The sequence below is a fragment of the Ahaetulla prasina genome, chromosome 4 (genome assembly GCF_028640845.1).
Source record: "Ahaetulla prasina isolate Xishuangbanna chromosome 4, ASM2864084v1, whole genome shotgun sequence".
Taxonomy (NCBI): Eukaryota; Metazoa; Chordata; class Lepidosauria; order Squamata; family Colubridae; genus Ahaetulla; species Ahaetulla prasina.
In genome coordinates this window covers 13,587,377-13,648,324 of record NC_080542.1, presented here as the reverse complement: position 1 = coordinate 13,648,324, position 60,948 = coordinate 13,587,377, and the positions used below count along the sequence as shown (strand labels likewise).

The following is a 60,948-nucleotide window of genomic DNA, read 5'->3' as shown; positions in this document are numbered from 1 at the left end:
GGGTCGAAATTTTTTTTTAGCATATGTTTGTTTTATTTTTAACTATACCTTGTGCTCGTTCCGGGAAGTCGGGGGGGGAGGGGGGTTGTGAAGGGAGGGGGGAGGGGAGGTGGGGGGAAAGAGGAAAAAATTTTCTGTAAAACTTTTTGAATTAAAAAAAAATAAGTGTGAACATTGGTTGCGTGCTATTTTTTTTTTTTTTTTGGTTATACTGCGTGTAATGTGGGCAACCTTTGTGTTATTAAACATAAATAGTTTCACTTGCTGGCATTCTTTCTCAGTCCCACAGGGTATCTAATATACTGGATTTCAGAAGGTATCCTAATCTGAAGGAAGGATTGATAGTGTCATGTAAATATTGTTTAATCTGAACCATACCACATATCAAAATTCATCACAACTTTTCTCCTACAATGCTTTGGCTAAGAAGTGGGCAAGGAAAGTTCAAAGTTAAATAATAAATAATGTTATACTTGGTACTGCATCCATCCCAAAGGACTCTGAGCAGTTTACAGACCTATTCCAATTATAAATGTTAACAAAACAAATGTCATGATAAGTTACAAAGAAAATAACCCTCAAAAACTCCAACAGAGTTTACTAAACATCCATTGATTCCCCCTATAATCTTAGAGTCTTAGTTATATAGTGTCTTCTCAAATCCTTAGGGATGTCCAAGGGATAACACCAAAAGAACAGGTCAAGATTGAAAGATGTTATTAACTGTGGGATCAGAGCTAGAAATGTAACAAACTGCTCTTTGAGAAAGGATATATATGGAAGCTCATCTAATCGCCGAGAAAGGTGACTTTTTGCCATGTTTCATTGTTGCAGACAGAACTGGTTCGTGTATGATGACACAGGTATTCTCAAAGAAGATGGTATTTTTCATGGCAGTCATGGCAGTGTTACTGCCAGGGTTTACATGCCTTACTCCTCAGATTAATGCATGTGCTGTGGGGAAATCTCCCCTTATGAAGCATAAGTATTTTTTATCAGGCGATTTCATCGTAGCTGGGATACTATCTCAGTTCTACACAATGTCTCAAGCAGTGCTTTTCAGAAGGCATCCCTCTGAAGAACTAGATGATGATATTATGTAAAGACTTTCTCTTCTTAACCATAGCATATCTCAAATCAGATATTCTTCCATAATAGTATACTTGGACTGAGTTAATTAGTATTATTACTTGCAACATTAATTATTTCTTCTGTTTCTTCCTTCATTCTAATACAATTTGCTACCTTAATAAATATGTACACAGCCACACTTACAGTATGACGGATCTCAGTTCAGCGATTTATTAAAATTTCATATTAAGCTTTTCTCATTGAATTACTTTGAATCAAACAAGCAATACTTTATGATGGAATCACTTTTTGTTGCCAATTAAATGGCATTGTTTTGCGACTTAATGGTTGTTCTGAATATTAAGGAAAAATGGTGCTATGTAACACTGTAAACTTGATTTCTAAGCCCGTACTTCAGCAAACATGGAGCAAAAAATATAAGCGCTGTGTGCCCTAATGAAAAAGCTACACTTTACTTAGGAAAAGGGAGCACTCTATTATGAGCAAAGGAAAAAAAAAAGATTTATATACAACATTTGCCCTAATAAGCTAATATATAAACCTAGAAGTATGTCTAAGAATTTTATGTAGATGATAATATTATTAAAGTCCCTTCACGCAATTTATCTCTCAGTGGAAATTGTTTATAATGAATGAAAGAGCCATGACAGTTAGCCTTCATCCACTTAAAAAAAAAAGTACTTTTATGTTTTACCTCTCATGTAATTTACACATTTTTCATATGATTGAGTACCTCTGTAGCAATGGGAAAAAAACAGTGGGGAAAAAGAACAGTTAAAGATAGAAAACTAGAAGTGTGTCTAACAATTATAACTAGATGATAATAAGATTATTAATGTAAAGTAATTCATGTGTTTCATCATGAAAATTCTATATAATGAATGAATCGTGACAGCCAGCCTTTATCTAGTGAAAAATGGTACTTTTCTTTTTTTTAAGAGCATTTTCTCTTTCCTCTAAAATAACATGTTGGAGACTCTGAAATATTTCTGCAGACTATTTCCATTATTATGCAAGTATTTTATTAGATTCCATACTCTTACATTACATCTCATGTAATTTAAACATTGTTCATACGATTGAGTACATCTCTAGCAATGGAAATCATTTTTGAGGCATTTAGATGATTTCCTGAATGGTAGTGTGTACAATCAAGTTTTGTGTGTAGTGCTTTTTTTTAATTTATTTACATTTATATCCCGCCCTTCTCCGAAGACTCAGGGCGGCTTACAGTGTGTAAGTTGAAAATAAAGTATATGTAATGTCACATTCTGTGAGAAATGAAACATTTTTATAATATATTTTATATATTTTATTATATATTCATTCATTATATATTTATAATGAATGAATTTGTATGTTTTTCCAAAGAGCATTTCCCCCTTCATCAAAAATCTTCTGAAATATTTTTGCAGGCTATTTGAATTCAAGTATTTTATTATATTTCATCGTATTAGAACATTGTACAGTTTCTGAGGGTTTAGGCATTTACATGATTCATTTACGTGCGTGTGTAGTTGAAATATTTAAAAAGTATGCGTAATGTCACATCCTATGAGAAATGAAATATATTTTGGAATATATCTCTTGTTGCAGATTTTTCCTACAGAACTATCAACATATTCTGGCATTGGCTTTAGCTGTGAAAGAAATCAATGAAAACAATCACATTTTATTCAATATGACTCTGGGTATGCACCTCTTTAATAGTTATTTCATGGCAAGATGGACATACTTGGCTTCAACAGAGCTTCTTTCAACACGGGGCAGATTCATCCCCAATTATAAGTGTGATGCCAAGGATAGGGCAATATCTGTTATTGCAGGACCTAACTCTCACATCTATCCCTACATGGCAAACATCTTGAATGTCTACAAGATGCCCCAGGTAAGATTTGCCCTTGAATGAAATTTAATAGACTGTGAGAAGAGCCTTGAGAGTCAAAGTCTAGACAATGATCTGATCAAAAGCATCTGAGCTCAAACCAGAAAAGAAATTTGGGAAAGCAACTCAGAACGGACTCTTTTTTGTTCTTTTGAATGTAAAGGGAGAGGAGAATTTTTGCAGACTTGCAAGATCAGAAAACCAGAATCATGAATACTAAACATTCTTTAATTCTAAGGTTATAGTAACAGAAGCCCACAGGGGTTTGAAAACAATTCTACCTCTCCTGTTACATTTACAAAGCTATGTTTACAAAGCAAAATGATGATGATGATGATGATGATGATGATGATGATGATGATGATGATGATGATGATGATGATGGTGATATAAATTTTATATTACATTTTATTATTTGGAAATAAATAACTGGCAATTCAAAGAGAAATGAAAAAAATATGGTGGCCAGATGAGATATTTTAGATATTGTATTTGATTTATTTCTCAGTCTTAATCCAAACCCATTAATAATTTACTGACTTATACATAGACTTTGTAGAAGTCTATTTGCCAATGGTATTCTACTTGTTCTGGAATTGTACCCAATACATTTTCTTTCTTTTTTTCTTTTTTTAAAATACTTTTTATTAAACATTTAAAAAAAAAACCAGACAGAAATCTTTAACAATTTTTCTTTACAACAAATTCGCATCAGTAAAACATTTCTTACTTATCCATTTTTCTCCCTTATTTCAATGTATCCTTTATACATATAATTCTAATATTAATTTCATACAATAGCAGCGTACACAATTTTATTTCTACAATTTCTATTTCCTCTTGTTTGTTATTACATTTCTATATCTTCCATTATTTGATCTTTCCTTGCCTTTTCTCTCTCTCCTCTAGCCATTCATACCATTTCTCCCACACTATACAATATTCTGGTTTTTCTTTTTCTTGTATCTCCTTTGTAAGTTTGACCATTTCTGCACATCCCAAACCTTTTTTAATCAAATTACCTTTGGTTGGTATATTATTGTTTTTCCAATTCTGTGCATAGATTATTCTAATAAAAATAAAAAATAAAAATATTTCTGGCCTCATCTCTATATGTTGTTTGGTTATTTCTTCTAATTGTAGTCTAATACTTGGTTATTTCTTCTAACTGTAATCTAATACTCTAATCCAATACTGTTTCGCTTTGTGGCATGTCCACCACATGTGGTAGTACATACCCTTTTGTTGTTTGCATTTCCAGCACATTGATGGGGTATTGGTTGCAGGAACTCGGTATGTCTAGTTTAATGAAAAGAAGGACTAGGGGAGACATGATAACAGTGATCCAACATCTCAGGGGTTGCCACAAAGAAGAAGGAGTCAAACTATTCTCCAAAGCACCTGAGGGTAGAACAAGAAGCGATGGGTGGAAACTATTCAAGGAGAGAAGCAACTTAGAACTAAGGAGAAATTTCCTGACAGTTAGAACAATTAATCAGTGGAACAACTTGCCTGCAGAAGTTGTAAATGCTCCAACACTGGAAATTTTTAAGAAAATGTTGGATAACCATTTGTCTGAAATGGTGTAGGGTTTCCTGTCTCGGCAGCGGGTTGGATTAGAAGACCTCCAAGGTCCCTTCCAATTCTGTTATTATGTTATGTTATGTTATGTTATGTTATGTTATGTTATGTTATGTTATGTTATGTTATGTTATGTTATGTTATGTTATGTTATGTTATGTTATGTTATGTTATGTTATGTTATGTTATGTTATGTTATGTTATGTTATGTTATGTTATGTTATGTTATGTTATGTTATGTTATGTTATTGGGAAACATCTTAGCCAGCCTTGCTGGGGCCAAATGCCACCTATAGAACATTTTATACATATTTTCTTTATAGGATACAGATATTGCCAGTTTATAATTTTTATTCCATAATTTCTCCCATTTATCCAATTTTCTCTTTTTCTCTTTTCAATTTGTATGCAAGTCATCATCCCATTTTATTTGCATGTTCAAAGTAGTTTTGCTTTACTCATTTGATTTTCCGTGCCATATCAGCTTGTGAAGCCAAATTTATCCTGTGTCTTATTAAATCTATTCTTTATTTATTTATTTATTTTTTTGGGGGGGTTCCTTCTGTAAATCTAGCTCCAATTTTTTAAGTTCTTTTTGCAGATTATCTTGTTCTTGGTTTTTTGTTTGTTTGTTTCTTTTCACTGTATATGCAGTTGTTAGCCCTCTTCTATATGCTTTTGCAGTGTCCCACAAGATTTGGAGAGATTTTTCTTCTTTTGTGTTTATCCTAAAAAATATGTTCATTTCTTTTTCAATCATTTGGATATATTCTTTGTCTTTTAATATTTCTTTATTCAACATCCACCTCTTTCTTTTCTTCTGGCCTTTCCATATCACCATTAATGGATTATGATCCGCCCATATATTTGTTGTTATTTCCACTTCTTCTGTTTCTTTTCTGAATTATGGCGTCATCCATACCATATCTATCCTAGACCACGATTTGTGTGTTTTAGAATAGAACATGTATTGTTTCTTTTCCTTGTTTATTTCCCTCCACGTATCGTGTAAGCATAGTTTGTGTGTCATTTCGTGAAGTGTATCTGGTAAGGTCTTTGTCTTATTTTTCTTATTGTTTCGATAATCTTTTTTAATATCCATAATTACATTGGTCTCCAATTAAACATATGTTTTCCTATTCTAATTGTCTTATTTTGTTGTGTATCTTTCTATAAAATTATTTTTGATTATTATTTGGTGCCTAAATTGAGATCAATAATATTGTTTTTTGTTTTGTTTCTACTTCAGTCATTAAAATTCTTCCCTCCTCATCTGTGTGTGTGTATATATATATATAGATAGATAGATAGATAGATAGATAGATAGATAGATAGATAGATAGATAGATGTATACTGTGATTCCTGGTTTTTTGTGTTAATGATATGTAGACTTCACCTATTCTTGGGTATTCTAATAGTTTTCTGTGCTGTTCCTTGATGTGTACTTCCTGTAAATTTATAATGTCCATATCTAATTTTTGTAGCTTTGTGAATGTCTCAGTTCTCTTAGCTGGTGAATTTAAACCATTTATATTTATTGAAATCATTTTTATTTCTTCCTCCATATTCTTTCTTATTTATTCATTGTTCTTAATCTTTTTGTATTTCTTGTTTCTCTTTGTATTTTTCCTTTTGCTCCTCCTCCCTCTATTCGTTCCTTTTCCTGTTTCCTTTTTTCTTCCTGTTCCCCATCATTCTCCTCCATTTGGTATTCTTCCTGGCTTTTGCTCTCGACTTCATCCTCCCTAGTTCTTCTTCTAATGCAAAGTGGTGTTCAAAAAATTCCTGGGCCTTATTTAGTTTATCAATCTTGAATTTTTTCTCCTGCCAGGAGAGCAGGATACCTTCTGATATTAACCATCAGAACATAACATTATATTTATTTAGTTGTAATGTAAGGAAATGATACTTTCTTCTTTGGTCTCTCACTTGTCTCAGGATTTGTTTAAGGGTTATTATTTTTTTTCCTTTGTATAATATCGATTCTTCCTGCATTTTTTAAATAATTTTCATCTTTTATCATTTTTTTGTGAATCTAATGTGTACTTCTTTCGGCAGGTTGTGCCTGTTTGCATAATTCATGTGCACTCTGTACACAAACTATCTCTCCGCATATCTTGCTTGTCTCTTTGTGTTGCCTCTGCTAAGATTTCTGACATAATCTCCCCTAAGTCTTCTTCCTTATTTTCCATGATATTTTGAAATCCAAGAAAGAAATATGCTTTCTCCATCTCCAAAAATACTATTGATTCTTCTAAGTCTCTATTAATTATCATACGTTTTTGTTCCAGGGTTTTTATTTTCTTATCTGTTTGTCCATTTTTGACTCTGCTGTTTGGATCCTTTGTTCATTTTTCAAGATATTCTGTTGAATTTTTTCTATTTTGTCATCCATTTTTTAAATATTTTCCTTCATTTTTCGCATATTGGATTTAAGATCTTTGTGATTTTTTTTTATCTCTTCATGGTTGTTAGCAATGGCTTCCTATGTTTTAGTCATTGCCTCTTGTATCATCAGTAACGTGGTTTGGATGCTTTGTATATTTAATGTTGAACCTGCTTTATCTGTTCCAAGCATACTTTCTATTGATCATTGATGTGTTGGGGAAGATGTAGTGGATGCAGGGTTTGGGGCTATTTTCTTACTTATTTTGGTTACCGTTGTTGTACTTGTGCTTGTCATTTTTCCTATCTGAAGTAAATTTTTCCAAAATATCATATAAGAGATTAATTCTGGAGATCTTAAACTATTCACTATAAGGCTCCTTGAATCTCCACCCTTATATAGTTTTTAAACTTAATCTATATAATATTAATATTAATTTCCTAAATATAGATATAAATATCACTGTGGTTATAACTATAGATTATAGTTATCTATATCTTAATAAATAATTATTATATATTACATATTTCTTAAATCCTTATTTTCTATATAGTTATTTAAGACTATGTATAGCTTTACTTATCTATAAAGATGTAAAAGGAAAGGAAAATTTATACACTTATTACTTAATAATATAATAAATATAAATATACATATATCCTATTATGTAAATATATATAAATCTCTTATTTTAAAGATATAAATATATATAAATATAAATTTATATTTCGTATCATTTACTGCTTATAGCTAATCTAGATTACTCAGAGTTAATTTTCAAATATCAATATTCAAGCATATATTAATAATCATTTAACGATACAAAATTTTATAGATTTATTAGTTTCTATGGTACACAGTTTTATCTTAATTACTTTTAGTTGAACATTTATTTCATCTCTCACAACTGAATTTGGGTCTTAGAGTTTTTGTATTTCACAAAGTGAAAGTCTCTTGTATTTTTTTTTAAGTCTGTATAATCTTCACCCAATTTTGAATCATTCTCTGTAGGTACCCCCCTTTTTTAATCCTGTCTGTCCTTTACCCTCCTCTTCAGTTCTTTCCAATTGTAAAGTTTATTATCAGTTTCCAAAAATGTCCAAACTATCCAGTTTTGACAGTCTTAATTAGCAATCACCAATCCTATTGTTTTCTGCTTCTATTCCTTCTAGACACCCATTAAATCCACCATGTCCTGAATCACCGCTCAAATTCCATCATTAATTAAGCCTTTTCGATCCTGAAAGTCTACCTTGAGTTTTACAGTACTATTAACAATATCAAAATGAATGTATAGATTTAAAGTCATCAATTCACACAGTCACAGAAATGTATCCAGCTGGAGTTTCTTAACTCTTTTCATCTGCTACTTCACCTTTTTGCATTGTCACTGCTTGTCAGGTTATTTCATTTGCTCCTTGTCCTCCTAGTCGCTGCATTTATTTTTCCAGGAATCCTGCCTCTAGTTTCAGAGTCTCAATATTTACGCTCCACCATTCAACAATATAATTCTACCTACTTTTTGGGGTTTTCTCCCCTGCAGTTATGTTGATTTCTCAATCTTTGCTTCCTACTCCGCAGCTGTCAGTGCTTCGGGCCAGCCAATATGGCTAGTTTATTTCCTACCGGAATCAAGAGGTTTCTCCTGAACCTTCAGGTGAATTGATTTCCCCCCCAAGGCCCTCAAATATCCCCCTTTTTTCTATCAATCTCTCTGGGATTGATAGTGCTTATTTTAGCTTCCTAGCTGGAAAATTCGAGTTTAGGAATGGAGTCCCTCATTCCATTCATGCTGATGTCACTGCTGGAAGCTCTCACCCAATACATTTTCATAAATGCATTTTCTTACTATGTTTTAATAATCACATTAAGGAGTCATCATTTTAAAAAAATTCAACATACCGTTATTATTATTTGGGAATAGTTATTTTGCTCTTTAAATTTATTTCCTGAATTAATGCATTTCTCAGGTCTCTGGCTTTCTACTTATATTACAATAACAAATGGTTGAATGAATATTCTGTACATCAGGGTTTTTTTTCAGAACATGATTAGATCTTGGTTAATATGGAAAGCCATAAATTAAGAGCAGATTTTTTAAAAGAATATTGAATGTTTCATTTTGGAAAATCATGCTGCTTTTTTTTTCTATATTCAGCTGACATATGGATCTCCTCCAACTATAGATGACAAGATACAAACTGTTTTCTTTCATCGTTTTTTCCCAAATGGTGACCAACAGATTATGGGTATTCTCCAGTTGCTGCTGCATTTTAGATGGACATGGATTGGGCTGATTTCCCAACCTGATGTGATTGGAGAGAGTTTCGTCCAAAATGCTGTTCCTTTGTTTTCCCAAAAAGGTGTCTGCTTTGACTTCATAGAAGAGATGGTCAAGGAAACATTTTCTAATGATATTTTAAGCGCCCTTGCAGATTTTCATAAAACATATGTGATTATCATGAAAAGCACTGTCAATGTTATTATCCTATATTGTGAAAATCAGAACACTATGTTTTTTAGAGCGTTGCCCTATATGGACCAAATTGTAGAGACATCCATTGAGGGAAAAGATAAAGTTTGGATAATGCCAGCCCAGATGGAGTTTACCTCACTTGCACTTCAAAGAGCTATGAATATGAATGCCTTCAATGGTGTTATATCTTTTATAGCTTCTTCCAAGGAGATTTCTGGATTCCATAAATTCCTTCAAATGAGAAACCCAACTTCAGAAGCGGAAGACCATTTAATGAGAGTGTTCTGGGAACAGGTTTTTGAATGCTCCTTTCCTAAAGATAATTTAGATGAAGACGCTGGGAAGCTCTGCACTGGAGAAGAGAAGTTGGAGAAACTACCTAAGGCTGTGTTTGATACCACCATGAGTGGGCAGAGTTACTGCATCTACAATGCAGTCTATGGTGTGGCCCATGCCTTACAAGCCATGCTTTCCCTCAAATCCAAATCCAAAACAAGGATAGAAGTTGGGAGAGAAATATTGTTGGCTCAAAAAGCATGGCAGGTAATAAAAGAATAAACAACTATTTCCTATTGCTGTTCTGTCTAATGCAGTAAGCTGTGTTACAAAGGTTATGGCCAATGAGAATGCTGGAGTGATGATTTTTAAGTCTTTTGCCACTCTATTTTTCTCTTGTTTTGAGAAAGCTTTGTAATTGGGAAGATACGACAATGCTACAAGAATATTTATTTATTTATTTATTTATTTATTTATTTATTTATTTATTTATTTATTTATTTATTTATTTATTTATTATTTAGATTTTTATACCGCCCTTCTCCCGAAGGATTCAGGGCAGTGTACAGCCAAATTATAAAACAGTACAATATACAGTTAAAACAAAGACTTAAAATAAACATATTCCATAAATGGCCAAAATTTAAAACAATCAAATTTAAAACCCTTAAAATTCATAAATAGTAACCCCAATTAAAATTATTTAAAGATTTAAAAATTTAAGCCAGTCCCGATTGAATAAATAAATGCGTTTTCAGCTCACGGCAAAAGGTCCGAAGGTCAGGTATATGACGCAAACCAGGGGGAAGTTCGTTCCAAAGGGTAGGAGCTCCAACAGAGAAGGCCCTTCCCCTGGAGGCCACCAGCCGACATTGCTTGGCGGATGGCACCCTGAGAAGGCCCTCTCTGTGTGAGCGTATGGGTCAGTGGGAGGCGTAAGGTAACAGCAGGCGGTCCCGTAAGTACCCAGGCCCTAAGCCATGGAGAGCTTTAAAGGTGGTAACCAAGACTTTAAAGCGCACCCGAAAAACCACGGGTAGCCAGTGCAGTCTGCGCAGGAATGGTGTTACATGGAAGCAACGTGTGGCTCCCTCAATCACCCACGCAGTTGCATTAATTGAAGTCTCCGGGTGCACCTCAAGGGGAGCCCCATGTAGAGAGCATTGCAATAATCCAAACGGGAGGTAACAAGAGCGTGAGTGACCGTGCATAAGGCATCCTGGTCGAGGAAGGGGCGCAACTGGCAGACCAAGCACACCTGGTAAAAAGCTCTCCTGGAGATGGCCGCCAAATGATCTTCAAATGACAGTCGTCCATCCAGGAGAACACCCAAGTTGCACACCCTTTCCATTGGGGCCAATGACTCGCCTCCAACAGTCAGCCGCAGTTGCAGCTGACTGTACCGGGGTGCCGGCATCCACAGCCACTCCATCTTGGAGGGATTGAGCTTGAGCCTGTTTCTCCCCATCCAGACCCATACGGCTTCCAGACACCGGGACAGTACTTCGACACCTTCGTTGGGGTGGCCCGGGGTGGAAAAGTACAGCTGAGTGTCGTCAGCGTACAGCTGGTAACTCACCCCAAAGCCACTGATGACCTCACCCAGCGGCTTCATATAGATCTTGAACAGGAGAGGCGAGAGAATCGACCCCTGAGGCACCCCACAAGTAAGGCGCCTCGCGGTCGATCTCTGCCCCCCTGTCAACACTGTCTGCGACCGGTCAGAGAGATAGGAGGAGAACCACCGGTAGACGGTGCCTCCCACTCCCAAGCTCTCCAACCGGTGCAGCAAGATACCATGGTCGATGGTATCAAAAGCCGCTGAGAGCTCTAATAGGACCAGGGCAGAGGAACTATCCCTGGCCCTCCAGAGGTCATCCACCAACGCGACCAAAGCTGTCTCCGTACTATATCCGGACCGGAAGCCGGACTGGAACGGGTCTAGATAGACAGCTTCATCCAGGTACCGGGGAAGCTGCCATGCCACCACACTTTCTACAACCTTCGCCACAAAGTGAAGGTTGGAGACTGGACGATAATTTCCCAAAATAGCTGGGTCCAGGGAAGGCTTCTTGAGGAGGGGTCTCACCACCGCCTCTTTCAAGGCGGCGGGGAAAACCCCTTCCAACAATGAAGCATTTATAATTCCCCAGAGCCAGCCTCGTGTCACCTCCTGTGTGGCCAGCACCAACCAGGAGGGACATGGGTCCAGTAAACATGTAGTGGCATGTAACCTCCCCAGTAACCTGTCCACGTCCTTGAGAGCCACAGAATCAAACTCATCCCAAATAACCTCAACAAGACGCGTCTTCGTTCTCTCACTTGGATCATCGCAATTTTGGTCCAAACTATCCCAAAGTTGAACAATTTTATCATATAGATAACCACTAAACTCCTCGGCATGTCCCTGCAAGTGGTCATCCCGCCCCTCCTGATGAAGGAGAGAGCGGTTCACCCAAAACAGGGTGGCCGGGTGGTTATCTGCCGACGCAATGAGGGTGGAAACGTAAGAACGTTTCACCTCCCTCAGTGCCACTAGGTAGGTCTTAGAAAAAGACCTAACTAGTGTCCGATAAGCCTCGGAACGGCTGGACCTCCAGGTACTCTCTAGGCGTCTTCTCCGGTGTTTCATCTCTCTCAGCTCCTCAGAAAACCAAGGAGTCAATTGATATCTACAACGGGTCAGAGGCCGCAAAGGCACGACATGGTCCAAAGCCCCAGCCACGGCGTGTTCCCAGGCCGTAACTAGTTCTTCAGCCGTGCCATGGGCAAGATCCTCAGGGAACAGCCCAAACTCCATCAGGAACCTCTCAGGGTCCATCAGGCGCCTGGGACGGAACCAACGCATTGGTTCCGTCTCCTTGCGGTGGTGAGCGGCGGTCCGAAAGTTCAGGCAAAGGAGACAATGACCTGACCATGACACAGGTTCTGTCACTAAATCTCCTAATTCCAGATCATTAAACCACTGGCCAGAGATATAAATTAGGTCCAGTGTGCCTCCCCCCAATGTGTGTAGGGCCATCAGTTACTTGAATCAGGTCCAAGGCCGTCATGGAAGCCTGGAACTCCTGGACCGCCGTTGATGACAAGCCGGCGGATGGCAAGTTGAAATCCCCCATGACCAAAAGTCTGGGAATCTCAACCGCCACTCCGGCAAGCACCTCCAGCAGCTCAGGTAGGGCTGTAATCACGCAGCAAGGAGCCAGGTACGTGATCAACAAACCCATCTGATTCCTATGGCCCCACTTCACAAGGAGGGATTCACAACTGGCTATCTGAGGCACAGTGGACTTCCTTGGCTCTAGACTTTCTCTAATCACAACCGCCACCCCTCCACCCCTACCTTGGGCCCTCGGTTGATGGAATGCTCGGAAACCTGGGGGGCACAGTTCAACCAGGGATACTCCCCCTTCTGTGCCCAACCAGGTCTCCGTAATGCCCATAAAGTCATTAGGAAGAAAGAATTAAGATACAGTAGCATTCTGAGTTTGGCAGAGGTTCAATACATCTGTGGCAGTGAAGAAATATTGAACGAACAATCATTTTATTAATGTGCCCAATCATATTAAATGAACAACCTTTAACTTAATACTACTGATTCTTTTCTCTTTCTGTTCCTTCCTCTTTTCCCATTAATTGTCTACCTCTGCTTCTGTTTAGCTCCATCATTATTTGAGAACCATCTCATTTAATAACACTGCAGGACAGAAAATTTCCTTTAATGAAAATGGGGATGTAGAGACTGGATTTGACATTATCAACTGGGTCACGTTCCCAAACCAGACCTTTGTTAAAGTCAAAGTTGGAAAGATCGACCCAACAGCTTCTCCGGATAAGCTATTCACCATCTCTGCAAAAGACATAATCTGGCCCAACATGTTTAACCAGGTATAGCCTGCTCAGATTTCAAATTGTGTGTTCTTCCCCATCCCTTTTGTGCTTCCAGAATTATTGATTTGAATGGATCTTCAAGTTGTTAAGCTGAAAAAGGAAATTGCAAAAGTGAAGAAATAGAGGTAGTTTTCGAATTACGACTACAATGGAGCCCAAAAATTTCTGTTGCTAAGCGAGCCACTGATTAAGTTTTGCTCAATTTTATGATTTTTCTTGGTACAGTTCTTAAGTGAATCACTAAAATTTTTAACTTAGTAGCATAATTGTTAAATTATCTGGCTTCCCTTTGACTTTGCTTGTTAAGAATTTCTAAAAGATGATTACATGATCCCAGAACACTGCATCCATAATGTATGTGAGCCAGTTGCCAATCATATTAATTTTGATCAGCTGACTGTGTGGATATTTCAATCATCATAAATGGAGGTCTTCTAGTTCAACCCCTACCCAAGCAGGGAGACCCCTATGGTGAACCAATGGCATGTGTGTCAGAAGTGACACACAGAACCATGTCACCTGTCACACGTGGCGTTGCCCATTCCTCTCACCATTTTTTGGCGCATGTGCGCACACGATGATCAGCTGGCCTTTGTGCATGCGGCAGTGCCTGAAACTGGAAGAGCTGATCTTCTGGTGTGAGCATACATGCCAGCCAGATGAACGGTGTGTGTGAATGTTCACCAGTAACCAGAAGACTTCCTTGCCCACAGAAAACTGGAAGTACCTTATCTGGTGCGCACGTGCCCCTTGGGCAGGTCTTCTTCCTGATCACAGCAATGTTGGGAGCATGAAGTGCTCCCTTTTCAGCTCCCTTTTCTCCCTTCGAAAAGGTTCACTATCACTGCCCTATACCGTTCCAAACAAATAACTGTCTGATCAGATAGATAGATAGATAGATAGATATGATAGATAGATGATAGATAGATGATAGATAGATGATAGATGATAAATGGTGGATGATGGATGGATGGATGGATGGATGGATGGATGGATGGATGGATGGATGGGCGGATAGGTGGATAGGTGGAGGGATGGATGACTTTGCCAAGTTCTTATTTATCTCAAAAATGGCAGGAAAAATGATAAAATTATGGCTCTTAGATTGCTTCTTTTCCCACCAATCCTTGAAAGAAATGGTCATCCAAGAGAAAGAATAGACTAGAATAGAATTTTTTATTGGCCAAGTGTGATTGGACACATATGCTCTTTGGTGCATATGCTCTCAGTGTACAAAAAAGAAAAGATACAGTTGTCAAGAATCAATAGGTAGAATACTTAATGATAGTCATATGGTACAAATAAGCAATCAAATTACTGCAATTACTGCAGGTTCTAGTCCCACCAGGCCCAAGGTTGACTCAGCCTTCCATCCTTTATAAGGTAGGTAAAATGAGGACCCAGATTGTTGGGGGGGCAATAAGTTGACTTTGTATATAAATATACAAATAGGATGAAGACTATTGCTAACATAGTGTAAGCCACCCTGAATCTTCGGAGAAGGGCGGGATATTAATGCAAATAAAAAAAATATCATACTAGGAAACAATCAATATAAAACGTAAGGATTCAGCAACAAGTTACAGTCATACTGTCATAAGTGGGAGGAGATGAGTGATACGAACAATGCAAAGATTAATAGTAATAGTAATGCAGACTTAGTGAAAGCAATTGGTGCTTACCTTTCTGGCATGGATGGGAAGGGGAAAAAAAGGGGGAAATCTCATGTCAGGGACCATTTTAACCCTGGTCCAAAGAGAAAACCTCCCCATTGCAGTGGCCAAAGTAGAGAAAGGAATTGAAACTTGGGGTGGGGGGAGCTGATTCACCTTTATTTCCAGCTAATTTATACATGGGAAATAAATTCTTCTGGGTCTTTACATTCACCAAGCCAAATGATGCTATCTTCCTGGATCTCCAATTTTTAGTATTCCTATCTCCAGTTTTGATTCTAGTTCCCATTTTCTGCAGTTCTTCCACTGATTTATTACAATTGCTCCAAACCAACTGATTTTTGCGACACTTATACCCTATTATTTAAAAGTAAAATTCACCCTGAAATAGAATTTTCTGATAGAAAACTTGTGACTTTTAATAAATCCTGCTTTCACTTCTTGATAGGTTCAGCCTCTTTCTGTATGCAATGACAATTGCTATTCGGGGACCAGGAAGAGGAAAATAGAAAGGAAACCGTTTTGCTGTTATGACTGCATTCCATGTGCAAAAGGGAAAATTTCAAACCAGATGGGTAAGAGTTGCTTTGTATAAAACTATTCAGACTCCTTACCAGGGGTGAAACGCTACCGGTTCGCAGAATTTCAGAATTCTGAAAAGCAGAACAAAACTATGGAAAGATAAGCCTAATGAATACCTTTTTCTATTGTAGGATAAGGGATTTTCCCAGGAAAGATAGAAGAGAGAGAGGGAAGTGAAGGGAGGGAGACGGAGAGGGAGAGGGAGAGGGAGAGGGAGAGGGAGAGGGAGGAGAATGTGCATAAAAGACGAACAGAGTAGAATTGTAATCACAAAGCAATGTGTAAGTATTAGACATTCTATCATACTTACAACATGGTACTAAATACACTGTACATTAAACAGACATTTTTAAAGAATCTCATTAATTAACTCTTCTGTTAATTAACTATCTGTTCCCCTGTATTAATATTTCTAGAAATGGATCTTATTGCTTTCTTGTTCCAGATGCAGTTGATTGTTTCCAATGTTCAGAAGATCAATATCCAAATAAGGCCCAAAATCTCTGTATACTGAAAACTACAACCTTCCTGTCTTACAGTGAGCCACTGGGGATTACCTTGGCCACTGTTAGTCTCTTCTTTTCCTTCATCACAACTTTGGTGCTGGGTATCTTCATTAAAGAGCAGGACACACCCATAGTCAAAGCCAACAACAGGAACCTCACTTACGTTCTTCTCATTGCCCTCCTCCATTCCTTTCTTTGCAGCTTACTCTTCATTGGGAAACCCGACCAAATTAAATGTCTGTTGCGACAAACTGCTTTTGGCGTCATCTTCTCCATAGCCCTTTCTTGCATTTTGGGGAAAACAACCATTGTTGTTATTGCTTTCATGGCCACTAAGCCAGGCTCCAAAATGAGGAAATGGGTGGGAAACAGGTTGGCCAAAAGTATTATCCTATCTTGCTCCGTAGCGCAATTCACCATTTGTACAATGTGGTTGGCGATTTCTCCCCCATTCCCAGATTTAGACACGCACTCCATGGTGGAAGAAATTGTGCTGGAATGTAATGAAGGTTCAGCCATCATGTTTTACCTTGTCCTTGGCTTTATGGGTTTCTTGTCTTCTACCAGCTTCACAGTGGCCTTTCTAGCCAGGAAGTTACCTGACAGCTTTAATGAAGCCAAATTTATCACCTTCAGCATGTTGGTCTTTTGTAGTGTCTGGATCTCATTTGTCCCAACCTATCTGAGTACAAAGGGAAAATACATGGTGGCTGTGGAGATCTTCTCCATTTTGGCTTCAGCAGCTGGATTACTGGGCTGCATCTTTTTCCCCAAATGCTATATCATTATGTTTAGACCTGATTTGAATACAAAAGGACAGTTAATAAAGAAATGATTCAGATTTTGTTTATTGGTGTGATGCATTAAGTATTTCCCTGATTCCAATTATAAATGTGGGATTCATTTCAAGTCAGAATTGTTGATTCAGTATCATAAGTATACTACTAAGTATCATAAGTATACTACTAAGATACATAAGTATCTTAAGTAGTATACTAAGTAGTATACTAAGTAGTATACTAAGATACATAAGTATACTACTAAGATACTACTAAGTATCTTAGTAGTATAGGCTGTAGGCTTATCTTTTTAGAGCTTTTACCAGTATATAAGGAACAAAAAGGTAAAGGCCAGCAAATAATGGAGTTTAATGTGTGGCTAAAAGAGTGGTGTAAAAGGGAAGGCTTTGGTTTTATTAGTCACGATGTCTGCAACTGGTCCAATGAAAAACTATACAAAAGAGATGGATTGCATCCATCAAAGAAAGAGCCTGAGTTACTTAGCAATAAATTCACAGATTTTCTGGAGAAACATTTAAACTGAACAGTGGGGACAGAGAATTAATTGATACAGAACATTTCTGTCCCCAACAATCCAAAATTAATAGGGTTATCAGTGCATGTAACATAGATATCTGTGTGGGTAAGATTATCAGCCCTGCTATCAAGCAAAACCAAGCATTTAATAGTGAGTGCCATACCATGTGCACTAATCAAACAGGTGACAAGAAAGTAGGGGCAGTCATGCACAACACAGGTTATGTAGACAATAAATACAAGGTCAATCAAAATGGACTCAAATATCTATACACCAATGCACAGAGTATGAGGAATAAACAGGGTGAATTAGAAATTCAAGTAAATGAGGGCAGATATGATATTGTTTCCCTTACGGAAACTTGGTGGGATGAAACTGACAAATGGAACATACAGCTAGAGGGATATAAATTATTTAAAAGAAATAGACCAAATGAAAGAGGAGGTGGAATTGGGAAAATGATATTGCCATAGGTATATAATATAGGCCACCCAACCAAACAGAGGAAGTAGACGAACTTTTTGTTAGTTAGCTAACTAAGGTATGTAGGAAGCACATCACAGTAGTAATGGGGGATTTTTACTATTCTGAAATCAATGGGAGACAAACTCTGCACCAAGTGGAAAATCCAACAGGTTCCTAACAAACCTAGCAGACAACTTTGTTTCCCAAAAAGTAGAGAAGGGAACAAGGGGATCAGCCATATTGGACTTAATTCTCACTAACAGAGATGAAATGATAGAAGGTGTTGAAGCTATAGGAATCTTGGGGCAAATGATCACGCAATATTGGAATTCAACATTATGCAAACACAAGTAGTAGAACAAAGTCAAACTAGAGTCTTGGACTTCAAGACAGCTAATTTCAATAAACTCAGAGAGAGCTTGAGAAGGATTCCATGGATGAGAATCCTCAAGGGGAAAACAAAGCTTGGGAAATTTTATAAAGTGAGATTATAAAAGCCCAGACTAGCACAATAACAATGAGGAAGAAAAATAATAGATCTCAAAAGAAACCAGCATGGATACATAAAGAACTATCTTACAAATTGAAAGACAAAAAGGACAAGTATAAAAAGTGGAAAGAGGGGCAAATAACTAAGGCAGAATATCAGAATATCATTAAAAAAAAGCTTCAACAAGATTCCTTTCTAGGGTGAAGAAGACAAAGATATGTTCAAGATCTTTGACTGATCATAGCCTGGTATGGGTGAAATTTGATCAGGATAAGGGAGCTAGGAGATCTTGGAGGTTAAATGAAAGTTTGTTTAGATATGAAGAAAATGTAAAAGAATGTAAAAGACAAATGAAAGAATTTTTTGTTATGAATATGCATAAGGGTACATCTGTGGAAATGGTCTGGGATGCAAGTAAGGCATACATAAGGGGAATTTTAATACATATGAATAACAAACATAGAATTAGACAGCAGAAGAAGCGGATGGAAGTAGAGGAGGAAATAAAAAATAAAGAGCAATTATTTATACTTTGTCCAGGAAAGTAAAAGAAACAATAAATATACTACGAGGGCAGTTTAATACGCTGATGGCAGACCAGGTGGCAACTAACCTACAATATGTTAAGCATAATACATTTTTTAACGCTAATAAAAGGTGGGTGGTTAGCAAATGTAATAAGGAAAAAACAGAGATTATGTACTATCAGAAAGATAGAATATAAAGGTAAAGAGGTATATCAACAGAAAGCTTTTTTAGAATTTTATGCAAAGTTATATGCTGGTGATCCAATCCAAGGTATAGATATAGATAGATACTTATAGGAAGAAAATATCTGTGAATTTACACCAGAACAAAGGGAAGAACTGAATCAAACTATAACTTCTGAGAAAATTATTTTAGCAATTAAACTGTTAAAAATGGGTAAAGCCCCAGGAACAGATGGACTAACAGCTGTCTATTATAAAAATTTACAGTTTGAAATGGTAGAACCACTTAAAGATTTATTTAATAAAATTCAATCTGGAGGAGATGTGCCTCCTTCATGGAGAATGGCATTTATTTCATTGATACCAAAGGAAGATCAAGACTGTAGTAAACCAGAAAATTATAGGCCGATATCACTTTTGAACACTGATTACAAAATTTTTGCTAAAATATTAGCAAATAGATTAATGTTAGTCATGAGTCAAATGATTCACAGTGACCAATCAGGATTTATAAGAGGAAACAAATGAGATATAACGTAAGACAAATTGTAAATCTATTGGAATATTTGTAAAGAAACAACCAAGTCCCGGCAGCGCTCTTTTTCCTGGATCCTGAGAAGGCATTTGATCGATTGAACTGGCAATTTTTACTTAAAATAATAGAAAGGATGCAATTTGGGGAATATTTTACAGAAGCAATTAGAGCAATATATCAGAAACAAACAGCACAAATAATAGTTAATGGTAGTTTAACAGAAGTTTTTAGAATTGAAAAAGGGACAAGACAGGGATGTCCTTTGTCCCCATTACTGTTTATTTTAACTCTAGAACTTTTACGTGAATAAAATACATGGCTCAGACAAAATAAAAGGAATTAAAATGAGACACCAAGATTATAGATTAAGAGCATTTGCAGATGACTTGGTTGTTACCTTATCTCAACCAACACAATCGGTTATATACGTGATGGATATAATTAGCCAATATGGGAAGGTATCTGTATTTAAAGTAAATCAACAAAAGACAAAGGTAATAACTAAAAATATGACTATACATCAGAAAGAAGAATTAGAAAGAGTAACGGGATTTGAAATAGTAAAAAAGGTTAAATATTTAGGAATATATATTTCAGCTTCAGATGTGAAATTATATAAAAATAATTATGAAGTATTATGGCAAAAAGTGCAGAAGGAAATGGAGAACTGGAAAAAATTACAATTATCTTTATTGGGAAGAATAGCAGTAATAAAAATGAATGTTTTGCCTAGGTTTTTATTTCTGTTCCAAATGATACCAATACTTAAAAAAGATGCAAATTTGCAGAATGGCAGAAAGGTATTAACAACTTTATCTGGATGGGTAAAAGACCGAGAATAAAGTTAAAAATAATACAGAATACGCGTGAAAGAGGGGGTCTTAAAACACCTAATCTAAGATTATATTATGAAGCAGCTGCCCTGTCACTAATCAGTGATTGGTTTAACCTAACAGAAGAAAGAACACTAAACATAGAAGGTTATGATTTGTTATATGGATGGCATGCTTATTTATTATATGACAAGAACGTGGATAAGGTTTTTAAAAGCCATATACTTAGAAGTGCTTTGTTGCGGGTTTGGAAAAAGTATCAATATAAGTTAAATTATAAAATATCTATATGGGCAATCCCCAAACATGTGATAGAGAACATAAATATAGAAAAAAAACAAGAGGTGGTTACCTACAAAGAGCTTCTTTTTATGGAAAAGGGTAAATTACAATTGAAACCTTTAAATATAATGAAAGAAGAAAGGATAATTCATACTTTGGACAGCCGCAAGCTAGATGGAGAGAAGACCAGAAAATTGGTATCATGCAAAATGAGGAAATTTGGTAAAACAAATTAGAGATCAAAGTCAATCGCATATTAAAAGGTTATATAATGTGTTGATAGAAATAGACTCAGAAATGGAATTAGTTAAGGATTGTATGGTAAAATGGGCACAAAATATTCAGCAACTTATAATGATGGAAACATGGGGAAAAATTTGGGTTAGGAATATTAAATTTACACAAGCACAAAATTTAAGAGAAAAGTTTTACAAAATGTTTTATAGATGGCATCTAGATCCTAAAAAACTTGCCTGTATGTACCCAAATTTGCAAGCTAAATGTTGGAGGTGTGATTGTGATGATGCTACTTATTATCATATATGGTGGACTTGTAAAAACTCAAAGCATTTTGGATAAAAATTTGGTGGGTTATGCAAAATATTTTGAAAAAGTTTACTCCACAGTTGTTTTTATTGGGTATAAATACAGACTTTACAGCAATAGAGACTAAATTGATTTTAAATTTAATATCAGCAGCTAGACTGTTGGTAGCGCAATATTGGAAGAAGGAATATCTGCCTACCATGGAAGAGTGGATATTAAAAGTAGCGAATCTCAGGGTATCTGATAGACTATTCACAAGGAAGATATATACTGAAATGGAGAAGATGGATTGATTATATTCAAAACAAATATCAGATCAAGAAGTACCAAATAGCTTCTGAATGAATAGAAAGTAAAAATTGTATTTGTATATTTTTCTTTATGTAAAGGGGGAGTTAGGGCTCTAGGGGAGGGATGGGAGTTTATGGATAGTTAGCGTATTCTAGCTTATGATTGTTAGATGTTATACCCTGTATTTTGCTCTGGCAAGTCTGGGGTGGTGGTGGGGGGATTGGGTGGAGGTGGGAGAGGAATTTCCATTTGTGGAAATTTTCTGTACAACTTTTTAATAAAAAAAAAAAAACTCCAACAAGATTCATTGAACAACCATTGATTTCTCCTATAATTACCTAGGGAGTCTTAGTTATATACCTTCTTCTCAAATCCTTGGGGATGTCCAAGGGATAACACCAAAAGAACAGGTCAAGATTGAAAGGTATTATTAACTGTGGGATCAGAGCTAGAAATGTAACAATCTGCTCTTTGAGAAAGGATATATATGGAAGCTCATCTAATCACTGAGAAGGGTGACTTTTTCTCACGTTTCATTGTTGCAGACAGAACTGGTTCATATATGGTGACATAGGTATTCTCAAAGAAGATGGTATTTTTCATTGCAGTCACGGCAGTGTTACTGCCAGGGCTTACATGCCTTACTCCTCAGATTAATGTATGTGCTGTGGGAAAATCTCCCCTTATGAAGCACAAGTATTTTTTGTCAGGCGATTTCATCATAGCTGGGATACTATCTCAGTTCTACAGGATATCTGAACCAGTGCTTTTCAGACGGCATCCCTCTGAAGAACTAGTTGATGAGCTCATGTAAAGACTTTCTCTTCTTAACTGTAGCATATCTCAAATCAGATATTCTTCTATAATAGGATGCTTGGAGTGAGTTAATTAGTATCATTACTTGCAACATAAATTATTCCTTCTGTTTCTTGCTGGTTAGTTCCTTCATTCTAACATAAATTGCTACCTTAATAAATATGTACACAAACACACTAACAGTATAACAGGTCTCAGTTCAGTGATTTATTAAAATTTTATATTAAGCTTTTCTCATTGAATTACTTTGAATCAAATAATCAATTCTTTATGATGGAATCACTTTTTTTGGACAATTAAATGGCATCATTTAGTGACTATTAGGGAAAATGATATTATATAGCACTTTGAACTTGATTTCTAAACAGGTACTTCAGCAAGCAAGGAGCAGAAATATAACCTCTGTCTGCCCTAATGAAAAAGCTACACTTTACTTAGGATAAGGGAGCACTCTAAGTCTATTATGAGCAAAGAAAGAAGATTTATATAAAACATTTGCCCTCAAGCATGCTTCTTCGAACAAATTTTTCATATAAACACAAATCCCCTGAAGGAAATAGAAAGGGATGATGTTAATATATAAATCTAGAAGTATGTCTAAGAATTATATGTAGATGATAATGTGGCAGTATGGAAAAATACCATAAAAGTGTTAACAGAATGTACTTTTATGTTAAAATGTACTTTTATGTTTTTCCAAAGAGCATTTTCCCCTCCATCAAAAATCATCTTTATAACACTCTGAAATATTTTGCAGACTATTTGAATTCAAGTATTTCATTAAGGTAAAGGTAAAGGTTCCCCTCGCACATACGTGCTAGTCGTTGCCGACTCTAGGGGAAGGTGCTCATATCGTTTCAAAGCCGAAGAGCCAGCGCTGTCCGAAGATGTCTCCGTGGTCATGTGGCCAGCATGACTCAACGCCAAAGGCACACAGAAAGCCGTTACCTTCCCACCATGGTGGTCCCTATTTTTTCTACTTGCATTTTTAGGTGCTTTCAAAACTGCTAGGTTGGCAGAAGCTGGGACAAGTAACGGGAGCTCACCCCGTTACACGGCAGCATTAGGGATTTGAACCGCTGAGCTGCCAACCTTTCGATCGACAAGCTCAACATCCTAGTCCCTGAGCCACCACGTCCTCCAAGTATTTCATTAGATTTCATTATATTCGAACATTGTACAGTTTCGAGGGCTTAGGCATTTACATGATTAATTTACGTGCATCTGTAGTGTTTAGTTGAAATATTTAAAAAGTATGGGTAATGTCACATTCTTTGAGAAATGAAATATATTTAGGAATATATCTGTTTTTGCAGATTTTTCCTACAGAATTATCAACATATTTTGGCATTGGCTTTAGCTGTGAAAGAGATCAATGAAAACAACCACATTTTACCCAATGTGACTCTGGGTATACACATCTCTAATAGCTATTTCATGGCGAGATGGACATACTTGGCTTCAATAGAGCTTCTCTCAACACGGGGCAGATTCATCCCCAATTATAAGTGTGATGCCAAGGATAGGACAATATCTGTTATTGCAGGACCTAATTCTCACATCTATCCCTACATGGCAAACGTCTTGAATGTCTACAAGATGCCCCAGGTAAGATTTGCCCTGGAATGAAATGTATGGGCCTTGACAGCCAAAGTCTAGACAATGATCGGATCAAAAGCATCTGAGCTCAAACCAGAAAAGAAATTTGAGAAAGCAACTGAGAATGGATTCTTCCTTATTCTTTCGAATGTAAAGGGAGAGGAGAATGCTTTTAGACTTGCAAGATCAGAAAACCAAAATCATGCATACTAAACATTCTTTTATTGTAAGGTTACAGTAACAGAAGCCCACAAGTTTGAAAACAATTCTCCCACTCTTTTTACATTTTAAACGTTATGTTTACTAGTGCAAGAAAACAATTATGTAATTATTTTATATTAAATTATGTAATTTGGAAAAAAATAATTGGCAATTCAAAGAGAAATGAAAAAAAATACATATGGTGGCCAGATGTGATATTTTAGATAGTGTACTTGATTTATTTCTCAGTCTTAATCCAAATCCATTAATAATTTATGGTTCCTTGACTGATTTATAAATACACTTTGCAGAAGTGTATTTGCCGATGGTGTTCTAGTTATTTTGGGATTATACCCAATACATTTTCATGAATGCATTTTCTTATCATGTTTTAATAACCGTATTAAGGATTCATGATTTTAAAAAATCAATATACAGTTGTTATTATTATTTGGGAATAGTTATTTTGCTCTTTAAAATCATTTCCTGAATTAATGCATTTCTCAGGTCTCTGGCTTTGTGCTTATACTACAATAACAAAGGGTTGAATGAATATTCTGCACATCAGTTTTTTTTCCAGAACATGATTAGATCTTGGTTATTATGGAAAGCCATAAATTAAGAGCAGATTTTTTAAAAGAATACTGAATGTTTCATTTTGGAAAATCATGCTTTTCTTTCTTCTATATTCAGCTGACATATGGGTCTCCTCCAACTATAGATGACAAGATACAAACTGTTTTCTTTCATCGTTTTTTCCCAAATGGTGACCAACAGATTATGGGTATTCTCCAGTTGCTGCTGCATTTTAGATGGGCATGGATTGGGCTGATTTCCCAACCTGATGTGATTGGAGAGAGTTTCGTCCAAAATGCTGTTCCTTTGTTTTCCCAAAAAGGTGTCTGCTTTGACTTCATAGAAGAGATGGTCAAGGAAACATTTTCTAATGACGTTTTTAATGTCCTTACAGGTTTTCGTAAAACATATGTGATTATCATGAAAAGCACTGTCAATGCTATCATCCTATATTGTGAAAATCAGAACACTATGTTTTTTAGAATGTTGCCCTATATAGAACAAATTGTAGAGACATCCACTGAGGAAAAAGATAAAGTTTGGATAATGCCAGCCCAGATGGAGTTTACCTCCCTTGCACTTCAAAGAGCTATGGATATGAATGCCTTCAATGGTGTTATATCTTTTATAGCTTCTTCCAAGGAGATTTCTGGATTCCATAAATTCCTTCAGATGAGAAACCCAACTTCAGAAGCGGAAGACCATTTAATGAGAGTGTTCTGGGAACAGGCTTTTGAGTGCTCTTTTCCTAAAGATAAGTTAGATGAAGATGCTGAAATGCTGTGCACTGGAGAAGAGAAGTTGGAGAAACTACCTAAGGCTGTGTTTGATACCACCATGAGTGGGCAGAGTTACTGCATCTACAATGCAGTCTATGGTGTGGCCCATGCCTTACAAGCCATGCTTTCCCTCAAATCCAAATCCAAAACAAGGATAGAATTTGGGAGAGAAATATTGTTGGTTCAAAAAGCATGGCAGGTAATAAAAGAATAAACAACTATTTCCTATTGCTGTTCTGTCTAATGCAGTAAGCTGTGCTACAAAGGTTATGGCCAATGAGAATGCTGGAGTGATGATTTTTAAGTCTCATGCCACTATATTTTTCTCTTGTTTTGAGAAACCTCTGTAACTGGGAAGATACAACAATGCTACAAGAATATGGAAGAAAGAATTAAGATACAGTAGCATTTCTGAGTTTGGCAGAGGTTCAATACATCTGTGGCAGTGAAGAAATATTGAACATGAACGACCTTTAACTTAATACTACTGATTCTTTTCACTTTCTGTTCCTTCCTCTTTTCCCATTAATTGTCTACCTCTGCTTCTGTTTAGCTCCATCATTATTTGAGAACCATCTCATTTAATAACACTGCAGGACAGAAAATTTCCTTTAATGAAAATGGGGATGTAGAGACTGGATTTGACATTATCAACTGGGTCACGTTCCCAAACCAGACCTTTGTTAAAGTCAAAGTTGGAAAGATCGACCCAACAGTTTCTCTGGATAAGCTATTCACCATCTCTGCAAAAGACATCAGCTGGCCCACCATGTTTAACCAGGTATAGCCTGCTCAGATTTCAAATTGTGTGTTCTTCCCCATCCCTTCTTGCTTCCAGAATTATTGATTTGAATGGATCTTCAAGTTGTTAAGCTGAAAACTGCAAAAGTGGAGAAATAGAGGTAGTTTTCGAATTACGACCACAATGGAGCCCAAAAATTTCTGTTGCTAAGCGAGCCATTCATTAAGTTTTGCTCAATTTTATGACTTTTCTTGGTACAGTTGTTAAGTGAATCACTAAAATTTTTAACTTAGTAACATACTTGTTAAATTATCTGGCTTCCCTTTGACTTTGCTTGTTAAGAATTTCTAAAAGATGATTACATGATCCCAGGACACTGCATCCATAACGTATGTGAGCCAGTTGCCAAGCATATTAATATTTTTTTTTAATTGAAAAAGTTTTACAAAATCCGCCCCCTTTTCCCCCTCCCACCTTTCCCCCCTCCCCCCTCCCTTCACAAACACCCCCTCCCCCCTCCCCCCCGACTTCCCGGAACAAACACAAGGTATAGTAATAATAAAGCAAACGTATACTAAAAAATTTTCCTTCCTAACTAAATTATAATCCTACAATTCTCATCAATTCCTAACTTCCCCCAAAACAATCAAAAATAATACATCCTAATCATTCAAAGGCAGTCTGATTACTCTTAGTCTGATATCTGTTTTGAATATAGTCAATCCATTTTTTCCATTCACTTAAATATCTTTCTTGCGTATTATCTTTCAAAAAGGCTGAGATTTTTGCCATCTCAGCCAAATTGGCAACTTTCAATATCCATTCTCTTATTGTAGGTACTTCTTTTTTCTTCCAATACTGTCCTATTAGTAATCTTGCCGCTGTTATTAAATTTAAAATCAAATTAGTCTCAATTACTGTACAGTCCATGATAATTCCCAGCAAAAAAACTTGCGGCAGGAACTTTATCTTCTTTTTCAAAACATTTTGTAGAATCAACCAAATTCTTATCCAAAAAGTCTTAATATTTTTGCAAGTCCACCAAATATGAAAATATGTAGCATCATCACAATTACATCTCCAACATTTTGCTTGCATATCTGGATACATACACGATAATTTCTTAGGATCTAAATGCCATCTGTAAAACATTTTATAAAACATTTCCCTTAAATTCTGTGCCTGTGTAAATTTAACATTTCTAACCTAAATTTTTCCCCAAGTTTCCAATAATATTGGCTCCTGAAAATTTTGTGCCCACTTTATCATACAGTCCTTTACCAAATCCCTTTCAGAGTCTATTTCAAGTAACACATTGTACAATCTCTTTATACGCTCCTGAGATTGATTTCTAATTTGCTTTACCAAATTTTCCTCATTCTGGACTATACCAATTTTCTGATCTTCCTTCCATCTAGCATGTAACTGCCCGTATTGGAACCAAGTATAATTTTTCCCTTCTTCTTTTAATACGTGCAAAGATTTTAATTGCAAACTACCGCTTTCAATATACAAAAGATCTTTATATGTAGTTATTTCCTGAGTCTGTTCTAAATTTATGTTTTCTATTGCATGTCTAGGACTTGCCCACATGGGAACCTTATAATTTAGTTTATAAAAATATTTCTTCCAGTCACGCAAGTGAGCAATTCTTAACACATGGTTTTTAAAAGCTTTATCCATTTTTTTATCATAAATTAAATATGCATGCCATCCATATAATAAATCATAACCTTCTATATTCAAAATTCTCTCCTCCGTTAGATTAAACCAATCACTTATCGCAGAGAGAACAGCTGCTTCATAATATAATTTAAAATTAGGCATTTTTAAGCCTCCCCTTTCCCGTGAATCTTGAATTATTTTCATTTTAACCCTGGCCTTTTTACCTTCTCATATACATTTGTTAATTCCAGTCTGCCATTCCTCCAAATTTTTGTCTTTCTTAATTATTGGTATCATCTGAAAGAGGAATAAAAATCTAGGTAAAACGTTCATTTTAATAGCAGCTATTCTCCCCAACAACGGTAACTGCAATTTTTTTCCAAACCATCAAGTCCTTCTGAACTTTTTGCCATAAGACCTCATAATTATTCTTATACAATTTCACATTTGATGGTGTAATATAAACCCCTAAATATTTAACCTTTTTTACAATTTCAAATCCTGTTATTTCCTCTAATTTTTCTTTCTGTTGTTTGGTCATATTTTTTATTATCACTTTTGTTTTATTCTGGTTTACCTTAAACCCTGAGACCTTTCCATATCGATCAATTATGTCCAACAGAGATACACTTGAATTTATAGGATTTGTTAGAGTAATCACCAAATCATCTGCAAAGGCCCTCACTTTATATTCATGTTGTCTAACTTTAATTCCCTCTGTCTCCTTTGATTCTCGTATTTTAGCCAATAGTGGCTCCAGAGTTAAAATGAACAATAATGGTGATAAAGGACATCCCTGTCTTGTTCCTTTCGCAATCTTAAAAGCTTCTGTTAAGTTACCATTAATTATTATCTGGGCTGTTTGCTCTCCATAAATTGCTCTAATTATTCTTACAAAACCATCTCCAAATTGCATTTTTTCTATTAATTTAAATAAAAAGTCCCAATGCAATCGATCAAAAGCTTTCTCTGCATCCAAAAAGATAAATGCTGCTGATATAAAATTTTTCTTTTCTAAATATTCCAATAAGTTAACAATCTGCCTAACATTATTCCTCATCTGTCTCCCTTTTATAAATCCAGATTGATCAGTATGAATTCTACATTGTAAAACTAACATTAATCTGTTTGCTATTATTTTAACAAAAATCTTATAATCATTATTTAAAAGTGAAATTGGCCTATAATTCGCAGGTTTAGAACAATCCTGTTCCTCTTTTGGTAACAATGAAATAAAAGAAGTTCTCCATGAAGGGGGAATCCAAGCATATTAATTTTGATCAGCTGACCATGTGGATATTTCAATCATCATAAATGGAGGTCTTCTAGTTCAACCCCTGCCCAAGCAGGGAGACCCCTATGCCTATGATGGCGAACCAATGGCATGCGTGCCTGAAGTGACACACAGAGCCATGTCACCTGTCACACATGGCATTGCCCGTTCCTCTTCCCATTTTTTGGTACACGTGCGCATACGATGATCCGATGGCCTTTGTGCATGCGGCAGTGCCTGAAACTGGAAGAGCTGATCTTCTGGTGTGAGCATGCATGCCAGCCAGATGTACGGTGTGTGTAAATGTTCACCAGTAACCAGAAGACTTCCTTCCCCACAGAAAACTGAAAGTACCTTATCTGGTGCGCATGTGCCCCTTGGGCAGGTCTTCTTCCTAATCACAGCCCTGAAGAGAGTATGAAGTGCTCCCTTTTCAGCTCCCTTTTCTCCCTTAGAAAAGGTTCATCATCACTGCCCTATATCATTCCAAACAAATAACTGTCTGATCAGATAGATAGATAGATAGATAGATAGATAGATAGATAGATAGATAGATAGATAGATAGATAGGATAGATAGATAGATAGATAGATAGATAGATAGATAGATAGATAGATAGATAGATGAAAGATGAAAGATGATAGATAGAAGATAGATGATAGATGATAGATGATAGATGATAGATGATAGATGATAGATGATAGATGATAAATGATAAATGATAGATGATGGATGGATGATGGATGGATGGATGGATAGGTGGATAGGTGGAGGGATGGATGACTTTGCCAAGTTCTTATTTATCTCAAAAATAGCAAGAAGAATGATAAAACTATGGCTCTTAGATTGCTTCTTTTCCCACCAATCCTTGAAAGACATGGCCATCCAAGGGAAAGAATAGACTAGAATAGAATTCTTTATTGGCCAAGTGTTATTGGACTCATATGCTCCTCGGTGCATATGCTCTCAGTGTACAAAAAAGAAAAGATACAGTTGTCAAGAATCAATAGGTAGAACACTTAATGATAGTCATAGGATATAAGCTACAGGCATGTTTTGACTGCACTGATTGGAATATTTTTAAAGATACCTCTGCAGACCTGGATGAACTCACAGATACTATAACATCATATGTGAGCTTCTGTGAAGACCTATGTGTACCTACAAGGAACTTGCGAATATACAGTAACAACAAACTTTGGTTCACACCTAAACTTAAGCAGCTACGACATTCCAAAGAGAAGGCCTACAGAAAAGGTGATAAAATGCTGTACAATCAGGCCAGAAATGCACTAACAAGGGAGATAAGAGCAGCAAAAAGAAGCTACTCTGAAAAGCTAAAGAATCAGTTTTCAGCAAATGAACCAGCAAACATGTGGAAAACTCTTAAAAATATCACCGGCTATGGCAAACCTCCTTCCCAGGCTGAAGGTAATCAACAACTGGCAGATGACCTGAATGAGTTTTACTGCAGGTTTGAAAGGAAACTACAGCCACCTATCTCCACAACCCCCATCTCAGACACACCAACAACAGCCAAGCCTCCTACAACTGACCCCATTTCATTGGGTTCACAACCCCTAGTGATCACAGAAAAAGAAGTGCAGGACCTATTTCACAGACAAAAGCCAGGAAAAGCTCCAGGCCCAGACAAGATAACTCCTTCTTGCTTAAAAGTCTGTGCTGACCAATTGGCCCCCATCTTCACCCATATTTTCAATAAATCACTAGAGATGTGTTATGTTCCTTCTTGCTTCAAATGCTCTACCATCATCCCAGTGCCGAAGAAGCCCACCATCAAGGAATTGAATGACTACAGACCAGTTGCTCTAACATCTGTAGTCATGAAAACCTTTGAAAGGCTAGTGCTTTCCTACTTGAAAACCATCACGGATTCGCTGTTAGACCCCTCGCAATTTGCATACTGAGCAAACAGATCAACAGATGATGCTGTTAATATGGCTCTGCACTACATCCTACAGCATCTTGAGTCTCCAAAGACCTATGCAAGAGTCCTTTTTGTAGACTTTAGTTCAGCATTCAATACCATCATTCCAGAGATTCTTCTAACTAAGCTAAACCAGCTACAGGTACCGGAACAGACTTGTAAGTGGATCACAAGCTTCCTAACAAACAGGAAGCAGAAGGTGAAGCTAAGCAAGATCACATCAAATACCTGTACAATTAGCACAGGGGCCCCCCAAGGCTGTGTGCTCTCCCCACTTCTCTTCTCTCTGTATACCAATGACTGCATCTCCAATGATCCATCTGTTAAGCTACTGAAGTTCGCAGATGACACAACAGTGATTGGTCTCATTCGAGACAATGACGAATCCGCATATAGACGAGAGGTCGAACGACTAGCCTTATGGTGCAACCAAAACAATCTGGAACTGAACACACTCAAAACCGTAGAAATGGTGGTAGACTTTAGGAGAAACCCTTCCATACTTCCACCTCTCACAATACTAGACAACACAGTATCAACAGTAGAAACCTTCAAATTTCTAGGTTCTATCATATCGCAAGATCTCAAATGGACAGCTAACATCAAAAACATCATTAAAAAAGGACAACAAAGAATGTTCTTTCTGCACCAACTCAGTAAGCTCAAACTGCCCAAGGAGCTGCTGATTCAGTTCTATAGAGGAATTATTGAGTCTGTCATTTGCACCTCTATAACTGTCTGGTTCAGTTCTGCAACCCAACAAGAAAAACATAGACTTCAGAGGATAATTAGAACTGCAGAAAAAATAATTGCTACCAACCTGCCTTCCATTGAGGACCTGTATACTGCACGAATCAAGAAGAGGGCCGTGAAAATATTTGCAGATCCCTCGCATCCTGGACATAAACTGTTTCAACTCCTACCCTCAAAACGACGCTATAGAGCACTGCACACCAGAACAACTAGACACAAGAACAGTTTTTTCCCGAAGGCCATCACTCTGCTAAACAAATAATTCCATCAACACTGTCAAACTATTTACTGAATCTGCACTACTATTAATCTTCTCATAGTTCCCATCACCAATCTCTTTCCACTTATGACTGTATGACTATAACTTGTTGCTGGCAATCCTTATGATTTATATTGATATATTGACCATCAATTGTGTTGTAAATGTTGTACCTTGATGAACGTATCTTTTCTTTTATGTACACTGAGAGCATATGCACCAAGACAAATTCCTTGTGTGTCCAATCACACTTGGCCAATAAAAATTCTATTCTATTCTATTCTATTCTATTCTATTCTATTCTATTCTATTCTATTCTATTCTATTCTATTCTATAAATAATCAATTGAATCATACTAGGAAACAATCAATCAAAACAATGCAGACTTAGTGAAAGCAGTTGGTGCTTACCTTCCTGGCATGGATGGGAAGGGGGAAAAAAAGGGGGAAATCTCATGTCAGGGACTATTTTAACCCTGGTCCAAAGAGAAGACCTCCCCATTGCAGTGGCCAAAGTAGAGAAAGGAATTGAAACTTGGGGTGGGAGGAGCTGATTCACCTCTATTTCCAGCTAATTTATACATGGGAAATAAATTCTTCTGGGTCTTTACATTCACCAAGCCAAATGATGCTATCTTCCTGGATCTCCAATTTTTAGTATTCCTATCTCCAGTTTTGATTCTAGTTCCCATTTTCTGCAGTTCTTCCACTGATTTATTACAATTGCTCCAAACCAACTGATTTTTGCAACACTTATACCCTATTATTTAAAAGTAAAATTCACCCTGAAATAGAATTTTCTGATAGAAAACTTGTGACTTTTAATAAATCCTGCTTTCACTTCTTGATAGGTTCAGCCTCTTTCTGTATGCAATGACATTTGCTATTCGGGGACTAGGAAGAAGAAAATAGAAGGGAAGCCATTTTGCTGTTATGACTGCATTCCATGTGCAAAAGGGAAAATTTCAAACCAGATGGGTAAGAGTTGCTTTGTGGAAAACTATTCAGACTCCTTACCAGGGGTGAAATGCTATCGGTTCGCAGAATGCAGAACAAAACTGTGAAAAGATAAGCCTAATGAATACCTTCCTCTGTTGTAGGATAAGGGATTTTCCCAAGAAAGATAGAAGAGAGAGAGGGAAGTGAAGGGAGGGAGAGGGAGAGGGAGAGGGAGAGGGAGAGGGAGAGGGAGAGGGAGAGGGAGAGGGAGAGGGAGGAGAATGTGCATAAAAGACGAACAGAGTAGAATTGTAATCACAAAGCAATGTGTAAGTATTAGACATTCTAGCACACTTACAACATAGTACTAAATACACTGTACATTAAACAGACATTTTTAAAGAATCTCATTAATTAACTCTTCTGTTCCCCTATATTAATATTTCTAGAAATGGATCCTAATGCTTTCTTGTTCCAGATGCAGTTGATTGTTTCCAATGTTCAGAAGATCAATATCCAAACAAGGCTCAAAATCTCTGTATTCTGAAAACTACAACCTTCCTGTCTTACAATGAGCCAATGGGAATCACCTTGGCCACTGTTAGTCTTTTCTTTTCCTCCATCACAACTTTGGTGCTGGGTATCTTCATTAAAGAGCAGGACACACCCATTGTCAAAGCCAACAACAGGAACCTCACTTACGTTCTTCTCATTGCCCTCCTCCTTTCTTTTCTTTGCAGCTTACTCTTCATTGGGAGACCTGACCAAATGAAATGTCTCTTGCAACAAACTGCTTTTGGCATCATCTTCTCCATAGCCCTTTCTTGCATTTTGGGGAAAACAACCATTGTTATTATTGCTTTCATGGCCACTAAACCAGGCTCCAAAATGAGGAAATGGGTGGGAAACAGGTTGGCCAAAAGTATTATCCTATCTTGCTCCATAGCGCAATTCACCATTTGTACAATGTGGTTGGCGATTTCTCCCCCATTCCCAGATTTAGACATGCACTCCATGGTGGAAGAAATTGTCCTGGAATGTAATGAAGGTTCAGCCATCATGTTTTACCTTGTCCTTGGCTTTATGGGGTTCTTGGCTTCTATCAGCTTTACAGTGGCCTTTCTAGCCAGGAAGTTACCTGACAGCTTTAATGAAGCCAAATTTATCACATTCAGTATGTTGGTCTTTTGCAGTGTCTGGATATCATTTGTTCCAACCTATCTGAGTACAAAGGGAAAATACATGGTCGTTGTGGAGATCTTCTCCATTTTGGCTTCGGCAGTTGGATTACTGGGCTTCATCTTTTCCCCCAAATGTTATATCATTATGTTTAGACCTGATTTGAATACAAAAGGACAGTTAATAAAGAAATGATTCAGATTTTGTTTATTGGTGTGATGCATTAAGTGTTTCTCTGATTCCAATAATAAATGTGGGATTCATTTCTGATCAGAACTGTTGATTAAGTATCATATAGTTAAACATAATCATCATCTCAACACAAATTTCTATCAAAAATCTCTCACACATATTGTAGAGAAAAATTAATATGAACAAATTTATAAGCAGGGCTACAAAATTCTATCAAGTAACACCAATTCTGGTCCCTTTGGGAAGAATTGTCTAAGTAAAACAAATACTGCATCTCAGATTTTAAAAATATGAAAATTTTCAGCAGTTACAGCATTTGGGGGCATGGCTTTGGAAATAATATTTGAGGAATTTTTCATTATTCCTCTACTAAGTGGGTTGGAGAACAACCCCTATCCCGAGCCCTCCAGAGATCATCAACCAACGCGACCAAAGCCGTCTCCAACATAAACATTGATTTTTTTCCCCACTCCCAGTAAGATACTGATAAATACATTTCAACAATAGTCATTTCCAGGGGTATGCTACTGGTTTGGACTGGTTCGGCCGATCTGGTAGCAAAATGTGGTGGGTGGTTCGGAGAACCAGTAGCATTGGTGGTGCGAAGCTCTGCCAACTGGCCCAGTTGTCGTTACTTCCTGGTCTTAACCAGGAAGTAACCTGTTTGTTACCCTCTGCACATGCGCAGAATGGTTTGTGAATGGGCAGAGAGTCCGTGTGTGCATGTGATGCACACATGCACAGCACATGCACTTCCAAACCAGAATGAAAAATAAGTAGATTTCACCCCTGGTTGTTTCCCCCTTTGCAAAACAGGTCCATAATTTATGAACTTCTACATTCTATACTCCTTAGTCTGTAGATATTTTTTTGAATGAATGAATAAATAAATGAATGAATGAATGAATGAATGAATGAATAAATAAATAAATAAATTTATTAACGAACAATCTGGGTTCACAAAAGACAATGTGCTGAAACCTTAGCTGAGAGATATATTTAATACCTGGATAAAAATTGAGCAAATTTTGTGAAATAGAAAGACTGAAGAGTTGTGCTTTTAGCAACACATATTCAGAATGTACTTTGTACTTGCTTCATGGCTTGTAGATACCCAAATAGCTGTAGGTTTGAAGCTGTTCTATGTGATTGCCACCCACATATTTTAGAGGGCCTTACAGGTAGCTCGAATTTAGTTGCAGAATAACCATTTTGGGATATTTCTTTGCAGCAATACATAAGCACAGAGAACCCTGTTTCAAATCGGTCTGTGTATATAAAAGAAGTACTGGATCTTAATTCTATCCCTCTGTTTATGCAGCCCAGAACTGTGTTGGCTTTTTTGGCAGCTGCTGCACACTGCTGGCTCCTTTCTAAATGGTTGTCCACTAAGACTCCAAGATCCCTCTCACAGTTACTACTATTGAGCAAGGTACCACATATATGATACCTGTGCAATTTTCCCCCCTAAATGTAGAACCTTACTTTTTTTCACTGTTGAATTTCATTTTGTTAGATAGCGCCCAATGTTCAAGTCTGTCAAGATCGTTCTGTATCTTGAGCCTATCTTCTGGAGTATTGGCTATTCCTGCCAGCTTGGTGGCAAACAAATTTGATGAGTTCCCCATCTATCCCCTCGTCCAAGTCATTGATGAAGATGTTGAAGAGTACTGGGCCTAAAACAGAGCCTTGGGGTACTCCACTGAATACTTCCCTCCATGTGGATGTAGTTCCATTGAGGACTACACGTTGAATGCAGTTGGTCAGCCAGTTATGAATCCATCTGGTGGTGGTGCTGTCTAACCCACATTTTTCTACTTTATCTAGTAGTAGGCTATGGTCTACTTTATCAAATGCTTTACTGAAGTCCAAGTAAATTATATCGATAGCATTCCTCTGGTCCACTAATTTTGTCACTTTGTCAAAGAATGCAATATGATTAGTCTGGCATGATCTGTTTTTGACAAACCCATGTTGGCTTTTGGTTATTACTTTGTTTGCTTCTAGGTGTTCGGTGATTAGTTGCTTGATTATCTTTTCTAGAATCTTCCCTGGTATTGAGGTCAGGCTGAAAAGTCTGTAGTTCCCTGGATCTATTTTTGGAAGGGACCTTGGAAGCCTTCAAGTTCAACCTCCCTATATCGTTCCAGACAAATGGCTGTGCAATCTCTTCTTAGAAACCTTCAATAGTGGTGTCGTGTCCCACTCCTCCGCTGACGGCCGGGTCAGGGAAATCCGAATCAGGCTTGCCTCTGCAGCTCTGCCCAAAGTCCTAGCAAAGTCCTCAGAGCAGGCAGGAGACCAGAAAGTGACTTCAGCAAGATAAGTTCGACTTTGCCTGACTCAGAGACTGCCAGAAAGCAGATCCTTTATATAGGCCATGGGGTGTGGCTCCATGACTCAGTACTCATTAAGGCCTGCCCCTCCCTTCCTTCTGTTGCCTCCGCCTATCCAGTCTTCTGATGCGAGGGTCACTCCAATCAGCAGCTGTTGGAAATAAACTTTCCTCAGGCTCACATGCTGTGGAGGAGGGGGAGGGGTCTAGCTGCTCCGTTTGCCTGGTCATGGAGCCAGGGCTGGGGCCGGGGGGTGCTCCCTCCTCTGCAACCTGCTTGGGCATGGAGCCAGGGCTGGGGCCAGGAGATGCCCCCTCCTCAGCCTGTCTGGGCATGGAGCCAGGGCTGGGGCCGGGAGGACATTCTTCAGCGTTCGGAAGCAGATAAGCAGATCCCGGCTGCGGTGAGAGCGGGCAAGACACAACAAGTGGACCATCCACAATTTCTGGATGCAAGCTATTAAACTGATTAATTATTCCTACTATCAGAAAAATTCTCCCTCATTCTAGGTTGGATCTCTCTTTGTTAACCTTCCATCCATTACTTCTCTTGTCTTTTGGTGCTTTGAAGACTAGGTTGACCCCTCTCTTCTCTGTGACAGCCATTGAAATATTTGGAAGACTGCTATCATGTTACCCCTAGTCCTTCTCTTCATCAGACTGCACGCATCCAATTCCTGCAACTGTTCTTCATATGTTTAAGCCTCCAGTCTCCTAATCAGCTTCAGTTTTTTTCTCTACACTCTTAACATATTTTTGTTACCATGATGACCAAAACTGAATGCAGTATTCCAAGTGAGGTCCTAATAGTACAGCATAAAGTGGTAGTAACACTATCCCACTTTTCATGCAGTCTAGTAGATTTCTAGTAGAAATCCTTGCTCAAGCAGGACACCTTATACAATCTGAGACAAGGAGCTTCTCCAGTCTCTTCTTAAAAACCTCCACTATTGGAACCTCCACAACCTCTGGAGGCAAGTCGTTCCACTGATTAATTGTTCACACTGTTAGGAAATTTCTCTTAAATTCCAAATTGCTTCTCTCTTTGATTAGTTTTCATCCATTCTCTAGTGCTCTGGAAAATAAGCTGATCCCCCTCTTCTTTGTGGCAGCCTCTCAAATACTGGAATACTGCTATCATGACATCCCTAGTCCTTTTTTCTAGATTAGCCATACCCAGTTCCTGCAACCGTTCTTCATATGTTTATGTCTCCAGGCCTTTAATCATCCTAGTTGATCTTTCCTGCACTTTTTCCAAAGTTTCAACATCTTTTTTGAACAGCAAATGTTATGCTGGACATCTGTACAATAAACTCCTGAATTTGATTACAACTGAGAATATCTTAGCTAAGGAACGGTTGATCTTTGAAGCAAGGTATTCCTCTTTGGGCCATGCTCCATTAACAGAAAAATACACCTTTAGAACATGTTCAGGTCTTTATACTCTCTTTATTGATCTGAGATATATCTGTCAACTAGTATCCAGACCTAAATTATTGGAGAACTGAAGAATTCCTTGATAGATAGCTACTTTTCTAATCTAAAGGTATCTGAACCCCCTGGCCAAAAGTGTGATGAAATAGACATTTACAATTATGCAATGGAAATTCCCATCAGAACAGGTCTCAGACAAGGTTGCCTTCTGGCACCTTTATTATTTAATCTGTTTATTATCATCTTTAACCAAATTGATTAATCGAGCTACTCATCCCCCAAAATTGGAAAGTTAAGCATGTTTCAATTCTCTTCTAAGCTGATGATCCAATACTTCTTTTACATACACAGACTGATTTGAAACAGGGTTCTCTGTGCTTATGTATTGCTGCAAAGAAATATCCCAAAATAGTTATTCTGCAACTAAATTTGAGCTACCTGTAAGGCCCTCTAAAATATGTGGGTGGCAATCACATAAAACAGCTTCAAACCTACAGCTATTTGGGTATCTACAAGCCACGAAGCAAGTACAAAGTACATTCTGAATATGTGTTGCTAAAAGCACAACTCTTCAGTCTTTCTATTTCACAAAATTTGCTCAATTTTTATCCAGGTATTAAATATATCTCTCAGCTAAAGTTTCAGCACATTGTCTTTTGTGGACCCAGATTGTTCGTTAATAAATTTATTTATTTATTTATTTATTTATTTATTTATTTATTTATTTATTCATTCATTCATTCATTCATTCATTCATTCATTCATTCATTCATTTATTCATTCATTCATTCAAAAAAATATCTACAGACTAAGGAGTATAGAATGTAGAAGTTCATAAATTATGGACCTGTTTTGCAAAGGGGGAAACAACCAGGGGTGAAATCTACTTATTTTTCATTCCGGTTTGGAAGTGCATGTGCTGTGCATGTGTGCATCACATGCACACACGGACCCTCTGCACATTCACAAACCATTCTGCGCATGTGCAGAGGGTAACAAACAGGTTACTTCCTGGTTAAGACCAGGAAGTAACGACAACTGGGCCAGTGGGCAGAACTTCGCACCACCAATGCTACTGGTTCTCCGAACCACCCACCACCATTGCTACCAGATCGGCCGAATCAGTCCAAACCGGTAGCATACCTCTGGAAATGACTATTGTTGAAATGTATTTACCAGTATCTTACTGGGAGTGGGGAAAAAATCAATGTTTACGTTGGAGACGGCTTTGGTCGCGTTGGTTGATGATCTCTGGAGGGCTCGGGATAGGGTTGTTCCTCTATCCCCTGGTCCTATTAGATCTATCAGCGGCTTTTGATACCATCAACCATGGTATCTTGCTGCAGTGGTTGGGGGGCCTGGGAGTGGGGGGGGCACCGTTTTTCGGTGATTCTCCTCCTATCTCTCCGACCGCTTGCAGACGGTGTTGGCGGGGGGGCAGAGATCGACCGCAAGGCACCTCATGTGTGGGGTGCCACAGGGGTTGGTTCTCTCGCCCCTCCTGTTTAACATCTACGTGAAGCTGCTGGGGGAGATCATCCGTGGTTTGGAGGTGAGTTGCCAGCTGTACGCTGATGACACTCAGCTGTACATCTCCACCCCGAATCACCCCAACGAAGCTGTCGATGTGATGTCCTGGTGCCTTGAAGCCGTTCGGGTCTGGATGGGGATGAACAGACTTTGACTCAACCCATCCAAGACGGAGTGGCTGTGGATGCCAGTGTCCCGGTACAGTCAGCTAGTTCCGTCGCTGACTTTGGGGGGCGAGTCACTGGCCCCCAGGGAGTTGGTTCGCAGCTTAGGCGTTCTCCAGGATGTATGGCTGTCGTTAGAAGAGCACTTGACGGCTGTTGCCAGGGGAGCTTTTTATCAGGTTTGCTGATCCGCCAGCTGTGCCTTCCTGGACCGGGATTCATTATGCACGGTCACTCATGCCCTCGTTACTTCCCGCCTGGATTACTACAATGCTCTCTACATGGGGCTCCCCTTGAAGAGCACCAAGAGACTTCAACTGGTACAGAATGCGGTTGCGTGGGGGATAGAGGGAATGTCTTGGAGCTCCCATATAACACCTCTCCTGTGCAAGCTGCACTGGTTGCCAGTGGTCTTCCGGGTGCAATTCAAGTTGTTGGTAATCACCTTTAAAGCGCTCCATGGCATGTGACCACTTACGGGACCGCCTACTGCCGCCAATAGCCTCCCATCGACCTGTGCACTCTCACAGAGAGGGTCTCCTCAGGGTGCCGTCAGCCAAACAATGTCGACTGGTAGCCCCCAGGGGAAGAGCCTTCTCTGTGGGGGCACCTACCCTATGGAATGAATTGCCTCTGGGGCTACGCCTTCTTCCCGACCTCCGGGCCTTTAAGCACGAGCTCAAGACCTTTTTGTTTCACCGAGCAGGGTTGGCCTAAGGGTAATTTTAATGGGTGGTTTTATTACTTGTTATTTTAATATTCAGCCTATGTAATCAGATTTTTAAAATGAAATAGCGTGTTTTAATTTTTGTATATGTCTTTTTAACTTAGCTGTAAACCTCCCTGAGTCTTCGGAGAAGGGCGGTATAGAAATGTAAATAAACTAAAGTAAACTAAACTAAACAAACTTTCTTCTTTTCTTCTTTTTATGCACATTTTTTTTCTTTTCCTGTTTAATTTTGCTTTGTTCTTATTTTCTTTTACAGTTAGTATTTTTAATTTTGGAAGTAAAGTGAAAAAAAAATTGAAAAAAATTAGGTTGCAAAGTTCACAGAAGTTAAGTTGTATTTACTGAGACTGGCTAAACATGCTGACTTATGACATGTTGTGAAGAAGCTACTACTTTAAGGAAATCTTGAAATTATTGCATTAAATATAGTAATTTACTGTTCTTTATTTCTCAGGAGAATCCCAACAGCCAGATTAAAACATTACATTGATATCCACTCAAAAAATTGGAGATGGAGGTAGAAGCATAATGAAGGATTCCTGTATTTCAACTTGAATTCTTATTGGCTACATTTTATGTTATATTAAGGAGCGGCTGGTTAATTGAGATCCTGCTGGGTGTTTTAAACAGCTACATTTTATATTGAGATGTTGATCTTTATTGCAGTGGTTTTAGAGATTCTTCCTAAGGTGATACCCATTTTTCCTCTCCCCATCTGCAACATCAGTAGCAGCCCTCTTCCAAGTGTTCACAAGTATTATCAGCCTGGAGATCTCATAATTTCTGCCATCATTTATCAGATCATTTTTGTTTCATCTGAGATCACTTTTCAAAGTCTTCCTTCTCATGAATTGCTTGATCAGTATCTGTAAGTATTTTCATCATTACTTTCACCCTCATCTTCAATGGTACCTTACAGATGATATACTTTAGTTGTATGTTCCTTCTTTCTCATTAGTGTCTATTCTGTTGCTTATTCTACTGATGTTAGCAATTGTCATATTTACAGTATAGTTCCTTCTGAAATCAAGTGCTCTGGAAAGACTCTTCCAGTGATTTCAAATATCAAAAAGAATGAAGTAACGGCCTGTTATCGTATTTTGCCCAATTTTTCTGAATATGGACAAAGAAGAAGGATCGGAATGATTATAGTGCAAGATCTTTGAAGGTGTTCCACAAAGATGCCATGGATAAGGTGTCAGCCTTATTCCAGAAAGTCCCCAACTCCAATTCAAACTCCGAGACAAGCATTTCCCAAAGTCCCATTTATTAGAGTAGGTATACTGGCACATCTGGGAAAACCCAAATCTGAGAGTTCTGGATTTTCCCTCAGTAAATCAAAACCCCAAATCCAGCCTATGCACTCATCAGTCTGTCACGTGGCCCAATCATCATCCATCCCAACTTGAGTCATCCCCGCAACCACTCCTCCTCTAGATGCAAAAACACCATGACCTTGACCGAAGGGAAGAATACTATTATGTCTAAGACAATCATTCTTCTAAATCCCCCCCCTTCTACTTTCCCAAGCACAAGAAGTTGGTGGCGGGGAAGCATCTGATACTAATATGGCTTCCAAAGCTGACATAAGGAATGAAATTCAAGGTATTCTACACTCACTCCATCAAGGTCCTTGGGTAGTACAGACATTATGGTGAATGAAGATGGCATAATTCCATTATAAGCTAAAACTGTCTTGAAATTATTTCAGAGGATTAAGGCAGTGTAGATGTCCCTGATATAGGATTCCCCCCCCATCTTCTTTATTACTTACAAATATTTGATTGATAATCATCTTGCATGTATTTCTTTAAACAACACAGGTTAGATACTTGCCTGAAGTAGATCTTCAATGGAACCTTTTCCCAATAAGGTTTATTTAGTTAGCCAAGAACAATAAGAATCAACAGGGGACACAGTGACTCAGTGGCTAAGACTCTGAGCTTGTCGATCGAAAGGTCAGCAGTTAAGCAGTTCGAATCCCTAGTGACATGCAACAGGGTGAGCTCCCGTTACTTGTCCCAGCTTCTGCCAACCTAGCAGTTTGAAAGCACATAAAAAATGCAAGTAGAAAAAATAGGGACCACATTTGGTGGGAAGGTAACAGTGTTCTGTGCACCTTTGGTGTTTAGTCATGCCAGACAAATGACCACAGAGACGTCTTCGGACAGCGCTGGCTCTTTGGCTTTGAAACGGAGATGAGCACCGCCCCCTAGAGTCGGGAATGACTAGCACATATGTGCGAGGGGAACCTTTACCTTTACCTTAATAAGGATCAAAGAAAGGCAGCCTTGTGTTCAACACCATGTATACATACTTGAAATCCATAATATAACAAAATAATCCAATTAAATGAAGAAGCTGCTGTCAAGCTGACTGACTTTGACATTGGAGTTTACATTGAGGCAAGCCTTATTGATTTTATACATGCAATTACACGAGTTTTCTTTCATGGAGAAATTCAAAGTCTTTTATATCATCTTCCCCATTGTCATTTTCATGAGCTGAAAACTGCTATGTAAGCAATGCAGATGACCTAAAAATAAACTACATGGATTTTTATTCAACTTGTATTTTATCTTTTATTTCATCAACAAATGAAGTGGAAATCTCTCTGAGGCATTTGAGAAACTACCTCAATCTTTCACAGGTCTTGGGTGGAATATCTGAGGTGATATGAAATTAAGACAAAACTCAAATTTAAGCTAATTGTGGAATGTTCTGTCACTAAAATATAACTACTCCCCCTTCACTTGACTCTTCTTTGGGATGTTCCTGCAAAAAAATACACGAGCTTAAATAGATAATATAATAGATTTAAGCTTAATGTTAACCGCTCCAATCTTGATTGGAGAAAATATGACTTCAGTAACAGAGTTGTTAATGCTTGGAATACACTACCTGACTCTGTGGTCTCTTCCCAAAATCCCTGAGGCTTCAATCAAAAACTGTCTAATATTGACCTCACCCCATTCCTAAGAGGTCTGTAAGGAGCATGCATAAGAGCACAAAAGTGCCTACCGTTCCTGTCCTATTGTTTTCTTTCGTTATATCCAATTAATATAGTTATTATATACTCATGATTATATATATGCTTATATATTGTTTAGTTATTTCATGCTTATGCTTATATATACTGTGTGACAAAATAAATAAAATTAAAAAATTAAAAAAAATAAATGTTACATTCTGCAAAAGCAGCTTTACCATAAATCTGATATTCATTAGATTAAGATAGCTAAAGAGATCATAGACCCGGGTGCACTTCTTCTTTTTCTAACTAAACATAGTTAGGTCATTTGAAACTCCTTATTGAAACTCATACATTTTGGACTGTTATTTGGTAAGTATAATAGTCCAGAAGTCCACAAAAATAACACTAAATGTGATGGTGTGATTCCAAGACCACTCTTGGAATACTGCATCCAGGTTTGGTCACCAAATGCAAAAAAGTTGTTGAGACTCTAGAAAGAGTACAGAGAAGAGCAACAAAGATGATTAGGGGACTGGGGGCTAAGAAAAATGAAAAACGGTTGCAGGAGTTAGGTATGTCTAGTTTAATGAAAAGAAGGACTACATGGGTGACATGGTAGGAGTTTTCCAATATCTAAGTGGCTTTCACAAAGAAGAAAAAGTCAAGCTATTCTCCAAAGCACCTGAGGGCAGGACAAGAATCAATGGATGGAAACTAATGTAGGAGAGAAGCAATCTAGAACTAAGGAGAAATTTCCTGATAGTTAGAACAATTTAGCAGTGAAATAAATTGCCTCCAGAAGTTGTGAATGCTGCAACACTGGAAGTTTTTATGAAGAAATTGGACGACCGTTTGCCTGAAATGGTATAGTTTTTCCTGTCTGAGCAGAGGGTTGGACTAGAAAACCTCCAAAGCCCCTTCCAACTCTGTTATTCTTTACTCTATAATGGTGTAAAGGAAGAAAATAGACCTGCTGTCAGATTCTAAAGAAACCATATAACAATGTCCCAAAGGTACTTTTTCTTTTCAAGAGGCAACTGGACTTTCAGGTTTGTCTTTGAAGACGTCTCACTTTTCATCTAAGAAGCTTCTTCACAAAAAACAAACAAAAAAAACACTTTTGCGGCAACTATGATCTGGATCAGGAGCCTCCAACCCTGGCAGCTTTAAGACTTGTGGACTTCAACTCCCAGAATTCTTCAGCCAGCTTTGCTGACTGAGGAATTCTGGGAGTTGAAGTCCACAAGTCTTAAAGCTGCCAAGGTTGGAGACCCTTGATCTGGATCACTGAGAATCTCCATAGACATATATCAATGTGTTTTATTACTCCCACTGAAGGTTCCTCACTCATAATTACCAGCACACTTTGGCTCTGGCATTTGCTGTAAAAGAGATCAATGAACATACTGGGATTTTACCCAACATTACCCTTGGTTTCCACATTGCTACTGACAACTCTCTGGAAAGCACAACATATCTTTTAGCAATGGAACTTCTCTCTACAAGAAACAGATTTATCCCAAACTACAAGTGTGATATCCAGAACAGTGCAATAGCTGTGATAGGAGGACCACAGAAAAAGTCCTGCCTCAACGCGGCAATTATATTGCACAACTATAAGTTTCCACAGGTGAGATACAAATACAGATTAAAATAGGAGAAATTATTATTTATTTCATCAAGCCAAAGAATACCAAATTTATTCCTGATGTCATTTCACATATTAATTTCAGATGTCATTTCAGAAAGTAGCATGATGGAACTGAAGTACTATAGTTTATCTTCTTCTGAAGATTTTTGGAAAGGTTTATTAACATAATGTAGTTATTTTAAGATGGAATATGCCATCTACTTCCTTCATCAGGTCTTCAATGATTGCTTCCTTTTTGCCTATTCTCCATTATTTCTCCTCTGTTGTCCATCACCCCATCCTCTGCTCATTTATAATCCCAAAGGTGCCTTACGATACTTTTTCTCAGAAATAACTCAAATGCTTGAAATCTTGAGCAAAGAAGTGGATCAATTCATAAGATCAGAAAGAAATAGTCATCAAAGAGTTGTCAATTTTATTTTGCGAAGTTTTCTCTCTGGTAACACTATACTTCAAACTAGAGCACATAAAACCTTTGCCAGACCTATACTTGAATACTGCTCACCTGCCTGGAACCCTCACTGTATTTCAGACATCAATACATTAGAGAGGGTCCAGAGATATTTTACTAGAAGAGTACTCAAATCTTCTGGTCAAAATAGAATTCCTTATCCCACCGGCTTGAAATTTTAGGTCTGGATAGCCTTGAACTATGCTGTCTATGTTCTGACCTATGCTTAGTTCATAAGATTATTTACCAAAACATTCTACCTGTAAATGAGTACTTTAATTTCAACCGTGATAACACAAGGGCTAGCAATAGATTCAAACTCAATGTAAATCGCTCTAATCTTGACTGTAGAAATAAGACTTCTGCAATATCTTGGGTCTAGAAAACTTGGAACTTCGTCGCCTTCGACAAGATCTGGGTTTAGCATATAAAATCATCTGTTGTAATGTCCTTCCTGTCAATGACTTTTTTAGTTTCAATAACAATATCACAAGAGCTACCAACAGATTTAAACTCAATGTCAACCGCTCCAGTTTAGATTGCAGAAAACACGATTTCTGTAACAGAATTGTATGTACTTGGAATGCATTACCTGACTCTGTGGTTTCTTCTCATAACCCCAAAGGCTTTACTCAAAAACTGTCCACGGTTGACCTCACCACTTTCCTAAGGGGCGTGCATAAGAGCACAAACGTGCCTACCGTTCCTGTCCTACTGTTTCTTCCCCTATGTATATATATGTTTTTAGTACCTCGTTTCTCCTCATATATACGTTCATATATTATATAACCCTTTATGCAACGCTTGTATATATATATTGTTATATTGTTATGACAAATAAATAAATAAAATAAAATAAAATAAATAAATAAATAAAATAAATAAATAAATAGAGTAGTAAATGCCTGGAACACTCTACCTGATCGTGTCGTTAGTCATTCTAATCCCCATACCTTTTACCTTAAACTGTCTACCATGGACCTTTCATGTTTCTTAAGAGGTCCCATGCTTTAAGAGGCATGCATAAGCGCACCAACGTGCCTTCTGTCCTTATCCTACTGTCCCCATTTATATGTAATTAATCATTCTACGTGTTTATGGCTATGCTTTGTTTTCTTATATCCTTTTATTTGTGCCAATTTTTTTTCATGTGTCCATGTCTATGTCTATATCTTGTACTTGTTGACAAAATAAAATAAAATAAAATAATAAAATAAAATAATAAAATAAAATAAATCTCCACTGTTCTTTAATGCTGGCCATATAGTTCTAAGCTCCAAGATTGGAATCATTTCATATTGGAATTATTTCTTTGATGAAATCCTTTATTTCAAATTATTTCTTTGATAAAATCTATTATCCCCCCCGCCTCCCGTATTTAGATCACATATGGATCAGCTCCCATGATGAAGAATGAAGCAGATGCAGGTTTTTTCAGTTGGATGTTCCCAAATGAGATCCATCAGTTTAATGGAATACTATACTTACTATTACAGTTTGGATGGACCTGGGTTGGGATAGTTTCTATGGATGAGGAGAGTAAACAGAGGTTCATTCAAAAATGGCTTTCAAAGTTTTCTGAGAAAGGCATCTGCTTTGACTTTATGGAATGTATCAACCAAATGAAGTATGGCAATGAAGCTGCTGAAATGATTGAAGAGACGGATAAAGTGTATCAAGTCATCATGGGGAGTACTGTCAGTGCAGTAATCTTGAAAGGTGAAATTTGGACCATCATGACTTTGAGAATAATGATCTACTTGTTAGACTCTGAGGATATTCCCAAGGAGAAAAAATCCAAAATTTGGATCATGACAGCCCAGATGGAATTCACCTCCATCCTGATGCAAAGACAGTTGCCCATTGATTTTCTCCATGGTGCTCTTTCCTTTGCAATTCATTCAAAGGAGTTGACCGGATTCCAACAATTTATACAGAAGAGAAACCCAAACTTAGAAAAAGACGATGGGTTTATAAGGGATTTCTGGAAAGATGCATTTGAATGCTCATTCTCCAGTGATGTTACAGATGGGAATGCTGAAAGGATCTGCACTGGAGAAGAGAAGCTGGAGACTCTTCCGAATTCTGTCTTTGAGACCACCATGACTGGACACAGTTACAGCGTCTACAATGCAGTCTATGCTGTAGCACATGCTCTGAAGGCCATGCACTCCTCCAAACTCAAAGAAGTTCAAAGAATGGATGAGAGGAGGTGGAAGTTCTTCCTTCAATCATCATGGCAGGTAATGTTAGACAATGCAGAGTTCAGGAGGGTCATCAGATCATGTAGACAGTAATGGATTGCTCAATTGATCAGAGCAGTGGTAGTCAACCTGGTCCCTACCGCTCACTAGTGGGCGTTACAACTTTCAAGGTGGGCGGTAGGGGTTTTGACAAATTGTCAAATTATAAATTTTATAAAGTAAAGTTACTTCCCTACTTTATAAATCACCAATACTGTGGAACCGGTGGGCGGTTAGAAAATTTTACTACTAACAGAAATACAAAAGTGGACGGTAGGTATAAAAAGGTTGACTACCCCTGGATTAGAGTAAATGCCTGTTGGGTTTATCACTTTCTCAGTTTTGTGGTGAAATTCTCATTTTAAGTATTTTCAAATATAACATTTTTGTTAGGCAATAGAGTAAAAATTGCACATGACAGAATGTACTTATCTTCCAATTTTAAATAGCATAGACTGAAGCAAAATTTAACAAAAGTTAAGCTTATTTTCTTTAAGCATAGTCAAAATTAAAAGGAATAAACTGATATTCGTTGGTGCCATTTAAAGAATGCTGCTATCCTCCCTCCCTCCCTCCCTCCCTCCCTCCCCCTCCCTCCCTCCCTTTTCTTTTCTGATTTGTCTTTCCTGTAGCTTCACTATTTTCTGCAACGAATTTCCTTTAACAACAGTGCTGGTGAAGAAGTTTCTTTTGGCCCCAATGGGGAATTGCTGACTGGATTTGATATTCTCAATTGGGTCACATTCCCAAATAAGTCCTTTCGGAGAGTCCAAGTCGGAAAGATCGACCCCATGGCTTCCCCAGACAAACTCCTCATCATTTCTGCCAAAGATGCTGTTTGGCCCTTCATATTTAACCAGGTATGTCTCATTTTTCACTCCTTAGGAAGCCACTTAGTGACTGACATATATCAATCAATGCTTAAAAAATAAACAATTGGATCAAGCTATTCAGCAGCCTCAAATAGATGAAAGAACCTGTCAAAACTCTGTTTTGGAAATTTATTTTAAATATATTCTATCTGTCTGTCTGTCTGTCTGTCTGTCTGTCTGTCTGTCTATTGATCTATCTATCTATCTATCTATCTATCTATCTATCTATCTATCTATCTATCTATCTATCTATCTATCTAGTACAGTGCCATATGTTTGCACACTAATTATAATATTCATGAGAAAGGAGGTATAATATTGCTTTAGAAACAACATTATTGCCTCGTTCAGTGTAATAATTTCATAGAACCATACTCCCAGAAATTCTTAAATTTGTAGATGAAAAAGGAACTCTTTTACTATTTGGTGGATATATCTCAATGTAAACAACTTTTGGAAACAAGAATGTGAGGCAATGGTCAGAATTACCTGTACATTCAGCTATAAGCAGCCAAATTCAAAATATTTCTGTTTTAAACATTGGATTTTTTCCCCCTATGAAACATTCACAAATCTTTCAATAAGAAATGTATATTGAAAATGGAAAACTCAAGCCAGTTTTGAAAGAGCCATAGCAAATGTAGGACCCCAATCAAAAAATTTAAAAAGTCAAGGACTGGACTAGAATTTTAAATTTTAAATTTGGTTTTAATGGGGTTTTACTATTTTATTGGGGTTTTAATATTCGGCAGTATTTAATAAGTTTTTTAAATTGGGGTTTTAACTTGTATTTATTTATGTGTATATTTTACTTGGCTGTAAACCGCCCTGAGTCCCTTGGGAGATAGGGCGGTATAAAAATATGATTAAATAAATAAATAAATAAATACATAAGGAAAGTATGTTCCAAGGATTGGAGAATTAAAAGCTCTCCCCTCACCCACTACTGTTCCTTCAGAATATATCTTTAGAATATAAGGTTTGAGTCAATCAATAAATCCATGAATTTAATAGATGTGTCATAAGGAGTAGTTGAGGGATTCAGAGGAGAATTTAAACAGAAATAAATCTAGAAAGCCAAACAACAAACTTTGAGTTAGATACAGAGTGTGCCTATGTTTAATTGATGATTTATTTTTATTTAGTGAATGGCAAATACATGGATTTATAGTAGTTCAAATGTTAACATCTAGTCCAACCAGCCATTCAAGGACAGGGTGAAAAATCAGACATTGGGCCAGTGTAAGCTCTTGATGGACATTCGTACACGATATGGTGGATATTTTGTCAAGGAGCACCACAGTCACACTGAGGGGTAGAGACAAGACCTCAGATAAATAATGAGTCCTGGCAGACACAATGTTGGGTAGGGATCCTGTTCAGAGTTGACCAATGCTGGTGAGGAAGATCAAAACCTTTTGTGTAGGGTCATCTATGTAACTGTCTGTATCTGGATGTTTAGCAGCCCATTTGGCTTTCCACTGTGTGTTGACATCAAAGTTGTTAGACAGCTGTTAAGAGAGTGCCAGAGAGGGCTTCCTGGATTCAAGTCTGCCAATCGATAGATGAGGAAGATCAGCATGCACAGGAAGAAGTGGGTTTCTCATAATTTTGTTGTACTCCTTCACTAAGGGCTTCTTAGTGTACTTCTTCGTAGGGCTGGTGGTGCAATGTGGCTCAAGACGGGGAGCCAGCAAGTAGGAGTAGAATTTAGGCAACCACTTATGATCCTCATTGTATTTTTTTTAATTTGCATTTATATCCCACCCTTCTTCGAAGACTCAGGGTAGCTTACACTATGTTAAGCAACAGTCTTCATCCATTTGTATATTATATACAAAGTCAACTTATTGCCCCCAACAATCTGGGTCCTCATTTTACCTACCTTATAAAGGATGGAAGACTGAGTCAACCTTGGGCCTGGTGGGACTTGAACCTGCAGTAATTGCAAGCAGCTGTGTTAATAACAGACTGTCTTAGCAGTCTGAACCACCAGAGGCCCTTCATGACTGATGAAAAGAACTATCATGAAACATAAATTCTTCATTTGAAAGACTTCTTTTTTTTTTTTTTTTTTTGTAAACAGACATTACCTCTTTCCATTTGTAACAAGAAATGTCCTCTTGGCCATAGCAAGATAAAAGTGGAAGGGCAATTATCTTGCTGCTATGACTGTAGACGGTGTCCTAAAGGGAAGATAGCGGACCAGCTGGGTAAGCAAAGGATATGTCTACATACATACATACATACATGTATACATACATACATATTTAGGAGAGAGACTGACATTGCCAGGGGAGGAATGAAATGAGGAATCTGTTTAGAGTCTCTACATAGTCACAACAAGATAAGGTCCAAAACCCTTTGAATGTAATTGAACCTTATCTAGCCTTACTCAGGTGCAACATGGACGCGGTGGCTTAGTGGCTAAGATGCTGAGCTTGTCGATCAAAAGGTCGGCAGTTCAGTGGTTCGAATCCCTAGTGCCGCGTAACATGGTGAGCTCCCGTTACTTGTCCCACCTTCTGCCAACCTAGCAGTTTGAAAGCACGTAAAAAATGCAAGTAGAAAAATAGGGACCACCTTTGGCGGGAAGGTACCAGTGTTCCGTGCACCTTTGGCATTGAGTCATGCTGGTCACATGACCACGGAGACGTCTTCGGAGAGCGCTGGCTCTTCGGCTTTGAAACTAGAGTCAGGAACGACTAGCACGTATGTGTGAGGGGAACCTTTACCCTTTACCTTTACCTTTACCCAGATGCAAACCATTTCTTGAGAACATAATTGTGCAAGGTTTGAGCAATAAATCAGTAAATTAGAACTCTTTGAATTTGGACCTCATTCTTTGCACCTGACAAGGACATTATAAATTGCATTATGAATTTATTTATTTATTGAATTTATATTGCTGCCTATTTGCCCATGGTGATTCAGGGCGGCTTACACAATATAAAACCACTTTTAAAACAATAAAACTAATAAAAAGAATCAAATAAATTAATATAATATAATATAATAAAATCACCACCTACCCCCGCCCCAGAGACAGCAGATCACATGAGCTGTTTAATGGGCTCTGTCCCGTTCTGGGTTCCCCAGGCCCGCTGGCAGAACCAGGTCTTCAGCACCTTCCAGAAGAGTATTAGAGTGGAGGCCGTTCTAATCTTTGGAAGAATGATGTTCCAGAGAGAGGGAGCCACCACAGAGAAGACCCTTCTTCTGGGTCCCACCAGGTGTTTCTCCCTCAGGGATGGGACCCACCACATTCCCTGCCTCCCTGCTCTGATGGGTTGAGTAGCTGTGATTGCAAGAGACGGCCCCTCAGATAATTCCCTCAGAATTACTTTAAGAAGAAAGCAAACAGAATCCTTATGTAAATCATAGTATCTTAGTGGATATAATCTGTGAGGAATGGTTGATGCTCAAAAGCAATGATTTTATTTTTGTTTCATTTTTTCCCCCAGACTTGGATGATTGCCTCACATGTCCAGAGGATCAATATCCAAACAGAGTTCAGGATAGGTGCCTTCAAAAAAGCATAAATTACTTAACTTATCAAGAACCTCTGGGGATTTCTTTGGTAGTGAATGCCATCTTCTTTTCTTTTGTCTCAGCTACGATTCTGGGGATCTTTGTTAAAAACCAGGAAACTCCTATTGTCAAAGCCAACAACAGGAACCTCACTTATTGCCTTCTCAATGCTCTCTGCACCTCATTCCTTTGTGCTTTGCTCTTCATTGGGCAACCTGACCAAGTGAAATGCCTCTTGCGACAAACTGCCTTTGGCGTCAACTTCTCTGTAGCTCTTTCTTGTATATTGGGGAAAACAATCATAGTGGTCCTTGCTTTCATGGCCACCAAGCCCGGATCCAAAATGAGAAAATGGGTGGGGAAAAGGCTGGCTCTCTCTATTGTCCTATCTTGCTCCCTGACACAATTCTGCATTTGTGTAGTGTGGCTCACAATTTCTCCTCCCTTCCCAGATTCTGACATGCACTCCATGGCTGAAGAAATTGTTCTACAATGTAATGAAGGTTCAACCACAATGTTTTATACAGTGCTTGGCTTTCTGGGGTTCTTGACTGCTGTCAGTTTCACTGTGGCCTTTCTAGCCAGGAATTTACCTGACAGCTTCAATGAAGCCAAATTTATCACCTTCAGCATGTTAGTCTTTTGCAGTGTCTGGGTGTCATTTGTTCCCACCTATCTGAGCACCAAGGGGAAATACATGGTGGCTGTGGAGATCTTCTCCATTTTGGCTTCTTCAGCTGGATTACTAGGTTGCATTTTTGTGCCTAAATGTTATATCATTATTCTAAGACCTGATCTGAATAAGAAAGAGCAACTAATAAAGAAATGAAACTGGTTTTTATATCAGACCCCTTGAATGTAGTCACGTTGGTGACTTTCAGCATAAAATTTTGTTTTCTTAAATTTGGGGTTCTGCAATCGTCCCTCCTTTAGCACATCCAGGTGACATGCAAAAAAGTATCTCAGACAATGTCTTTCAAGTTCAGTTCAGAACTTAGAGAGCTCTTTTCAAATGTTAGATAATTGCTCTGAGCTCTGATTGGAGTATTAGGGAATACATAATCAAGAAGACAATGGTGCATGAAAATCAATTCTTAATGTTATAATCTACTCTAATCTCAAAATGAAATGCTTCCTGTCTTGCAGCAGTTGAACTTCATAATACCCCCACTCAGGGATGAAATTTACTTACCTTCCCTACCGGTTCAGAAGTGCATGCACTGTAAGCATGCGCTCACTTTGTTGCGTGTATGCATCATGTCCGCGTGCAGATTCTCTGCACATGTGCAGAGGTAAAAAACAGGTTACTTCCTGGTTAAAACCGGGAAATAACGATGACTGGGCCACCATCGCTACCAGTTCTCCGAACCATCCACCGTCATCGCTACCAGTTCAGCCAAACTGGTATGAACCAGTTGTCAGGCCTGGAAACCATATTAGACTTTAGGGTTCCAGACGCTGCCACATTTTTCCCCTGAGGGGAGGAAGGGGGGCTGAGGGGTATGGTAACATTCTTCAAGCGGTCAAGGTCGGATGGTGTTCAAATCTGCAGGAAGAGTGGCAAGAAGATATTTGAATGAACTGGGAGAACGTGGGACCATGTGACCATCAAAGGGGTCAGGGGGGTGGGACTCTTGGGGTTTGTATAACTGGGAAAAGAATCTGGAAATTCAGTTTTGGAATTTCACTCATCGTGTGCCAGTTTCCTCATGCTAGTAAAGAACTCTGGAAAACAATGGCTTCTGAGGTTTTTTTATGCAGAAGAGGTTTTTCTGGAACCTTGACATTATTCCAAAACTCAATTTCCAGATTCTTTTCCCAGTTATACAAACCCCAAGAGTCCCACCCCCCTGACCCCTTTGATGGTCACATGGTCCCACGTTCTCCCAGTTCATACGAATATCTTCTTGCCACTCTTCCTGCAGATGTGAACGCCATCCGACCTTGACCGCTTGAAGAATGTTACCATACCCCTCAGCCCCCCTTCCTCCCCTCAGGGGAAAAATGTGGCAGCGTCTGGAACCCTAAAGTCTAATATGGTTTCCAGGCCTGACACCAGTAGTATTTCACCCGTGCCCCCACTCCACTAAAGAAAACCACTCCCAATATTCTCCACAATCATTGTATTAAATATAGAGAATATTTACATATAAATATTGGCATGTATACCAATATCGCCTGCCCCAATTCTTTAAATTTGAGAACTACTTTGGTTTAGCAGGTAAGGTGCTGGGCTAGACATTAGGAAATCATCTGTTCTTGTTGCTCTTTAGGCATGAAAGCCTTAGATCTGTCAAACTTGATTTCATCGAGGGCCGCATCAGGGTTGTGTTTGACCTTGGGGGCCAGGGGACCTTGGGGACCTTGTGTTTGATATGAATGGTGTGGCCAGGGTGGGTGTGGCCAGTACATCATTCATGTAGGGGGCACCTGTGGTTGCCTGAGCACTCTGCCAGCAAAAACAGGCTCCTGAGCTCCATTTTCACCTGTGACAACCTCTTGCAACCCTCTGCCATTGAAAATGGAGCTCTGGAGGGGTCACCATGGCCTCATGAGGCACCACAGGCCAGTCCTTCACTGTTTCCAGGATGGCCCCATGGATCAGATCTAAGCACCCCGTGGGCTGGATTTGGCTCTCGGCCCTTGAGTTTGACACCCCTGCCTTAGATGATACATTGTGGGAACTGAGGAGAAATGTTACAAGAAGATAGTGGAGAATTGCTTCACAGGTTCCTTCATATAATTTGCCTTATTCATGATCTCTTTGTCAGCTTGTTTAATTATGATGTCACTCTTATTCATGAGCCTTGGAAAACATCTCATTCTACCCTGCTGCAGTTGTGGCATCAAATGAATGTTTTCTGGGGTTTTTTGGTTAATGATTATGACTTTAGCCTAATAATGATAGCAGTCTTGTAGAATCCAATTCATTTCTGCTTCTGGGAGAGAGAGAAATGGAAATAGAAAGGGAAAGGGAAAGGGAAAGGGAAAGGGAGAGGGAAAGGGAAAGAGGGAGGGAAGGAGGGAGGGAAAGAGAGAGAGGGAGGGAGGGAGGGAGGGAGAGAGATGGAGAGAGAGAGATTTAATTATATTTTTGCCTAGAAGATACTGGTTTAACTGTATTTGTACATCACGTTCATGTCTATATTAACTACGGTGTTTTGGAATATTAGTGAACAAAAGGTTGTTTAAATTGGATATTTAAAGTTAAGTGGAGTGTTTATTTATTTTATTTATTTATAATTACATTTTTATACCGCACCATCTCCCAAAGGACTCAGGGCGGTGTACAGCCAATATTAAAATACACATAACACTATGATATAAATATAATAAATAAACACTATTTAAAAAACAATTTAAAAACAAATATTTAGTGGCCGAATCACTAAAACAGTCGAAGACCGATTAAAAACCCATTAAAATTTCACTAAAATACATTCTTAGGCTAGTCCCGCTCGGTGAAATAATAAAGTCTTTAGTTCATGCTTGAAGGCCCGGAGGTCGGGGAGTTGGCGTAACCCCGGAGGTAACTCATTCCATAGGGCTGGTGCTGCCACAGAGAAGGCCCTCCCCCTGGGGGCCGCCAATCTACATTGTTTGGTCGACGGCACCCTGAGGAGGCCTGCTCTGTGGGAGCGCACAGGTCGTTGGGAGGCAATCGGTGGCAGAAGGTGGTCTCACAAATACCCCGGTCCTAAGCCATGGAGCGCTTTAAAGGTGATAACCAGCACCTTGAATTGCACCCGGAAAGCTACCGGCAGCCAGTGCAGGCCGCGCAGGATGGGTGTTATACGGGAGCAATGTGGTGCCCCCTCTATCATCCGCGCAGCCGCATTCTGGACTAGCTGGAGCCTCCCGGTGCTCTTCAAGGGGAGCCCCATGTAGAGAGCATTGCAATAGTCCAGGCGGGAAGTGACGAGGGCATGAGTGACCGTGCGTAAGGAGTCCCGATCAAGGAAGGGGCGCAACTGGCGAATCAGGTGAACCTGATAAAATGCTCCCCTGGCGACGGCCGTCAAGTGTTCTTCTAAGGACAGCCGATCATCCAGAACACCTAAGTTGCGCACCCTTCCCCTGGGGGTCAGTATTTCCCCCCCCCACAGTCAGCGATGGCGTAAGCTGACTGTACCGGGACGCCGGAACCCACAGCCACTCAGTCTTGGAAGGGTTAAGCTGGAGCCTGTTCCTCCCCATCCAGACTTGCACCGCCTCAAAACACCGGCCCATCATCTCGACGGCTTCGTTGGGGCGGTTCGGGGTGGAAATGTACAGCTGCGTATCATCAGCGTACAGATGATAATCCACCCCGAAACCACGGATAACCTCACCCAGCGGCTTCATATAGATGTTGAATAGGAGAGGCGAGAGAATGGACCCCTGCGGCACCCCACAAGTGAGGCGCCTCGGGGTCGACCTCTGCCCCCCTGCCAACACCGTCTGCGAACAGTTAGAGAGATAGGAGGAGAACCACCGATAAACGGTGCCTCCCACTCCCAATCCCTCCAACCGCCGCAGCAGGATACTATGGTCAATGGTATCAAAAGCTGCTGAGAGATCTAACAGGACCAGGACAAAGGAATATCCCCTGTCCCGAGCCCTCCAGAGGTCATCCACCAATACGACCAAAGCCGTCTCGGTGCTGTACCCAGGTCTGAAACCGGACTGGAACGGGTCCAGATAAACAGTTTCCTCCAGGTGCTGAGGAAGCTGATATGCCACCACACTCTCAACAACCTTCGCCAAGAAATGAAGGTTGGAGACTGGACGGTAGTTCGCTAATACAGCTGGGTCCAGGGAGGGCTTCTTAAGGAGGGGCCTTACCACCGCCTCTTTCAAGGCGGTGGGGAAAATGCCCCCCACCAAAGAAGCATTGGTAACTCCCAGGAGCCAGCCTCGTGTAACCTCCCGTTTGGCCAGTACCATCCAGGAGGGACATGGGTCCAATAAACATGTGGTGGGATTCAGCCTACCCAACAACCTGTCCATGTCATCGGGAGTCACAGGATCGAACTCAGCCCAGATAAAACTCTCAAGACTCGTCCCGGCCAACCCACCCGGATCTATCCAATCCGTGTCCAGTCTGTCCCGAATCCGAGCGATTTTATCAGACAGATACTGTACAAAATCCTCAGCACGCCCCTGCAAGGGGTCCTCCCGAGCCTCCTGTGTAAGCAGGGAGCGGGTCACCTTAAACAGGGTGGCTGGGTGATTATCTGCCAATGCGATGAGAGCGGAAAAATAGTTATGCTTCGCCGCTCTGATAGCCAATAGGTAGGTCTGAATATGCGACCTCGCTAGTGTTCGGTCGGGTTCGGAGCGACTGGACCTCCAGGCGCTCTCTAGGCGTCTTTTCCGGCGCTTCATCTCTCTCAGCTCCTCAATATACCAAGGAGCTGGTCGAGTTTGTCGCTGGGTCAGAGGCCGCAAAGGCACGACACGGTCTAAAGCCCCAGCCGCCACCTCTTCCCAGGCGGCGACCAGTTCCTCAGCCGAGCCATGGGCTAATTCCATCAGGCGCCTGGGACGGAACCATCGAACCGGTTCGTCTCCCTGCGGTGCGGTGCAGCGGTTCAAAAGTCTAGCTGAAGGAGCAAATGATCTGACCATGACAAAGGTTTAAATAATAACTCCCCTAACTCCAGACCATCTAGCCACTGTCCTGAGATAAAAATCAAGTCCAGTGTGTTACCCCCAGTGTGAGTGGGACTGGTAACTAACTGGGTCAGTCCAAGTGGGCACATCTCCGTGAGGGGAACCCCCCCTTCTGTGCCCAACCAGGTTTCCGTAATGCCCATTAGGTCCACACACCCCTCTTGAATAAGATCGGCTATGAGGGGGCCTTATTCATAACGGACCTGGCATTGCATAGCATCAGCCAAAGGTCCAGGCTCCGAGGGAAAAAGCCACTCAGGGCCCAAGTAAAGTCTGGGGGCCCGGAGTGCGCAATCGCTTGTAAACAGCGTGAGCGCACTCCCCAAACATGATATGAGCCCCCACTTCCGCCATATCTGCCCCTCCCTCGTACCGTGCAGATAGGAATGCCCATACATGGTCGCGTCTTCACCTCCTCAAGTACCTCCGTTTTACTGACCTCCAAATCGTGAACCTTAGAAGGGACCAGCCTAACCCCCTGTGGGTGTCCCCCCCACCCCTAAACACATTATTTGATTTAATTAAAAGTTTTCTAAAAAATACATTTAAAAACCTCCTTAACCCTCTCTTAGAAGCATGCCACCTCTCGGGATTCCAAAATCCGTCATTGAGGAAGGCCCTCGATAGAGAGGAGGGCCACACCCGCGAGAGGGGGGCATCTCACAGTGCAAGAAGCTGGTTTAACGTATAAGTCATAAGGGTCTTCAGGAATGGTTGTGTCCTGGAATGTCGAGATGTTAAACGACAGTATCTAGGCTAGACAGCCCACCAGCTGAGAACAGAAAGTTCTTTATAGTACATGATGAGGACGGTAGGGTGGAATTAAGATGGTCCACCACCCAGGCTCTCACAAAGGTTCCATGGAGAAAGGGAAAGAGCAGCAACCGTCGCCGCCGCAGCTCACCACTTCGGCATGCCCATGCACGCTGCCTCGGCTCATCCTCGACTGTCCAGCCTCCTCCACTGCCCCAGTCACCCTCAGCCACCACTGATGGCAAAACAAACTGCCACCAGTGATACTGGCCTCGCCAGGAAAACGCCGAAGGCCGGCCGCCACCCCAATCAGCACCGCGCACCTGGAAACACCACACCAGGAACCACCGCCTACAACCGTCCATGCCATGCTTCCATTCCTGTCGGCGCGACCCTTCCCAAGGGCGAAAAAATCCTCGTCGGGCCAATGCGATGTTTCTGCAGCCGGTGGGGGGGTAATGCTGGTAAATCCCCCCCACACCGCCCACTTTCGCTATGCCTCCATTCCTGTCAGCCCGACCCTTCCCGAGGGTGAAAAAACCCCTCTTCGGGCCGATGCGATGTTTCTGCAGCCGGGTGGGGGGTAATGCTGGTAAATCCCCCCCCACACCGCCCACTGTCTCCGTGCCTCCGTTCCTGTTGGCCCGACCCTTCCTGAGGGTGAAAAAACCCCTCGTCGGGCCGACGCGATGTTTCTGCAGCCGAGTGGGGGGGGGGTAATGCTGGTAAATCCCCCTCCCCACTGACCACTGTCTCCATGCCTCCATTCCTGTCGGCCCGACCCTTCCCAAGGGCGAAAAAACTCCTCATCGGGCCGACGCGAAGTGGTGATAGACAATTACAAAATTTGGCGGCCATATTATGCATTGTTGCTTGAATTTGATTAAACTTCTGTTGCGAACATACACTATTAGTGATTGGTTCTTTGAAGATTTACATCCAACTTTTCATGCAATATCAACAATAGGAACATTAATAATATATTATGTTTATATGCCACTCAACTCCTACTCAGCTCTGAGTTTACAAATGGTTATTTGTCAGTTATTTATTAGTTCTACTCCATGTCATATTTAGGAGAAATAGAGGATATTGCGAATTTTATAATAGTCTTTGACAGGAACTTATCTGGCCAATTTTAATATCTAAATCAGGAAGAGATACTTTTGAGTATGTAAATTTTACTTGCAGATGAAAATCCTAAGATTACAATTGCAACAGCTAGATTTTTAACTAGGGCTGGGATAGCTCAGGCTGTTAAGAAGCCTGTTATTAGAACACAGTAGCCTGTAATTACTGCAGGTTCAAGCCTGGCCCAAGGTTGACTCAGCCTTCCATCCTTTATAAGGTAGGTAAAATGAGGACCCAGATTGTTGGGGGGGCAATAAGTTGACTTTGTAAAAAATATACAAATAGAATGAGACTATTGCCTTATACACTGTAAGCCGCCCTGAGTCTTCGGAGAAGGGCGGGATATAAATGTAAACAAAAAAACAACAACTATGGATTTTAAAAACACAGCTTTAAATAAATAATCAGTAAACTGGAGTTTAAAATCTATTATGTACTATTTGTTAAATATTTTAGTTGTTGAATTGTTTTATTCTATGTCAGGTTTAGATTGTCTGTAACTTGCTTTGGAGCCTTTTGGCCATAAATAAAATTAATAAAATTAATTGATAGAAGCATTCATAACATAACATAACATAACATAACATAACATAACATAACATAACATAACATAACATAACATAACATAACATAACATAACATAACATAACATAACATAACATAACATAACATAACATAACATAACATAACATAACATAACATAACATAACATAACATCAGAGTTGGAAGGGACCTTGGAGGCCTTCTAGTCCAAC

At 39.0% G+C, this 60,948-nt stretch overlaps 3 protein-coding genes across 3 annotated transcripts; all 3 read left to right on the top strand.

Annotated features, from left to right (window-relative positions):
* Window positions 1-899: 899 nt before the first annotated feature.
* Window positions 900-17,184, top strand: LOC131197943 (vomeronasal type-2 receptor 26-like). The gene is made up of 6 exons (XM_058182448.1): window positions 900-1,099; window positions 2,803-2,980; window positions 9,104-9,964; window positions 13,358-13,585; window positions 15,710-15,836; window positions 16,289-17,184. The coding sequence occupies exons 1-6, from the start codon at window positions 900-902 to the stop codon at window positions 17,182-17,184; spliced, it is 2,490 nt and encodes an 829-aa protein (XP_058038431.1).
* Window positions 17,185-22,407: 5,223 nt separating this feature from the next.
* Window positions 22,408-34,742, top strand: LOC131197942 (vomeronasal type-2 receptor 26-like). Its single transcript, XM_058182447.1, has 6 exons — window positions 22,408-22,628; window positions 24,065-24,242; window positions 25,128-25,988; window positions 26,343-26,570; window positions 33,281-33,407; window positions 33,847-34,742. Exons 1-6 carry the CDS (start codon window positions 22,408-22,410, stop codon window positions 34,740-34,742), a joined length of 2,511 nt encoding a protein of 836 aa, XP_058038430.1.
* A 6,837-nt stretch (window positions 34,743-41,579) lies between these two features.
* On the top strand, window positions 41,580-53,483 carry LOC131197941 (vomeronasal type-2 receptor 26-like). Its single transcript, XM_058182446.1, has 6 exons — window positions 41,580-41,800; window positions 45,245-45,536; window positions 47,391-48,251; window positions 48,884-49,111; window positions 51,210-51,336; window positions 52,588-53,483. The coding sequence occupies exons 1-6, from the start codon at window positions 41,580-41,582 to the stop codon at window positions 53,481-53,483; spliced, it is 2,625 nt and encodes an 874-aa protein (XP_058038429.1).
* The last annotated feature ends 7,465 nt before the right edge of the window (window positions 53,484-60,948 follow it).

Excerpts from the sequence above, each read along its gene's own strand:
- LOC131197943 (XM_058182448.1), top strand. The coding sequence starts at position 900 with ATGGCAGTGTTACTGCCAGGGTTTACATGCCTTACTCCTCAGATTAAT. Across the intron at positions 1,100-2,802 it reads GAACTAGATGATGATATTAT|TTATTTCATGGCAAGATGGA; the intron begins GTAAAGACTTTC and ends CCTCTTTAATAG. Across the intron at positions 13,586-15,709 it reads GGCCCAACATGTTTAACCAG|GTTCAGCCTCTTTCTGTATG; the intron begins GTATAGCCTGCT and ends ACTTCTTGATAG.
- LOC131197942 (XM_058182447.1), top strand. The coding sequence starts at position 22,408 with ATGGTATTTTTCATTGCAGTCACGGCAGTGTTACTGCCAGGGCTTACA. Across the intron at positions 25,989-26,342 it reads TGGTTCAAAAAGCATGGCAG|CTCCATCATTATTTGAGAAC; the intron begins GTAATAAAAGAA and ends GCTTCTGTTTAG. Across the intron at positions 26,571-33,280 it reads GGCCCACCATGTTTAACCAG|GTTCAGCCTCTTTCTGTATG; the intron begins GTATAGCCTGCT and ends ACTTCTTGATAG.
- LOC131197941 (XM_058182446.1), top strand. The coding sequence starts at position 41,580 with ATGTTGATCTTTATTGCAGTGGTTTTAGAGATTCTTCCTAAGGTGATA. Across the intron at positions 49,112-51,209 it reads GGCCCTTCATATTTAACCAG|ACATTACCTCTTTCCATTTG; the intron begins GTATGTCTCATT and ends TTTTGTAAACAG. Across the intron at positions 51,337-52,587 it reads GAAGATAGCGGACCAGCTGG|ACTTGGATGATTGCCTCACA; the intron begins GTAAGCAAAGGA and ends TTTTTCCCCCAG.